This window comes from Sapajus apella, unplaced genomic scaffold (assembly GCF_009761245.1).
Source record: "Sapajus apella isolate SASKATOON/1434 unplaced genomic scaffold, GSC_monkey_1.0 scaffold14, whole genome shotgun sequence".
NCBI lineage: Eukaryota > Metazoa > Chordata > Mammalia > Primates > Cebidae > Sapajus > Sapajus apella.
This window is the reverse complement of record NW_022436954.1, coordinates 5,404,743-5,474,318: the sequence shown is the minus strand read 5'-3', so window position 1 is coordinate 5,474,318 and position 69,576 is coordinate 5,404,743. Positions and strand designations below refer to the sequence as shown.

Below are 69,576 nucleotides of genomic sequence, written 5' to 3'. Positions count from 1 at the left end.
CTCATGGGACACAGCCCAGCTGCCCTGCTGCTGCCACCTCAGCTGTGTACCTGTATCTGGCAGGTACTGGAATTCCATGGGCTCGCTGAGCTCCCGGTCGGAAGGCCGCCGCAGCTGCATGGACACACGCACGGGAGCCTGCAGGCTGGGGTCTGCGTAGGGAGGGGTCCGGAACACAATGGCCACTTGGCGGTGCACGTCAGCTTGCGAAAAGGAGCCTCGGGCCTCCCAGCCTGGCCCCGTGAAATACACCTCAATGTCCTCTGCAGGAGATGGGGTGGCAGTGTGGTCAGTATGTCACGCCCTCTACAGTCCCCCCCTCAACTTCTGATGCTTGTCTCTTGAGATATATTGCCCCGAGGCCCACCTGAGGCCCCAGGCACAGGAGGAAGTATCCAAAGCCAGTTTCCTGACACTCCCCATCTCTACTCAGCTTCACTCCTTGCTCCCAAGAGCCCACCCTGCCTCCTGATGTGTACCTTTCTGCACCTTGTCACACAGCAGGAAGATCTCATCCCCACCGAGGCAGCTGCCAGAGTTTCGGTTCACTCGGCAGATCTTGAGCTCGGCAGTGTTAGGAGCACCTGAGGCGGAGGGAACAAGGAAGGCGGACCTGAGCCACCAGAGGTCCCTGGGGTGGCCTGCAGGAGATGCAACTTCTCTGCCCAGCCCAGAGTCAAGGTTGCCCAGAGCTTGCCTCCTACGTTTTTGCAGCCAAAGTCAGACCTTCTTACTGGCTCCACACCCCAACCAATTCAGCCAGTATTTGCCTACTGTGTGCTCAACACTGATCTAAGCAAGGAGAATCCAACCATGTACAAAACCTAACCTCTCTGCTCTCCCGGAGCTTATAATCCAGTGGGCGCCAATCTGGTCACACTCTTTCTCCCCCTGACCCAAGTAATCTTTAAGGCCAGTCCATACCCACCTTGGCAATGAGCCCCTCCCTCCTGACCCCCAGTTATCCTAGTTTCCCATCCTTGGGGCTCCAGAACTGTATTATTTCCATTCATCCTGCTGGTTACTTAATTAAAGACTGCAGCTGATCAGTCAGCCCAGTTCATCTGTGGGTTTCCATCACTGAATCATCATTCTCGAACACTATCTTGTTCCTGGGAGTTCATTTCCTACAGTCATTATCGCAGTTGTGGGCACACCACCTTTTCATCACATGATACTGAAAATATCCATTTCCCATCAGACTCACTCCAGGCTGGAGCTATACCTGAAAGACAGCTCTGGGTCGTCTTTGCCCTCTCTCCCCAGCCAACAAAGAGCTGGGCACAGAAAAGAGGACGGATATGCAAGATGATTGAATGAAGCCAGAGTACCTCTTGCAGGCCACACTCAACCCAACCCCATTCCTCCTTATCCAGACCCACCCCTCTCCCCTTCCTGTGGCTCCCGGGCCACTCACGGTTGTCAAAGATGGGATGAGAGAGGACAGGCGGCAGGCGGAGGGGCCTGCCTGATGGATCCCGCACTGTCACCTGGAAGCAGAGCCGCACAGCGTTCAGGTCATAGTCCCCACGCTGCTCTTCTATGGGAACTGCCAGGAAAACAGGTGATCAGGAGAGCAAGGGAAAGGGGGTTATAGGTGCTATCAGTGGCGACAGGGAGCTGTGCGCTGGAAGGGATGTTGGTGCGTGTGTGCAACACAAGTCCTAGAGAAGGCAGAAGCCAGCACTGCCTCCACTGTGACCCTGAATGTCATGTCCTCTCCTGGGCCTCAGTTTCCCAATGGTAAAGTGGGAGAGTACTGAAAGGGCAGCAAGATTCCATCTTTATTGTGTCTTGGCCAATGAGGGAGAGATGTGGGAAAGGCGGGCTGGGGACGGTGACAGAGGGTAGGGGTGCGGCAGGCAGGTTCACCCTTACCTTGGAAGGGGTTGTTGTTGGTCTGGATGCGCTGATTGATAGCCTGCTCCAGATCTCGCTTCTTCACACACTGGATTCCCAGGTTCTGGAAACTGAACGCCCCCACTCATCTGTCTCTTGCAGAGCTGGGACCTTCCTGCCTTGCCCAGCCTGCTCCTTCCTCCCCTGCCCACCCCCAGATCATCGCTCCATACCTAACCCCCTCCAGTGGCTTCTGACTATGCTGCAATGAACCCTGTCCCTCCCCTCCGTTGACAAGCACCTCTGCGCCCCCGCCCCCGCCTCTGCCAGCCTCCCTACAGGCTGCCTGCTTACAACCACAGGGGCTTCCTTTCCCTTCTCTAACACAGGACACTCATTCCCACTTCAAGGTCCTTGCACTTGGAATGTTCTTTTTCCTACTTCTCTCCTCCTTCTCACCATTCAAGTCGTAGCTGAGGGAGGCCTTCCCTGACCTCCCAATCTAAACTCATCACACTAGCTCCCCTCACTCCCCAACCCCAGGTTATCCTTTCATCCTATGACCTTGTTTTATTTTCAGCACTGAAATTATTACTCTGACAGTACCTTGTTTACTTATCTGTGTATTTATTTATATTTTATTTATTTATGTATTTTTAGACAGAGTCTCACTCTGTTGCCCAGGATGGAGTGCAATGGCTCCATTTTGGCTCACTGCAACCTCCGCCTCCCAGGTTCAAGCCAGTCTCCTGCCTCGGCTTCCCAAGTAGCTAGCATTAGAGGTGTGCACCACCACACCTGGCTAAGCTTTTGTATTTAGCAGAGCCAGGGTTTCACCATGTTGGTCAGGCTGGTCTCGAACTCCTGATCTCAGATGATCCACCGGCCTCAACCTCCCAAAGTGTTGGGATTACAGGCATGAGCCACCGTGCCCAGCTATTTACTTGGGTGTCGCTCTGTCACTCAGACTTCAGTGCTGTGGCGTGATCACAGCTTGCTGCAGCAATGACCTCCTTGGCTCAGGTGATCCTCCGACCTCAGCCTCCCAAGTAGCTGGGACTATAGGAACATGACACTATACCTAGCTAATTTAGCTTTTGTAGAGATAAGGTCTCATTATGTTGCCTTAGCTAGTCTCGAACTCCTAAGCTCAAGGGATCTTCCTACCTTGGTCTCCCAAAGTGCTAGGATTATAGGCATGAGCCACTATGCCTGGCCTGTATATTTTTTTTATAGCCTGTCTCTGTCAACTGTAACGTCAACTCCAGGGGAGAGTATTGGTTCAGTGGTTTTCTTTCTCAAACAAGAGACGTGACTCTGAGGGACTTGTCCTTCCAGCTACAGGGGTCAGGGATTCAGAAGTGATTAGGGACCTATCCCTATTCCCTAGAGCTCCTATCTGCTAGAGTAGAGTACAAATGATAATTTCTAAACAAAGGGAGTTTACTTGCAGAACTGAGTCAGAGCAAGCAGTGAGGAATTCTGTCCTGTGTCCAGAAAGGAGTAACACTGTAGCGTCTACTTCACAGCCCGCCTCCTGTCCCCTCAGGCTGGGCCTCCTAGACTGCAGGGAGCTCACCTGTGGATGCAGCGGTCCGGGCAGAGCTCAGCCTCATAGAAGCCATCCCGGCAGTCTTTTCCTACAAGCTCATGGGGGTGAGGCCGGTGAGGAGGGTCCTTGGTGACCAGGGAGATGCGTACTGTCCCTGGCCCTGTGTAGCCATTGATCTGTCCAAAGTACAAAGAAGCCCAGACATCCAAACCTGACTCCCAAACACAGAGGGCTGGGGTTCAGAGTCCCTACCCCGCACTCCCCGGTGCAGTGCTGACCTTGATGGTGGGGTGCGTCTTGGTGGTATCTGTGCTCCTCTCGCCTGGGATGCTGCCCGCGGAGCGCCCCTCGCACTTGTAGCGGAAGCGCATGCCCCGCTGCTTGGGCTGCTCGATGATCTCCACATAGGGGCCAGAGGCCTGGGCTGGCTCTGCCAGGGGACACCGAAGATCCATTAGGTGGCTGCCGCCGATGCCCTACCCCAGGGAGCACTTCCCCGACCACCCACCGCGGAGGCCACTTACCTGCCGGGAAGATGAGGGGGAACAGCTCTGAAAGGTGAGGGAGATCAGGGTCAGCAAACACCCACTGCCCAACCTCACCAGGGGGAATCTGCTCCCCACGGAGAAGAGAAGCCAGGCTCCCTCCCAGGGGAACAGAGTCAGGACCCGTTCCCTAGAACCGGCGGTGAAACTAAAGGGTTGGGGGAAGGAACCAGAAACACCTGCTTCTTGAAAGAAAACGGGGTAAGGAATCCTTCCGCTCCCGAGGACAACTGAATCAGGGCCTGTTGTACTTTCATAAGGAAAACTGGGGGAGGGCACGCCCCACCTCCGTCCAGAGAGGAAACTGAATCAGATGCGTTCTTCCCTAACAGGGAAACGAAGCCAGAGCTGCCCCCATGGACAGTGAGGGGGGAAACTGAGTCAAGGCTCCCTCCGCTCCCCCACCCAGGGAGGATACTGAGTTAAGGCCCTCCCCTCCACCCAGAGGGGAAACTGAGTCAGACCCCTCCCCGCTTGCCCCGCCTCGAGCCACCATCCAGCAGGCAGGCCGCTCCCTGCGCAGCGCCCATCGGCGCAGGAAGGGGTGGAAAGCGGCGCGGGGGCTCCCGCCACAGCCCCGGCGGCCCCGGCGCAGCCACCCCGCGGGGTCAGAGGGCGACCTCACCGTCCATGGCCGGGGTCCCGGGGGCGGGGCCGGGGTCGCAGCTGGGCCCGCGGCGGGCGCTACAGCCTAGCCATTCGCCAGAGGCGGAAATGCGCCGCGCGCGCCCGCGGTCGCGTCACTGCCAGGAATCCGGCTGCGCCTGCGCGCTGTACGGCCGCGGCCCAGCGCAGGGGCCGAGAGCAAGTGCGCGCCGCGCGGAGGACGAAGAGGCGGCGCGTACAGCCGCCGCCGGGGGCCGGGGCCAAGTGCGCGCCTCGCCAGGGACGAAGAGACTGGGGCGGCCGGCTGCTCTGCTAGTTCCCGAGTCCCGGCCCCACCTGGAGGGCGTGCCCGTCGATTACTCACTTTATTTTTAGGGGATTTCGGGGCCCCCTCCCGCCAATCGGCGGAGTTTGGTGATGTCACTCTGGGCCGGGTCTACAGCTAAGCCAGGGCTGCTGGGCTGCGGCTACCCGCCCCGCGCAGGGAAAGGCCAGGCTTGGCCTTCTGCGCCCGCAAAGGCCGGGTGGTTGAACTTTACGCGGGTTTCCTGATCGCTAAAGGCGCCTTTTGGTGGTGACTGTCTCAGAAGCACGTTAAAATGTCCTAGCCACCCCAATCTACATGCGGCGTTGGGGAAGGGGAGCGGCCGGGCCTCCTCGCCTGACAGTGTATCGACTAGCTCTGCAGAGCCTGCAGCCCGGATGGGACGACCGAGGCCCTCCCGCCGGCGAGCCGGCCGAGGGCTCGTCCTTCTCACTCTAAAGCGTCAGCTTAAGATGCAGCCGAACTGCCGGCCCTCAGCGACTGTGGGAGCAGGAGGAGCCCGGGGATAAACCCCGGAGCTTCGTCTCCGCAGTCTGGCGCTTGTCTCAGAAGGTCCGGGACCCCCAGGGGACACTTGAATCAGCAGAGTCAAGACGCCCCCGCCCACGTCTGCGTTTGCCCTGGACCTCCAGCTAGGGCTGACTACTAATTCTGTCATGTGACCCCCACAGTGCGGGTATCACCCCCAAGACCAAGCCGCGTCCGTGTGGGGGCTGGGGCTGGCGAACCCCCACCCCACGCCTCCTCCCCGAAGGAGGATGCTCCACTGCAGGGGGCGGAGTCTTCTCCAGATGGAGAAAGACTTTATTTTTTCTCTGAATTCGTCTTAAATTAGGAAATCATGTGGGAATTGGAAAAGATTGGAAATTCTGACTTGTTTCCCAGGCTCTGAAGAAACAGGAAGAGAAAAGTGAAAATAGAGTTAGCACCCCGCCCACTCATTTCAGTTTCTCCAGTGGCTGGCCCTGATTAGCAAAGTGTTTACTTTTGTTAGGGGACGGGGAGGCAGACTTCAGGTGGCAGAATGGATTAATCAAAATCTTTGGTTAATGACATAAAATTATCATTGAATCTTGCATGGATCCTTTTCTTAAAATTCATGTATATTTATAACCTTTAAATTAATGCTATAAACACCCGTGTACCCACTGCAAAACTGAAGGGGCCACCACCATCCAGAATTCTGTATTGTATTGTATGGTATTGTATTTATTTTTTTTTGAGACAAGGTCTAGCTCTGTCACCCAGGCTGGAGTGCAGTGGCACGATCTCGGCTTACTGCAGCCTCGACCTCCTAGGCTCAAGCAATCCTCCCACTTCATCCTCCTGCATAGCTGGGACTACAGGAGCACACTACCACCACACCTGGCTACGTTTTCGAATTTTTTGTAGAGACGTGGTTTCACCTTGTCCAGGCTGGTCTTGAGCTCCTGAGCTCAACTATTCTCCCACCTTGGCCTCCCAAAGGGCTGAGCCATCGTCTGGGTCAGAATTCTGTATTTTACTTATTTATTTATTTATTTATTATAACCAGAGATAGGTCTTGCTGTGTTGCCCAGGCTGGTCTCAAACTCCTGGGCTCAAGCGATCCTCCCACCTCAGTCTCCCAAAGTGCTGGGATTACAGGCATAAGCCACCACGCCTGGCCCAGAATTCTGTTTTGTTTTGTTTTGTTTTGTATTTTGAGTCGGAGTTTCGCTCTTGTTACCCAGGCTGGAGTGCAATGGCGCGATCTCGGCTCACTGCAACCTCTGCCTCCCAGGTTCAGGCAATTCTCCTGCCTCAGCCTCCTGAGTATCTGGGATTACAGGCACGCGCCACCATGCCCAGCTAATTTTTTGTATTTTTAGTAGAGACGGGGTTTCACCATGTTGACCAGGATGGTCTCGATCTCTTGACCTCGTGATCCACCCCCCTCGGCCTCCCAAAGTGCTGGGATTACAGGTGTGAGCCACCGTGCCCAGCCCCCAGAATTCTGTATTTTAAAGAAAAAACGTTACTCATCTCTGCATGCCTACACAATATATCTTTTAGTTTTCCTTAGTTTTGAAGTTTTATGAGGAGAGCATCATATTATTTGTTATCCTTTGTTACTTGCTTTTTTCACTCATCATTTTACTATGATTCATCCATTTCATAGTTAATTCACTTTTTTTTTTTTTTTGAGGCGGGGTCTCACTCTGTCCCCATGCTGGAGTGCTGTGGCATGGCTCATTGCTCGCTGCAGCCTCAAACTCCCAAGCTCAAGCAATTCTCCCACCTTAGCCTTTCAAGTAGCTAGGACTAACAGCATGCACCATCACACTCAGCTAATTATTATTATTTAAAAAAATTTTAGTAGACACAGGTTCTTGCTATGTTGCCCAGGCTGAACCTCTGAGCTCAGGCAATCTTCCTATGTCAGCCCCCGAAGTGTCAGGACTAGAGGCAATAACCATCAAACCCAGGTAAGTTTTTAACAATCTTAATGAATGCATGGATTTAAATATATTTGCTGTGTTTTAATCAATTATAGTTATTCTTTTTTGCAAAGGAGTCGGAGTCTCACTCTGTCGCCAGGCTGGAGTGCAGTGGCATGATCCCAGCTCACTGCAACCTCTGCCTCCTGGATTCAAGCAATTCTCTTGCCTCAGCCTCCTGAGTAGCTGGGACCTACAGGCGCACGCCACCATGCCCAGCTAATTTTTGTATTTTTGGTAGAAACAGGTTTTCACCACATTGGCCAGGATGGTCTCGATCTCTCTCTCCCTCTCTCTTCTTTTTTTTTTTCAAAGACGGGGTCCTGCTATGTTGCCCAGGCTGGAGTGCAGTGGCTATTCACAGGCGTGATCCCACTACTGGTCAGCACCGGAGTTTTGACCTACTCCGTTTCCGACCTGGGCAGGTTCACCCCTCCTTAGGCAACCTGGTGGCCCACGCTCCCAGGAGATAACCATATTGATGCTGAACTTAGTGTGGACACCCTATCAGCATAGTGCACTACAGCCCAGAACTCCTGGGCTCAAGCGATCCTCCCACCTCAGCCTCCCGAGTAGCTGGGACTACAGGTACGCACCACTGCGCCCAGAGGTCTCAATCTCTTGACCTCGCGATCTGCCCGCCGCAGCTTCCCAAAGTGCTGGGATTACAGGCTTGAGCCACTGCACCTGGCCAATTATAGTTATTCTTATTGAAATTCAAATTATTCATCTTTGGTCAGAGAGCAAGTTCGTTGTTCTTTAGTCCTTTTGACACAATTCCAATCTATGACTCTCGGTGGCTCATGCCTGTAATCTCAGCACTTTGGAAGGTTGAATGAGGAAGACTGAGGCCAGGAGTTGGAGACCAGCCTGGTCAACATGGTGAGATCCCTATGTTTATTTAAAAAAAAAAAAAAAAGACGGGGGGCGTGGCTCAAGCCTGTAATCCCAGCACTTTGGGAGGCCGAGGCGGGTGGATCACGAGGTTAAGAGATCGAGACCATCCTGGTCAACATGGTGAAACCCTGTCTCTACTAAAAATACAAAAAATTAGCTGGGCATGGTGGCACGTGCCTGTAATCCCAGATACTTAGGAGGCTGACGCAGGAGAATCACTTGAACCTGGGAGGCGGAGGTTGCAGTGAACCAAAATCACTCTTGTTGCCCAGGCTGGAGTGCAATGGTGTGATTTTGGTTCACTGCAACCTCCGCCTCCCAGGTTCAAGTGATTCTCCTGCGTCAGCCTCCTAAGTATCTGGGATTACAGGGGTGTGCCACCACACCCAGCTAATTTTTGTATTTTCAGTAGAGATGGGGTTTCACCATGTTGGCCAGGTTGGTCTCAAACTCCTGACCTCAGGTGATCCACCTGCCTTGGCCTCCCACCGTGCTGGGATTACGCATGTGAGCCGCTGCACCCAGCCTGAAAAGATGTTTCTAGACTCATCTAGTAAATTTTCTGCCCCAGATCTGGAATCAGACAGCTTTGCAAGGAGTCCTGATTTCTCTTAATAGGAAATGATATTTAGAGACTACAGCTTGAGTACTTTGGATACTTATTGCTACTGAGTCAGTCACTGTAGACGTTTTCAGTGAATAGTTAGTAATTTTTTAAAAAATGGGAATCTTGCTCTGTTGCCCAGGCTGGATTGCAGTGGTGTAATCATAGCCCATTGCAGGAGTGAACTCCTAGGCTCAAGTGATTCTCCCTCCTCAGGTCCCCCAGTAGCTGGGACTACAGGCACACACCACCATGCTCAGCTAATTATTTATTTATCTACCTACTTATTTTTTAGATGTAGTCCCGTTCTGTTGCCCAGGCTGGAGTGCAGTGGTGTGATCTTGGCTCACTACAATCTCTGCCTCTCAGGCTCAAGTGATTCCCCTGCTTCAGCCTCCTGAGTAGCTGAGATTACAGGCATGCACCATCATGCCTGGCTAATTTTTTGTAGTTTTAGTAGAGACGGGATTTTGCCATGTTGGCCAGGCTGGTCTCACACTCCTGACCTTGTGATCCCCCACCTTGGCCTCCCAAAGTGCTGGGATTACAGGTATGAGCCACCACGCCTGGTCGGTAATTTTTTATTTTTTAGTAGAAATGAGGCTGGTCTTGGACTCCTGGGCTCTAGCACTCCTCCTGCCTCAGCCTCCCAAAGTGTTGGAATCACAGGTATGAGCCATTATGCCTAGCCTAGTTCATAATTTTTTTTAAATATGAAATGCATCAGGAGTTCATATTGATGTCTCCTATTGAAATTTAGAATTACAGATTTTAAAAATTATTTATTTATTTATTTATTTATTTTTGAGACAGAGTCTCACTTTGTCGCCAGGCGCCAGGCTGGAGTGCAGTGGCACAATCTCAGCTCACTGCAACCTCCACCTCCCAGGTTCAAGCAATTCTCCTGCCTCAGCCTCCTGAGTAGCTGAGACTACAGGTACGCGCCACCACACCCAGCTAAATTTTGTATTTTTTAGTAGAGATGGGGTTTCACCATGTTGGCCAGGATGGTCTCTATCTCTTGACCTCGTGATCCACCCATCTTGGCCTCCCAAAGTGCTGGGATTACAGGTGTGAGCCACGGCACCCAGCCTATTATTATTATTTTTGAGATGGAGCCTTGCTCTGTTTCCCAGGCTGGAGTGCAGTGGCTTGATCTTGGCTCACTGCAACCTCTGCCTCCTGGGTTCAAGCAGTTATCTGCCTCAGCCTCCTGAGTAGGTGGGATTACAGGCGCACACCACTGCGCCTGGCTAATTTTTGTATTTTTAGTAGAGACAGGGCTTCACCATATTGGCCAGGCTGGTCTTGAACTCCTGACCTCGTGATTCACCTGCCTCAGCCTCCAAAAGTGTTGAGATTACAGGCGTGAGCCACTGTATCTGGGTAGATGTACAACGCTTTAAATTAACCTCAGTCACTTTACATATTTTTCCCATGTCAAAAATCTTGATTCTCTTTTGAGGAAATAGAAAACTCCACTCTTAAATTAAGTTCATATGGAGTCTCAAGGGAATCAAATGGCCAAAACAATCTTTTTTTTTTTTTTTCATTAATGAGTCTTTATATTGTCTTTTTTTTTTAATCGAAGGTCCCTTAGTGGTCCTGCTTCCATGAGTAGCAGTGACCAGGGGAAAAGGGAGAGGAACCAGCTGGCACAGGGAGGGGTCATCTCCACAACATTCCATTTATACACAGAACTAAACAGACAAGCACAGAGTCACTATTGCGGTTAGAAGTTGGCAGCATGGGAAGGGGGAGGAACAAGTGGGGATTGGGGATGTTGTTAAAAAAAATACAGGCTCCCCCCACAACTGGGAGGCCTCAGGGAAACTTGGTCTGCTTCAACCCAAGAGGAATCAGAAGATCAAAAGCAGTTTGGGAAGGCCAGAACCGTCAGGGATGGAGGGAGGAGGAAAATCCAGGGGGTGGGGGGCCTGTTTGGCAACTGGGGTGAAGGGATTGCCCTCCGCCTGCTGGGATCCCCCCAGCCCCTCCGGTCTGGCAGGAAGGGGGCAGACTGCAACCCCCGAGGGCAGGTATGGGGCTGCCAGATGCTCCAGGCAGGGGGCCAGAAGGGGCTCACAAAGGCTTGCCCTCCAGGGAGATGACGGCACTGCCCCCCAGCTTCTCTGCCAGGGTGCAGCGGTCCTTGACCTCCTCGTAGCAGTTTGCTTGCAATTCATGCTTGATCCCTGTCAGCTTCTTCTTGATGGCGTCCTTGGAGCTTGCATAGATCATTTTGCTCTTAAGGGGCGCAGACTCAGGAGCCCAGAAGATAAACACCAGGTCCTCCTTCTTGCTCTCCTTGGTCTCGTAGGTTGCATCATAAAGGGCATAGCGGCAGTCCTTATCTGGCAGCATCTTGACAAAGGTGGCATAGGGGTCATCGACAGTTTGGTCCACATCGCCCACCAGGATCTCCTTGCCCTCCTCCAGGATGATGTTCTTCTTGTCCTCACTCAGGCAGAAGAGCACAGCCTTCTTGCGCTTCTTCACCTCCTCTGGCGTTGAAGACTTATGCACCTTCATGTCATTGAACACCTGGATGACTCCATCAGAGACAGCCACACCAGAGGCCATGTTTCTGGAAGCGAAAAGGAGAGGGCACCGAAAGCCGCAGAAGAAGAGAGCGCTGCAGCCGCTGCCGGGACCCAACTGAACCCAAAACAATCTTAAAAAAGAGGAACAAAGGTGGAGGAGTGACACTTCCTGATTTCAAACTTGCTACAAAGCTATAGTAATCAAAACAGTGTGATACTTGCATAAAGACAGACATATAACCCACAGTACAGAATAGAGAGCCCATAAAAATAAAAATTTTCCATATAAGGCTGAATGATTTTCAACAGTGCCAAAACCATTCAATCGAGGAAAGGACAATTTTTTCAACAAATGGTTTTGGGAAAACTGGGTATCCACATGCAAAAGAATGATGTTGACCCGTACCTAACACCATGTACAAAAGTTAACTCAAAATGGATCAAATGGCTGAACCTAGTGACTCACATCAGTAATCCCCACACTTTGGGAAGCCAAGGCGGGAAGATCACTTGAGCCCAGGAGCTTGAAACCAGCCTGGTCAGCATAGCGAGATCCTATCTCTACAAAAGCAAAAAATAAAAATAGGAAAAAGAAAAGAATTAGCTGGGCATGGTGGTGCGTGCCTGTAGTCCCAGCTACTCAGGAGGCCAAGGCAGAGGAGTACATGAGCCCAGGAGTTCAAATTCATGGCAGGGATCCATGGTCATGCCACTGTATTCCAGCCGGAGCATCATTGTGACCCTGTCCCACCCCTCTCCCCAAAAAAAGAACTAAAAAGGGACCAAATACCTAAATGTAGGACCTAAAACTATGAAACTCAGAAGAAAACATAGGGTATAATATTCATGACATTGAATTTGGCAGTTATTTCTTGGATACAACATAAAAGCACAGGCCACAAAAGAAAGAAATAGATAAATTAGACATAAAATGTAAAAGCTTTTGTACACCAAATACAATATAATGAAGTAAAAAAATCAACCCATGGAATGGTAGTAAATATTTGCAAATTATGTATTTCGTAAGGATTCATACCCAGAACATATAAAGAACATATAAATAATAACAAAAAAAAGAACAATTTAAAAATGGGCAAAAGAATTGAAGATATTTCTCCAGAGATGATATACAAATGGCCAATAGCACATGAGAAGGTGCTCAGCATCATTAGCTTTCAGGAAAATGCAAATAGAAACCACAAAGAGATACCACTTCACACCCATTAGGATGGCTGTTATCAGAAAAACAAGGTAACAGATGCTGGCAAAGATGTGGAGAAACTGGCACTCTTGTGCATTGCTGGCAGGAATGTAAAAATGGTGCAGTTGGTATGGAAAACAGTATGGTGGTTCCTCAAAAGAATTAAACAAGAATTAACATAGGATCCAGAAACTTCATAGTACTCAAAACTATTGAGAGCAGGAACTTAAATTGATATCTGTACATCAGAGTTCATAGCAGCATTATTTGCAATAGCCAAAAGGTGGAAACAACCCAAATGTGCATTGATGTGTGACCAGTGTGATAGTTAACTTCATGTGTCAACTTGACCAGCCTAAGGAATGCCTTAGATTATTATTTCTGGGTGTGTCTGTGAGAGTGTTTCTGGAAGAGATTAGTATTTAAATCAGACTGAGTAAAAAGATCCACCCTATCCAATGTAGGTGGTCATCATTGAATCCACTGAGGGTGCAAATAGAACAAAAACATGGAGAAAAGGTGAATTATCTCCTTTCTGAAGCTGTGACATCCATCTTCTCAGACATCAGAGCTCCTGGAGGCCTTCACACTCCGAGACATTACACCATTGACTTGCCTGGTCCTCAGGTCTTTGGACTTGGACTGAATTACACCACTAGGTCATCCAGCTTGCAGATGGCAAACTGTGGGACTTCTCAGCCTCCATAACCTTGTCAACCAATTCCCATAATAAATAGCCTCTTTCATATCTATATCTATTTGGTTTTGTTCCGGAGACCCTGCACTAATGCAAATAGACTAACAAAATATGGGCCAGGCACTGTGGCTCACACCTGTAATCCCAGCACTTTGGGAGGCTGAGGCGGGCGGGTCACTTGAGGCCAGGAGTTCGAGACCAGCCTGGCCAACATGGTGAAACCCCTCGAAACCCTGTCTTTACTAGAAAAAAAAAATACAAAATTAGCTGGCTGTGGTGGTGCGCACCTGTAATCCCAGCTACTTGGGAGGCTGAGGCAGGAGAATCACTTGAACCTGGGAGACAGGTTGCAGTGAGCTGAGATCGTGCCACTGCACTCTAGCCTGGGTGACAGAGTGAGACTCTGTCTCAAAAACAACAACAACAACAAAAAAAAAAACCCCAAAATGTGGTATATACATGTAACGGAATATTCTTCACCCTTCACAAGGAAGGAAATTCTGATACATGCTACAATGAGGCGCCTTGAAGACAACAGGCTAAGTGAAATACTCCAGACACAAAAGGGCAAATGTTGTATGATTCTACTTATGTGAGATACCTATAATAGTCAAATTCACAGAGACAGGAAGTAGGAAACTGGTTACCAGAGGCTGGAGAGAAGGGGAAATAGGGTGTTATTGCTTAACAGATGCACAGAGTTTATGTTGGGAATGATTAAAAGATTCTGGAGCTGGATAGACATGACTGATGGCTGCACACAGTGTGAAGGCACTAAATGCCTTTCAGCAGCACACTTATAAACAGGTAACATGGTAGATTTTGTGTTATATATATTTTACCACAATTTAAAAAATCTCAATTCTCTCTCTCTCTCTTTTTTATTTTTTTTTTTCAGAAATGGTTTCTTGCTATGTTGCCCAGGCTGGTCTTGAGCTCCTGGGCTCTGGGCTCAAGCAATCCTCCCACCTCAGCCTCCCAAAGTGCCGGGATTATAGGTATGAGCCACTGCACCCAGCCTCAGTTCTCAATGACACCCACCCATTACTCATTGCTTTATCTCACACTGTATACAAAACAGTTTGAGAATAATCATACCAACTCTATGTACATAATAGAATTGTTTTTCTTTTTCTTTTTTTATTTCTCATAAAATGTATGACTCAACGTAATATGATTTCTGAAAATATGTTTTTGTAGTTCTTGTTCTTAGGTTATAGCCCGGTAGGGATGATAGTCAGGTAACTGTTTTAAATCTTTTTGAATAGTTAATCTTCATAAAGTTATGCCAGCAAGTTGCTACATAGTTTTATTTTCCATTTTTAGAAACTGCTTTTTAAAGTTTTATTTTTCTTCATAAAATTTTTCCTCATATGATGTGAAATATTATTACATAGTTCCAAAGTCAAGTCTATATAAGATTAAAAGAAGTCTGTTTCCATCCTTGTCCTCTCCAACCTGCGATCTCCCTCCCCTTATAGGTAACCAATTTTTTTGTTTCTTTTTGAGCCGAAGTCTCACTCTGTTGCCCAGGCTGGAGCGCAGTGACACAATCTCAGCTCACTGCAACCTTCACCTCCCGTGTTCAAGTGATTCTCCTGCCTCAGCCTCCTGAGTAGCTGGGATTGCAGGTGTGTGCCAACCATGCCCGCTAATTTTTGTATTTTTTAGTTGAGACAGGGTTTCACCATGTTGAAGACCTCCTTCAGGCTGGTCTTGAATTCCTGACCTTGTGATCCACCTGTCTCGGCCTCTCAAAGTGCTGGGATTACAGGCGTGAGCCACCGTTCCTGACCTTTTTTTTCTTTTTTTTGAGAAGGATCTTGCTCTGTTGCCCAGACTGGGGCAACAGTGCAATCATAGTTCACTGTAGCCCTGAACTTCTGGGCTCAAGGGACCATCACACCTCAGTCTTTGGAGTAGACTGAGGAGACTGAGGCCTGAGACTACAGGGACGCACTACAACATCCCACTAATGAAAAAAAAATAGTAGAGATGAGGTCTTGCTATGTTGCCAAGGCTGGTTTCAGACTTCTGGGCTCAAGCAATCCTTCCACTTTGGCTTCCCAAAGAGCTGAGATTACAGGTGTGAGCCACCACACTTGGACAGATAACCACTGTTTTCTATTTCTTCTTCTTCTTCTCTCCTTCTTCCTCTTCGTAAGGGTTATTGCTGAGTTTAGAATGAGGAAACTGAGACCAGCATAAGAAAATAAATGCCAATTTATTCAACTCCCGGGCGAGGTTTCATGGTCCTGGGGAAAGGGGCCAGGGAAGTTGCCCACGGCTTCCCAAGGTGTGGGGTTTTATAGCGAGTGAGTGTGTCTTGATTGGTTATGAGGGAACAGGACGTGGTCGGGGCAAGCTGCTATTGGTGGGTAGGTGGGATTTCCGGTGAGCTGGCTGCCCTGGGAGAGTGGGACCTGGACGGGGCAAAATGCTATTAGACAGGTTTTGGTGGGGCTTCTTTTAAATTTTGGCGGGGTTTTTTCAACGGCGGGCTTGGTGCCGAGCGCGGAGTGGTGACATAGTTTTCAGGTGCGGAGAGGGATGGGCATGTCAGAGCTCCTGGCTAAGCAACCGGCCTTACACTCTTCCCCTTCTTCTCCTTCTTTTTCTCCTTCTTTCTTCTTCTTCCTTCTTTCTTCTTCTTGTTTTAGATGGAGTCTCACTCTGTGGCCCAGGCTTCTCCTTCTCCTCCTTCTTTTTGCCCTTCTCCTTCTTTGTCTACTTCTCCTCCTTCTTCATCTCCTTCTCCTTCTTTTCATTCCCCTCCTTCTCCTCCTCCTCTTCCTCCTCCTCTGTCTTCATCTTCATCTTGATGGAGTCTCACTCTGTGGCCCAGGCTGGAGTGCAGATCTCAGCTCATTGCAACCTCCACCTCTGGGCTCAAGTGATCCTCCTGCCTCAGCCTCCTGAGTAACTGGGATTACAGGCATGTGCCACCATGTCTGGCTAATTATTTTTTGTATTTTTAATAGAGACAGGGTTTCACCATTTGGCCAGGCTGTTCTTGAACTCATGACCTCAGGTGATCCACCTGCCTCGGCCTCCCAAAGTGCTGGGATTACAGGCCTGAGCCACTGCACCCGACTTCTTTTTTCTTTTTTAAAAATATATTTTATATCCAGGGTTTCTTAGATAAATTGTAGTATGAGGATATCTTCTGATGAACAGAAATTTTGAATTTTAATATAGTAAAATTAATAAATGTTAAATGAATTTTTGTGTGTCTTCTATAAGGATTCCCTAATCAAGATCAGAAAGACTGATCTTTTACAGAGAAGATTAGCATGGCCCCTGTGCAAGGATGACATGCAAATTCGTGAAGTGTTCCATATATAATTTTTTTTTTAATTTTTCATTAAAGTATATAAAAATAAAATAAAGAAAGACTGATCTTGATTGATCTCCTAGACTTAAGCGATCCTCCTGCCTTGGCCTCCCAAAGTGCTATGGTTATAGGTGTGAGCCACCACACCCAGCCAATTTCTTTAATATACATGAATATTTATAGGATTATTTCATTTTTCTTGATGCAATGGAATATTTCTATTCCAGCTGCTGTAACAAAATACCTTAGATTAGGTAATTAATAAACAACAAATTTATTGCTTGCTTTCCAGAGGCTGGGAAGTCCAAGTCAAGGTGCCAGCAGGTTCAGTGTCTGGTGAGATCTTGTTCTCTGCTTCAAATATGGTGCCTTCTTTTTTTTTTTTTTCATAATGGAGTCTTGCTGTGTTGCCCAGGCTGAAGTGTAGTGGCATGATCTCCACTCACTGCAACTTCTGCTTACTGGGTTCAAGCAACTGTCTCTGCCTCAGCCTCCCGAGTAGCTGGGATTACAGGCACCCGCCACCACGCTCAGCTGATTTTTGTATTTTTTAGTAGAGATAGGGTTTTGCCATGTTGGCCAGGCTGGTCTTGAACTCCTGACCTCAGCTGATTCCCCCCCCCCACCACCACCACCACCTCGGCCTCCCAAAGTGCTGGGATTACGGGCATGAGCCACCGTGGCTGGCCAATATGGTGACTTCTTACTGTGTCTTCACAAGGCAGAAGGGGCAAAAGTCTCTTCTATTAATATAAGGGCACTAATCGCACTCTCATGACCTAATAGCCTTCCACTTCTGATTACCATCACTTTGGAATTTAGGTTTCAGCATAGCACTAGTTTTTCAAATTTATTGGTGTTCAGGACGGTTCTCATATGTTTTTAGTATCTTCGGCTGGGCATGGTGGCTCACACCTGTAATTGCAGCCCTTTGAGAGGCCACGGTGGGAGGATCACTCGAGGCCAGGAGTTGGAGACGAGCCTGGGCAACATAGTGGATCCAGCTCTATAAAAACAATTGAGAATAATTAGCTGGGTGTGATGGTGCACACCTGTGGCCCCAGCTACTCAGGAGGCTGAAATGGGAAAATCACTTGGGCCCAGGAGGTCAAGGCTGCAGTGAGCTATGATTGTGTGACTCCGAGCCTAGGTGACAGAGTAAGATCTTGTTTCAAAAAAATTAAAAAAAATCTGGACCGGGTGCAGTGGCTTACACCTGTAATCCCAGCACTTTGGGAGGCCAAGGCAGGGGATTATGAGGTCAGGAGTTCAAGACCAGCCTGGCCCACATGGTGAAACCCCATCTCTTAAAAAAATTAGCTAGGTGTAGGGTGCATGCCTGTAGTTCCAGCTACTTGGGAGGCTGAAGCAGGAGTATCGCTTGAAGCCAGGAAGAGGAAGTTGCAGTGAGCAGATTGCACACTGCACTCCAGCCTGGGTGACAGAGTTAGACTCAGTCTCAAAAAAAAAAAAAATCTGGCTGGACCGGGTGTTTCACCCCGGTATCCCCGCAATTTGGAGAGGTCAAGGAGGGCAGATCACCTGAGGTCAGGAGTTCAAGACCAACCTGGCCAACATGGTGAAAGCTCATATCTACCAAAAATACAAAAGTTAGCCAGGTGAGGTGGCAGGCACCTGTAATCCCAGATACTTGGGAGGCTGAGGAACGAGAATCACTTGAACCTGGGAGGTGGAGGTTGCAGTGAGCCGAGATCGCGCCACTGCACTCCAGCCTGGGCGACAGCGAGATTTCATCACACACACACACACACACAGACACACACCCCAAAAACAACAAAAAATCTGCTATATCTATGGTTACATTTCCCTTTTCATTCGTTAGAGTATTGTACTTTCTCTTTTTATTGTCAGAGATTTACAGTAGCTCACGCCTATAATCCCAGCACATCGGGAGGCCGAGGCAAAAGGGCCTTTAAAAAACAGTTTGGCTTTGAGAAAAGAAATGTTATCTGAAACATGTGAGTGCTTTCAAATGCTCAGGCCCATGGCAGGGCATGGTGCCTCATACCTGCAATGCCAGTGCTTTGGGAGGCTTAGGTGAGAGGATCACATGAAACCAGGAGTTCAAGACCAGCCTGGGCAACATAGTGACTTCCATCTCTAGAAAAAAAATTTCAGGACAAAGTCTCACTCTGTCACCCAGGCTAGAGTACAGTGGCTCTATCTCAACTCACTGCAACCTCTGCCTCCTGGGTTCAAGCAATTCTTATGCTTTGGCCTCCAGAGTAGCTGGGATTACAGGCACCTGCCATTATGCCTGGCAAATTTTTGTATTTTTAGTAGAGACGGGGTTTCGCCACGTTGGCCAGACTGGTCTCAAACTCCTGACCTCAAGTGATCCACCTGCCTCGGCCTTCCAAAATGTTGAGATTATAGGTGTGAGCCACCGTGCCCAGCCTCCGGTTGACAGTTTTTATTTACCACTCATGATCTACATAGACTTGTAGCTAAATTTTGCAGTTTCACTTTTGTTTTAATTAATAAATTAGACATTGGCTAGGTGCAGTGGCTCACATCATTTTTTTTTTTTTTTTTTGAGGTGGAGTTTTACTCTTGTTGCCCAGGCTGGAGTGCAATGGTGCAATCTCTGCTCACTGCAACCTCTGCCTCCCACGTTTAACCGATTCTCCTGCCTCAGCTTCCCGAGTAGCTGGGATTACAGGTGCCCGCCATCAAGCCCAGCTAATTTTTTGTACTTTTAGTAGAGATGGGTTTTCAGCATGTTGGCCAGGCTGGTCTCAAACTCCTGACCTCAGATGGTCCACCCGCCTTGGCCTTCCAAAGTGCTGGGATTACCCAGACGTGAGCCACTGTGCCCGGCTGTGGCTCACACCTATAATCCCAAAACTTTGGGAGGCTGAGGCAGGAGAATCACTGGAGCTCAGGAGTTCAAGGCCAGCATGGGCAACATAATGAGATCCCTATCTCTACAAAAAAATGTAAAAAATTAAAAATTAGCTGGGCATGGTGGCGCATACCTGTAGTCCTGGCTGCTCAGGAGGCAGAGGTGGGAGGATTGCTTGAGTTTGAGAGGTCGTGGTTGCAGTGAGCCATGATCATGCTACTGCGCTCCAGCCTGGGTGAAACAGAGCAAGAGCCTGTCTCCATTCATGAATAAATATTATTGTTATTGCTTTAAACCAACTTTATTTATTTGGATTTAACTATGTTTGCCACGTTTTTAGTTCATCATTCCTTTTTACAACCTGAACTGTCTTCTAGGATAATTTTCCTTCCTTTTGAAACACTTTCCTTAGAAGGTCCTTGAGCAGCTTTCCTGCTATGAAACAAAGTTTTTTATCCTCTCCAAATAGATTTATTCCACACTCATCTTTTTGTTTGTTTGTTTGTTTTTGAGATGGAGTCTCACTCTTGTCGCCCAGGCTGGAGTGCAATGACATGATCTTGGCTCACTGCAACCTCTGCCTTCTGGGTTCAAGTGATTCTCCTGCCTCAGCCTCCTGATTATCTGGGATTACAGGTGCTTGCCACTATGCCCAGCTGATTTTTTGTATTTTTAATAGAAACGGGGTTTCACCATGTTGGCCAGGCTGGTCTTGAACTCCTGACCTTGTGATTCGCCCGCCTCGGCCTCCCATAGTGCTGGGATTAAGGGCATGACTCATAGTGCCTGGCCCATCCACTCTCATTCTTGAAAGTTAATTTTGATAAGTACACAATTCTAGATGGTTATTTTCTGTCAGTACTTTACAGACATACTTCCCTTGTCTTGTGGCTTCCTTTGCTGTGTTGAGAAATTTGCTGTTATTCTGTTATTTATTGGAAACCTGTCCTTTTTTTCCGGCTGATTTTAAGATATCCTGTTTGTCTTTAGTATTTTAGAGTTCTACTAGAATTTGCCTAGGTATGGATTTCTTTCTATTTAACTTTCGTGGATGAATTATATTCCCTGGATTGATGTTTTTCATCAGCTCTGAAAAATTTACATCCAATATCTCTTAATATAGTTCTCCATGACTTCCATTTTTTTTTCTGGGACTTATTAATATAATGACGAGATAGGCCTTAGGAAAAACATATTTGCAACACACATATCTGAGAAATTACTTGTATCCAGAATATACAAAGAACTTTGGCAAGTAACATTGGTATTAAAAAAAAAAAGGGGGGGGGGCAGGTGTGGTGGCTCACACCTGTAATCCCAGCACTTTGGGAGTTTGAGGCGGGAGGTTGGGAGTTGAGACCAGCCTGACCAACATGGAGAAATTCCATCTCTACTAAAAATACAAAATTAGCCGGGCATGGTGGCATATGCCTGTAATCCCAGCTATTCTGGAGGCTGAGGCAGGAGAATCGCTTGAACCCTGGAGGTGGAGGTTGTGGTGAGCTGGGATCACACCATGGCATTCCAGCCTGGGCAACAAGACCAGAACTCCATCTCAAAAAAAAAAAAAAAAAAAACCTCATAGAAATCAACGATAAGACAAACTCCTCCAAATAGCCAAAAGAATGAACAGAAGCTACACAAAAGAAAATTGTATAGGCCAGGCACGGTGGCTCATGCCTGTAATTCCAGCACTTTGGGAGGCTGAGGCAGGTGGATCACCTGAGGTCAGGAGCTTGAGACCAGCCTGGCCAAAAATGGTGAAATCCTGTCTCTACTAAAAAAAAATTAGCTGGGTGTGGTGGCGCACACCTGTAGTCCCAGCTACTTGGGAGACTGAGGCAGGAGAATCGCTTGAACCCAAGAGGTGGAGGTTTTGCAGTGAGCCAAGATCTCGCCACTGCACTCCAGCTTGGGTGACAGAGCGAGACTCTGCCTCCAAAATAAATAAATAAATAAATAGTCAATAAACATATGAAAAGATATTCATCAATTGTCATCAAGGAACTGCAAATTAAAATATAACAGAATAATAGAAAACACACATAGGCAGACCTGGTGGCTCACGCCTGTAATCCTAACAGTTTGGAAGGCCAAGGCAGGTGGATCACTTGAAGTCAAGAGTTTGAGACCAGCCTGGGTAATATGGTGAAATCCTGTCTCTACTAAACATACCAAAATTAGCTAGGTGTGGTGGTGGGTTCCTGTAATCTCAGTTACTCAGGAGGCTGAGGCAGGAGAATCGCTTGAACCTGGAAGGTGGAGGTTGCGGTGAGCCGAGATCGCACCATTGGGTGACACAGCTAGACTTTGTTTCAAATAAATAAATAAATAAAGTAATACACAAGTAATAGAATAAAAAAGACTAAACACCAAATGATGAAGAGGATGTGGTGTGACTGGAACACTTGCTGTTGAGAGCATAAAATGGCACAAACACTTTGGAGAACGTCAAGCCCGATAGAGTTAAGTCTACATTTGCCCACGGCTCAGCAATTTTACTTTTTTTTTTGCAAACGGAGTCTCGCTGTTGCCCAGACTGGAGTGCATTGGCGCAATCTCGGCTCACTGCAACCTTGGCCTCCCGTGTTTAAGCGATTCTCGTGCCTCAGCCTCCCATGCAGCTGGGACCACAGGTGCTTGCCACCGTGCCCAGCAAATTTTTTTGTATTTTTAATAGAGATGGGGTTTCACCATATTGGCCAGGCTGGTTTTGAACTCCTGACCTTGTGATCCCCCTGCCTTGGCCTCCCAAAGTGCTGGCATTACAGATGTGAGCCACCTCGCCTGGTCCTCTTAATTGCTTTTTAACAAGATTTACAAGGAAACCCAATGGGGGAAAGTTCAACCTTTTTGAGAAATGGTGCTAGAACAATAGGGAAAAGCAATAAAACTTAGTCCTTGCCGCATACATGTGCAGTAAGTTGCTTCTTGTTTCTGCCGATATTCACACTCATGGTAGTTTACCTTCATGTGTTTGATGGTGGTTTGTGAGGTCAAATAACAGCTCTGTGGGTTCGCCTTGGGAAAGTTTCCTTCCACGGGGAGCTTGTTTCTGTTTCCGCTCCATCTTCTGCCGTTAGGACTGGTAGGGTGAGAAGGTATGGGAGCACCAAATCCATTTTGGAACTAATTTGGCCTCTCTTGTGAGTTTAGCTCCAAATGAGAGTCTCAAAGTCAGCATTTCATCATTGTTCTTGTTCTGCGAATTTACGAACATTGGCCTAATATTTGCTAATTTAAAATATATATATATATATATATTTTTTTTTTTTAAAGAGAGTTTCATCGTATTGGTCAGGCTGGTCTCGAACTCCAAACATCAGGTGATCCGCCCGCCTTGGCCTCCCAAAGTGCTGGGATTACAGGTGTGAGCCACTGCACCTGGCCCAACATTTGCTAATTAAAAAAAAAAATTTTAAGATGGAGTCTTGCTCTGTCACCCAGGCTGGAGTGCAGTGGTGTGATCTCGGCTCACTGCAACCTCCACCTCCTGGGTTCAAGTGATTCTCTTGCCTCAGCCTCCTGAGTAGCTGGGATTAGAGGCATGTGCCACCATGCCTGGCTAATTTTTATGTTTTTAGTAGACATGGGGTTTCACCATGTTGGCCAGGCTGGTCTTGAACTCCTGACCTCAGGTGATCCGCCCACCTCAGCTTCCCAAAGTGCTAGGATTAGAGGTGTGGGCCACCATGCCCAGCCCATTTGCTAAATTTTTTTTAATTGGTGAGTCAGGCACAGTGGCTGACACCTGTAATCCTGTGACTGAAACACACTTTCAGTTGCTCATGCTTGCACTCTCCAATTAATGAGCGTGAGGGCTGGTATAAAGAAAGTGACTTTCTTTTTTTTTGAGATGGAGTCTCACTCTGTCACCCAGGCTGGAGTGCAATGGCATGGTCTCGGATCACAGCAACCTCCGCCTCCTGGGTTCAAGCAGTTCTCCCGCTTCAGCCTCCCGAATAGCTGGGACTACAGGTGTGTGTCACCACACCTGGCTAATTTTTGTATTTTTAGTAGAGATGGGGTTTCATTATGTTGACCAGGCTGGTCTTGAATTCCTGACCTCATGATCCACCCGCCTCAGCCTTGCAAAGTGCTGGGATTACAAGCATGAGCCACCGCACCTGGACCAAAAGTGACTTTTTATTCCCAAGCTAGCTAAGGGAAGAAGTACAGGCTTCCTGCCTAAGGGTAACATTTTGCCTTCAGAGCAGAAAGCTGGTGATTTTAAAGGTGGGGGGTGGGGGGATGGCATGCTGGCATGAAAGGCACACAGGGGAGGAAGCAAACAAGTGGGGGTTCATGTACTCACTTCAGTGCTCTATCTACCAGGTGGTCAAGCTGGTGACTGCTCGTGCATTTGTGGGTAGGACTAGGTTGTAAAAGTGGCCAAAAACTCCCCGAGTGGGAAAGATTTTTGTAGCGGGCATACTTCGGGATGTAGATGGACTTGTTGTAATGTAGGTGCTTGAGGCAACCTCCTGGTGGGAAAGAGTTTCATAGCGGGCACACTTTGGTTTGTAAACTGACTGTTACCTGCTGAGGCAGTACCCTGGTGGGAGAGAGTTCTGCCCTGGAGCTTCTAAGCACATAGTTAGATTAACTTGACCTGTAGGGAATGTGTGGTAAAGGGGAGGTGAAAGGTTATAATTGCATTTTTTCTTTCTTTTTTTTGAGACAGAGTTTCACTTTTGTTGCCCAGGCTGGAGTGCAGTGGCACGATCTCGATCTCGGCTCACCTCCGCCTCCCAGGTTCAAGCGATTCTCCTGCCTTGGCCTTCCGAGTAGCTAGGATTACAGGCACATGCCACAATGCCCAGGTAATTGTTTGTATTTTTAGTAGAAACAGGGTTTCACCGTGTTAGCCAGGCTGAACTCCTGACCTCAGGTAATCTGCCCACTTCGGCCTCCCAAAGTGCTAGGTTTAGAGGTATGAGCCATCACTCCTATTTATAATTGCATTAATAAAGGGCTACAAAGGAAGTGGGTATGGGGGAAACAGAGAAAACAGAAAATAATAAAAAATATGATAGTGTCTGGGCAAGGTGGCTCATGCCTATAATCCCAGCACTTGGGGAGGCAGAGGCGGGTGGATCACCTGAGGTGGGGAGTTTGAGACCAGCCTGACCAACATGGAGAAACCCTGTCTCTATTAAAAAATACAAAACTAGCCGGGCACGGTGGTGTGTGCCTGTAATCCCAGCTACTCAGGAGAATCACTTCAACTTGGGGGGCGGAGGCTGTGGTGAGCTGAGATCGCACCATTGCACTCCAGTCTGGGCTAGAAAAGCGAAACTAGTCTCAAAACAAACAAACAAAAAACATAAAATAGAGTTGTGTTCTCTTTTTCTTGGAAAAATGGGGGTACTTGGTTACAATTCCCCACAGTCCAGCTTCGTTCCATTTCTTTGGAATTTGGACACAATATTCATTCTGCCTACTTCCTGCTGAAAGGGGGTGTAGGTCATTGGGTGTGAAAAAGGAACTGATTTATTTGAAGTTAGAAATCTTCACAAGTGCCCAGACTTGCAGATATTTGCTAGAACATTGTGGTGCAAGGTCTGGAAGTTCTCTGGGAAAGCCTGCCATGCATCCTCACACAGAGGCTACAACAGCAGTAAAATCCACACTGGAGAAGTGTGCCTATTTTTGCAACTAGGTCTACGGTAATAAGTAGCTTCCATCACCAGGACTGTCCTGATCCGAGACAGGATGCCATCCACGGATCTAGCGGCAATGTGGGGGCAGACGTAGCTTTGACCTGCTGCTGCATATCTTGCAGGACTATCAGAAACATTTTGCAAATTATCCGGGATGTATACACAGCAGTTAGTCTTAATTATAGAGCAGGTTCCCTACTGTTGATCGTAACCAGATATGATGGCATTTGGCTAAATATGTATTTAACAGGTTACAGGAAGAGCTATGAACACTCATGAAGGTGATCATAAATCGGGTCTGGTTCTTGAGAATGGATCAGTTTGGTTAAATAGTTGCAACCCATCCAGGAGGTGGCATTGCAGATGGGCTAGGCATTTGCATGTGATGAAAGCAAACAGATTTTTAATAGGAGGCATTTCTATGGAAATAGAAGAAAAACAAAGGTTAATGTTGGCCACAAATTTATCCAGATGTTAGACTCAAAGCATCTTTAATTATAGAGGAGGAAGGCGGTGGCAGTCTGACATGTTTTAATCACCTGTATAACAAGGAATAATGTAGTAGTAATTTCACTGAGTTCAAATCAGAACAATGGAAGAATAATTTGAAGGTATTAATTTAAGAATCTGTAGCCTGGAAAGAATTCAAGATTTAATTCAAGTTGTGAAAAATTATAAAATTTCAAAGACAACAGACAAGACTAGAATCTAATAACAGGTTTACTATATATATATATATATATGCACATATATGTATGTATTTTTTCTTTTTGAGACAGAGTCTAGCTCTGTTGCCAGGCTGGAATGCAGTGGCGTGATCTCGGCTCACTGCAACCTCTGCCTCCCAGGTTCAAGTGATTCTCCTGCCTCAGCCTCCCGAGTAGCTGGGATTATAGGCATGCACCGCCATGTCCAGCTAATTTTTGTAGTTTTTGTAGAGACGGGGTTTCACCATGTTGGCCGGGATGGTCTCGATCTCCTGACCTCGTGATCCACCTGCCTCAGCCTCCCAAAGTGCTTGGATTACAGGTGTGAGCCACCGTGCTGGCCAGTTTTTAATTTTTATTTTTATTTTTGTTGGGACAGAGTATTGCTCTGTTGCTCAGGCTGGAGGGCAGTGGCACAATCTCGGCTCACTGCAGCCTTTCCTTCCCAGGTTCAAGTGATTCTCATACCTCAGCCTCCCGAGTAGCTGAGATTACAAGTGTGCACCACCACACCCAGCAAATTTTTTGTATTTTTAGTAGAGATGGGGTTTTGTCATGTTGGCCAGGCTGACCTCAAATTTCTGGCCTCAAGTGATCTGCCTGCCTTAGCCTCCCAAAGTGCTGGGGTTACAGGCGTGAGCCACTGTGCTGGCCTATAGTGTTTTTTCTGAAACATATTTTTTATCTCTCTAATCCCAATTTTACTAAAGACAAATCATAGTAGGACAAATTTATTTGCAAAATAAGTTTTAATCTTATTATTCTTTACTAAGTATTTTAACTTCAGACCTTTTATTTGATGGAGAGACACATAGAATGTTCACCCATATTATCAACTTAGGCCAGGTCTAAAAGTCCTTCGAAGTGTAGAAATAAAATATTGGGGCCAGGCGCGGTGGCTCAAGCCTGTAATCCCAGCACTTTGGGAGGCCGAGGCGGGTGGATGAGGAGGTCAAGAGATCGAGACCATCCTGGTCAACATGGTGAAACCCCGTCTCTACTAAAAATACAAAAAATTAGCTGGGCATGGTGGTGCGTGCCTGTAATCCCAGCTACTCAGGAGGCTGAGGCAGGAGAATTACCTGAACCCAGGAGGCGGAGGTTGCGGTGAGCCGAGATCGCGCCCTTGCACTCCAGCCTGGGTAATAAGAGCGAAACTCCATCTAAAAAAATAAATAAATAAAAAATAAAATAAAATATTGCCTCCTTCCACAAGAGAATTACCCCTACCCCTTCAACCAGGAGGCCTAGTCTTACTAAAAACATGGAAAGAAGGAACCCTGGAGGAACAATTACAACCAAAATGGAAGGGCCCCTATCAGCTGTTGCTGAGTATCCCCACTGCTGCTAAACTTCAAGAAATAACTCGGGCCGGGCGCGGTGGCTCAGGCTTGTAATCCCAGCACTTTGGGAGGCTGAGGTGGGCAGATCACAAGATCAAAAGATCAAGACCATCTTGGCCAACATGTTGAAACCCCATCTCTATTAAAAATACAAAACTTAGCTGGGCGTGGTGGTGCCTGCCTGTAAACTCAGCTACTCAGGAGGCTGAGGCAGGAAAATTGCATGAACCTGGGAGGTGAAGGCTGCAGTGAGCTGAGATCATGCCAGTACACTCCAGCCTGGGTGACAGAGTGAGACTTTGTTTCAAAGAAAAAAAAAAAAAAATAAAGAATCAACACTCAGCCAGAAATGGTAACGTAATGCTGTGGGTGGGAATAGGAGCGTTGATTTTCTCTTCTTCCTGACGGTAGTACTTCTTTTCTATTGCTTTTGCCAACTGCCTCCTCCTAGGAAACACCTATTTTGTCTTCATTGAGTATAGATGGACGCCACTCTAAGGCACAACCAGACACCGTGCCAGCACTGTTAATCCTATTTGCTCTCCCCATTACCCTGAATGACTTTGGCTGGGAACAACATTCTATAGTAAATATTTCAAAAATTATAGCATCAATGAATCATCTTCACCGTTGATGGATCTGTCATCAATATCCCCAGGATAGAGTGTTGTACCTTCTGTCCCATCCAGAAAATCTCACAATCATCTTCCCAGGCCTCCTAAGCATAGCAATCCCCAGGTACACAGACCCCCACTTGTTACGTGGAACTCTCCCCCACTTAACAGAGCCCACCTGAATCCCCCAACCGCCATTGCCTGGACCTGGGAAGTTGGGCATCTCTGTCTCCTGTGCACTAATGATTCTATCTTTCACACTCACTGTTGTGTTAATGACAAGAAAGCAGAAGTTTCCTTGCAATGCTCTGACCCAACCCTAGCTGCCAAGTTCCCAAGGCCTCAGAGAGATAAATGGGATTCCACTTGGAAGTGAGGAAACCATATATGGTGCCTTCTCCCAGATGAGAACACACAGAGGAAAAGCAACTGCCCAGTCTAGAGGGGAGTACTTCCTCTTCTGGAAAACAGAGATTGTCTGGCCACTCTTATTGCATCAGGGGAAAAATATCTCTACAGATCCACTGGGCAGCAAAGGATTCACATCACACCCCATAGGGCCTCTGCTTGTGACCCAAATGGAATCATTTTCGTGTGTCAATGACTGGGAAGAAGTCAACCCTGTAACTACTCCTGATTCCCCAGGGAGCCACCTGTTCTTTTTGGAGTAACTTTCTCTTGTATATCAAAAACTTGGAAGAGAGATGACTGTATGTTGGCTACCCCTGCCCCTCCAGGGGTCACAGTCTATAACCCCATAGACCCAGGAACACCAGAAGTAAATAAGCAATAGGATTAATTCTGGTGGGAATTGCGGTGGCAATGAGATGAGTGGCACCCTAAGGCAGCTTTGCCTACCACGAGTCAACCCTAAAGAACTTGACTCAAACCCTAGAATCCTTAGTCGCCAATACAGGTCAGGCATTAAAGGGAATTCGAGAGTCCCTAGACTCTTTGGCAAATGTAGTTCTTGATAATAGACTAGCATTGGATTATTTACTAGCTTAACGAGGTGGAGTCTGTACAGTTATTACCAATAGTCTGTACAGTTATTACCATTGCACACATATTACCAACTCTGGACAGGTTGAGATTAACATTCAAAACATCTATGAACTGGCCGGGTGTGATGGCTCATGCCTGTAATCCCAGCATTTTGGGAGGCTGAGGCAGGTCAATCATGAGGTCAGTAGTTCAAGACCAGCCTGGTCAACATGGTAAAACCCCCACTCTACTAAAGATGTAAAAAATCAGCCAGGCGTGGTGGTGGCGTGTGCCTGCAATCCCAGCTACTCAGGAGGCTGAGGCAGGAGAATCGCTTGAACCCAGGAGATGGAGGTTGCAGTGAGCTGAGATCAAACCATTGCACTCCAGCCTGGGCAAAAAGAGCAAAACTTTGTCTCAAAAAAAAAAATTGTATCATACTAGAAAAGTGCACTTTGGGTATCTAAAGGAAGCACTGCCATGCACCTTTCTGTCTGCCAACCAGTTGGTTTTCTTTACATGTGGTCTGTCTGATTCACTGGGCTCTGGGAACCAACCTCTTCTGGCCCATCTCCTGCCCTGTAACAGTAGCCAATGTTTACTGAGTCTGGGCTGCGAGCCAGATGTGGAGCTAAATATGTAATAGGCTATTGTTTAGGGCTGGGTGCAGTGGGCATGCCTGTAATCCCGGCACTTTGAAAGTTGCAGCAGTAGGATTGCTTCAGGTCAGGAGTCTGAGACCAGCGACCAGCAGGACAACAAACCGAGACCCTGTTTATTCAAAAGCAAACAAAACCAGAAATTAGCAGGATGTGGTGGTACACGTCTGTGGTCCCAGCTACTTGGGAGGCTGAGGTGGGAGGATTGCTTGAGCCCAGGAGTTTGAGGTTGTAGCGAGCCACTGCACTCCAGCTTGGGTTACAGAGAAAGACCCAGACTCAAGAAAAAAAGGTTATGATTTAATCTAATGCTTACAGCCAGCCTTTGAGGTCCTACCATTGGCATCTTCACATTGTAGATGAGGAAACGTGCCCAAATCACAAAGATTAACGGAGGACCCAGGATTTAAACCTAGATCTGTCTGACTGCCATCTCTCTCTCTCTTTTTTACATTAAAAAAAAATGGAGACGGGGGGATGGCTGTATTGCCCAGGCTGGTCCTGAACTCCTGGTCCAGAGCCTCTCTGGATCATTCCCGCTTTCTAGATCAAAGCCATTGGAAATGTGGTTCCAGATAAGATAGCCACTTGAAGAACAGGGCCATGGGGCTGGCTGGGATGACCCCACATAAAAAGCCTTGGCTGGTCCCAGGGTTTCGGAGAGGCCGTATGTCCAGGGCAGTCCTACAGCTTAATATGGCCAAATTCCAGTAAAAACGAAAAAAAAAATCCTGCTTGCCCATCACCAAACACTAAATAAGCAGATAGCAAGAGAGGCTCAATCCACTGTCCTGCCCCACAACCCCTCCCAAACTCCAGAGCGCCCTCCCGCCAAACTGTCTGCTGCCTCCTCCAGCCAGTGCCCATGGATGGGCATTTCTGACCAAACTCACATTCTGCCTTCTCCAGCCTGAAATCTGGCTTACCTATTCTCATGACATCTTCCTCCCCGCTCTCAGACCCTCCCCTTATCTTGGGCCTCTATTACCTCCAAAGTCTCTCTCCAGTCCTGCCAGGGTCCAAAATCGAGCATCTGCACCGTTCTCCCAGACTTCCACCCTCACTGACTCCCCTCAACCTGATTCTAACAGACACTTGGACAGGAGAACACATCGTGAGATCGTATCACAGGTCTCTCACTCACACACACACATAGGACACACACACACACACACACACACACACACACACACACGCTTCCTGTTGTCCTGTGACCCTCCCACTCCAGTCCCTGACTCAGGACACAGAAGAACAAAATAACTCACGGTGCTGGTTTCAGTGTCATAAACAATAGACGTGGGCCGGGTGAGGTGGCTCATGCCTGTAATCCCAGCATTTTGGGAGGCCAAGGCAGGTGGATAATGAGGTCAGGAGTTCAAGACTAGCCTGGCCAACATGCTGAAACCCCGTCTTTACTAAAAATACAAAAAATTAGCTGGCTGTGGTGGTGAGCACCTGGAGTCCCAGCTACTCAGGAGGCTGAGGCAGGAGAATCGCTTGAAACCAGGAGGTAGAGGTTGCAGTAAGCCGAGGTCGCACCACTGCACTCCAGCCTGGGTGACAGAGCGAGACTCTGTCTCAAAAAAAAAAAAAAAAAAAAAAAAAACAACCAGGACCAAACAAAAACTCTCCCGAGCCCAAAAGATGTGGAAGAATAAATGCTCAGTTACTGAGCCGGTCACCTTACCACTGCCCATCAAGGTGATTATGAAGGGATGAGAAGAGGGGAAGAGAGGAACAGCAGAGATTGTAGAAAGGAGAAGAGGCATTGGGGTGTCCCCAGGAAGAGCCCTTGTCCCAGCCCCCACGCCCTGACCCTGGCTGAGGAGTGAAAATGAAAAGAGATCCCCAGAGAGACTGGATTGCTGGGAGTCCAGTGTGTAGCACTGTGCTTCTGCGCTGGAGCCCAGGACGAGGGTGTCCTGAGGGATGAGGGCCAGTGGGTGCCTCGGAGTTTATCTGAGGGGCTTCCACAGAGCCACTGGGCACTGGGCGGGATTTACTGCAGAGGAGGGCTCCCCAGGCAACAAGAATGATGAGATCACGTAGACCTGAGTGGTTCTGACCTCAGAGTGGGAAAGGCCAGGACACAATAGAGGACAGCAATCAGACATTCCCAGGTGCAAGCAGGGACTGGATGCCCTCCCCAAGAATAAAAATACGGTGTCACCCAGCCTTGGTCACCTGCTCACAACATGACCCTTTGTGTGAATGAATCCTATTTAAATTTCAAAACAGCCTTGTAAGAGACTCTTGCTATTCCCGCTTTACAGACGAGTGAACTGAGGCGCGGAGAAGTGAAGAAACCCACTTAAGATCACACAACTCTGAAGTGACAAGGCAGATATTTTCATCTGTTTTTGGAAAACCACTTTTATTATATTTGATGCAATAAATGCATCTGTGTATAGTACAGTGAACACTTTTTCTCCATAAGTTTAGCCAAGTGGTATTTGTATTTTTATTTCAATGAGTTTTGACAAATGTATATATCCATGTCTGCATCACCACAATCAAGATATACAGGTATTGATCGATTTACGACCTATGCAACTTACGACCATTCGACTTTATGACCACAATGGCTAGCCACGACTGCTCCGCGTCTGGCAGTGCAAACGTTGCCCAGCTGGGCGTACGGCAGTGCAGACCAGCTTCCAGCAGCACTACCATCTCCGCGTGCACCATTTCAACTGTTATCCCAGACTCAGTACAGCAATTTGTGTTTTGTGTCTTGGATATTTTTCATCAAACCCCTCCCAATAAACTTCTTATACATTTCGAAGCAATGGACCCAAACATCGAACAATTTGCAAGGATTGAACGGATGGCGCACGTTGTGTTTCATCCGTATTGTGAAATTTATGAAGAAAAAAAGAAACATACAATTCAGACAAAGCTCACCATGTTTATGAAAAAACCAACTCCGGTAACCCCAACCGCTGCCTCAGATGACATCAACGATCCGCAGCCAAGCACCAGCGGCCAATAAAATGTTTCGTACATGTTTATATATTTTGATATGTTTTGCAATTGGGAAAATGTTTCCTATGGTATTTTTTACACCTGTATTTTGTATTTTTGTATGCACCTGTATTTTGTAATTTTGTATGTTTTGCAAATATTCAACCAGTTGTACTGGTAATGCAGTGTTTTACTTAAACCTGACGAATGTAAAAATAAGAAACAAAATGGGGTAGAGATGATACAAATGGCATAAAATGAACAAAGAAAATCATGATATATAACAATAATGAAAGGAAATTATGATAAAATATGACTTAAAGATTTTTATAACATCATTTCACAGTACTGTACATATAGCCTACTCAACTTATGACCAAATCGTGTTGCGACCGGTCTGTCGGACCCAATCGTGGTCGTAAGTCGAGCACTAGCTGTAGAACCTTTTCAGCTGGGCACCGTGGCTCATGCCTGTAATCCCAACACTTCGGGAGGTGAGACAGGAGAATCGCTTGAACTCAGGAGTTTGAGACTAGCCTGGACAATACAGTGAGACCTTGTCTCTGCTAAAAATATAAAAGTTAGTCAGGCATGGTGGTGCGTGCCTGTGGTCTCAGCTACTCAGGAGGCTGAGATGGGAGGATCACCTGAGCCCGGGAGGTCGAGGCGGCTGCAGTGAGCTGTGATAGTGCCATTGCACTTCAGCCTGGGCGTTGAAGTGAGACCCTGTCTCAAAAATAAAAATAAATAAATAAATAAGACAAAGAAAAGAAAAAGAAAGATATAGAACATTTAAATCTCACCCAAAACTGTCCTTTGTGGTCCTTTCCAATCAAGCCCCACGTGCACCCCATAACCCAGGCGACCACTGATTGATTTCCTTCTTCTTTCCTTCCTTCCTTCCTTCCTTCCATCCTTCCTTCCTTCCTTCTTCCCTCCCTTCTCCTTGCCCTTCCTTTCTTCCTTTCACTCTCTTTCCTTCCTTCTTTCTTTTTTGTTCTTCACCAGCCTCTGCATTGACCTATGATCTGCTTTCTGACACTATGAATTTGTTTTTCCTAGAATTTCAGAAAAATTGGGTTGCACGATATGTATTATTTTGTGCCTGACTTTGTACATCATCTATTGCGAAGTTTGTATTCACATTTTTTTTTTCGGTTTGTTTTGTGATTGAGTTTTTAGAGCTCTTTTTTCTTTTCTGAGATGAAGTCTCCCTCTGTCACCTAGGCTGGAGTGCAATGGCGCGATCTCGGCTCACTGCAACCTCCGCTTTCTGGGTTCAAGCAATTCTCCTGCCTCAGCCTCCCAAGTAGCTGGGATTACCGGTGTGCATCACCACACCTGACTAATTTTTGTATTCTTAGTAGAGACAGGGTTTCACCATGTTGGCCAGGACGGTCTTGATCTCTTGACCTCATGATACGCCTGCCTCAGCCTCCCAAAGTGCTGGGATTACAGGCATGAGCCACATCACTGAGCTCTTTATATAATACATTCTAGATATGTCTTTTGACTTTGACTTTTCAGTATGTATATTGCAAATAGTTTCTTCCAGTCTATGGCTTGTTTTTTCATTATACTAATGATGTATTTCTGTAAAGCAGATTTTTATTTATTTCATAAATATTTTTCTTTTTCTTTCTTTTCTTTTCTTTTCTTTTTTTTTTTTTTTTTGAGAAGGAGTCTCATGCTGTCACCCAGGCTGGAGTGCAGTGGTGCGATCTTGGCTCACTGCAACCTCCGCCTACTTGGTTCAAGTAATCCTCCCACCTAAGCCTCCCAAGTAGTGGGATTATAGGTGCACACCACCATCATGGGTGATTTTTAGTAGGGTCTTAACCAAAGTACCCTGAAACAGAGTGGGATATGTATTTTTTTTTTTTTTAGTTATTTTAAAAATCTTGTTATAATTCACTGGCTTAACTGTATAATTTTTTTCTGCCTTTTTCTTGATAGCACAGTAAATGGATAACAATATTTGCAAGTCACGCCAAGTTAAAGAATATGGTCAACTTAATACATTTTTCTAGAAACTTTCTTGGATCCTTCAAAAACTGGCAAACGCTTTTCTTGCATAAAGCCAAATCTGACTTAGAAAATATAGCTCTTGCTATAGTTCACTTTTAGATTTTTACCTCTGGTAGAGATGGCATAAGTATAGTTAGCGAGGCATTGTGAAAGTGGACTGTAAGTGTTTGCCAGTGAATGGAATATGACTACAGAGGTATTGTTATTAAACGAAGTGTAGAAGGAAAAGTGTAAATAAAGTGACAATAGCAAAAGAAAATGTTGTTACAAGCATGGTGAGGTGGCTCATGCCTGTAATCCCAGAACTTTGGGAGGTCGAGGTGGGCGGATCACTTGAAGTCAAGAGTTCGAGACCAGCCTGGCCACATGGTGAAACCCCTTCTCTACTAAAAGTACAAAAATTAGCCAGGTGTGATGGTGTGTGCCTGTAGTTCCAGCTACTCAGAAGGCCAAGGTAGGAGAATCGCTTGAACTGGGCAGGTTGAGGTTGCAGTGAGCTGAGATTGCACCATTGCACTCCAGCCCAGGCAACGGAGTGAGATGCCATCTCAAAACAAAAAAAAGTTGTGTGAGCCACCGCGCCTGGCCAAGACAGTGGCCCTTAAAATGAACCTTTGGGCTAATGTTACACCTCTGCGTATTAGAAGCTCTGCAGCTTTGATTGCTGTAGCGCTGATCACCTGCTGTCTCTTGCTGATCACCGTCTTGACATCTCTTGCTGCCTCTCCCATTGCTACCTCTTGCCATCTCTCTGCTGTCTCACTGTCTTGCCAGTTGCTCTCACCACTTCTCTCCAATTGCTGTCTATTGCTGTCTTGCTGTCCTGTCCCACCATCCTGCTAATTGCTGACCACCAAATGCCAATTGCCTCCTCTCTACTGTCTTGCCACCCGTCTACCAATTGCCAGTCGCTGCCATCTCTGCTGTCTTTGTCATCTTCATGGTCACCAGATGATGCAGAACAGGTGAGCCCCAAAATTGGGGCTCAGCCTGGGAAGGTTCTTGGCTTCACACAGGAAGGAATTCAAGGGCAAGCCAGTGGTATTAGAGAGGAGTTTTTTAATTGAACAGATTGCTCTTTGTGGAGCAGAGATAACTATAGGCAGCGCACCTATAGTAGGCAAGCTATGGGCTCTTGGCAACTGTATTTATATTTGCTTATGCCCATTTTAAATTATATGCAAATGAAAGGGTGGGTTAATGCAAATTGATGGATGGGTTATTTAGAACTTTTCGGGAAAGGGGTGGTGACTTCTTGGTCATTGGTGTGGAAAGGTGTAACTTCTGGGTCATTGCCATGGCATTTGTAAACTGTCATGAGGCTGGTGGGAGTGTCTTATGCTAGGGAAGCAATGAGGGCAGCTAGGGATTGCTTTTGTCACCATCCGCTGGTTCTTTCCAAAAGTCCTCCAGGTCTCCTGTCTCAATTTTAACACGATTAATTATCTGATCTCATGTGTATGGGATGTCTTTCCATTTGTTTGTGTCCTCTTCAACTTCCTTGTAGTTTTCATTGTAGAGACAGTTCACCTTCTGGGTTAGATTTATTCCTATTGGGCTTCTTCATTTCTTTCTGAGCTAGCTCATTATTGGTATGTAGAAATGCTATTGATTTTTGTATGTTGATTTTGTATCCTGCAACTTTACTGAATTTATTATTAATTCTAGGAGTTTTTTGGTGGAGTGTTTAGGTTTTCCTAAATATATGATCATATCATCAGCAAGGAGGGATAGTTTGACTTTTTCTTTTTCAATGTGGATGCCTCTCATTTCTTTTTCTTTCCTGATTGCTCTGGCTAGGATTTCTGTCCCTGCATTGAATAAGGGTGATGAAAGTGGGCATCCTTGTCTTCTTCTAGATCTTAGAGAAAAAGCTTTCAGCTGTTCCCCATTCAGTATGTTAGCTGTGGGTTTGTCATGTCAATAAATTGTTTTGAAGTAAGTTTCTTCTATTCCTAGTTTGTTTAGAGGGTTTATCATGTGGATAATTTTATAGATTCAAACAATAAATTGATGTCGAATTTTATTAAATGCAATTTAATAATTGTTTCAATTGAGATAATCATATGGTTTTTGTCTGCGTCTTCTGGGTACAAGTGATCCTCTTGCCTCAGCCTCTCGATTAGCTAGAACTACAGGCACACGGCACCACACACAGCTAATATTTTATTTTATTTTTGTAGAGATGGGGTCTTGCTACATTGCCCAGGCCATTCTCAAATTCCTGGCCTCAAATTATACTCCTGTCTCAGCCTCCCAAAGTGCTGGGATTACGGGTATGAGCCATTGAATTTCTGTATAGAATCAGCTTGTCAATTTCTACCAATCCAGCCTGCTGAGATTTTGATTGGTATTCTTGTTTGAATTTATAAAATTGAAGCTCATTCTCACAATGAGAAAGCCTTCTTGGAAGCAGTGCATATTTTAATCAAATGTCTAGAATATGTCATTATTAACTGTTGCCATTGAGCAATGTGATATAATCTGAAAAGTTGTTAAACCCTTAATTCCAAAAAATGAAAGATAAACTTTGGTGAGAATATGAAGAAATTAGGGCCCTAGTGCCTTTCTGGTGGGCATGTAAAAAGGTACAGCCACAGTAGAAAACAGTCTCAAAATTCTTCAAAAATTTAAACACAGATCTACCCTATGATCAAGCAATTCCAACTCTAGATATACACCCAAAAGAACTGAAGGTCAGGACTTGAACAGATATTTGTACACCAATGTTGGTAGCAACATTATTTACAATAGCCAAAATGTGGAAACAGTTTAAATGTCTATCCACAGATGAAGGAAGAAACAAAATCCAGTTGGCTGGGTGCGGTGGCTCAAGCCTGTAATCCCAGCACTTTGGGAGGCCGAGGCGGGTGGATCACCTGAAGTTGGGAGTTTGAGATCTGCCTGACCAAGATGGAGAAACCCCATCTATACTAAAAATACAATATTAGCCGGATGTGGTGATGCAAGCCTGTAATTCAGCTACTCGGGAGGCTGAGGCAGGAGAATTGCTTGAACCTAGGAGGCGGAAGTTGCGGTGAGCCCGAGATTGCACCCTTGCACTCCAGCCTGGGCAACAAGAGTGAAACTTCGTCTCAAAAAAGAAAAGGAAAGAAAAACAAAATCCAGTCTATTCTATACATAGAATATTGTGTGGTAATCTGAAGGAATGAAATTTTGGCATACGCTATGGCATGGATCCATCTATGTCACATTATGCCGAGTGACATAAGCCAGACACAGGACACACATTGTGTGATTTTACTTGTATGAGGTACCTAGAATAGGCAAATTCATAGAAACAAAAAGTAGAATAGAGATTACTGGGGGCTGAGGTGAGGGGAATGGGAAGTTTGGCTTAATGGATACAGAATTTATGTTGGGGACAATGAAAAAATTCCAGAGATGGATAATGTCGATAGTTACATGACATTGTAGATGTCCTTAATGGCAGTGAATTGCACACTTAAAAATGGTTTAAAATCAGCCAGACAGGCTGGGTGCGGTGGCTCAAGCCTGTCTGAAAGAAATTTCTCCTTTCAGTTCTGTCAGTTTTTGCTTCATGCATTTTGAATTATTGAATGCGTGTTGTTATGACTTTGATGTTTTCTTTTTTTTCTATTTTTTTTTTTTTTTTAAAGATGAGATTTCACCATATTGGTCAGGCTGGTCTTGAACTCCTGACCTCAGGTGATCCGCCCACCTCAGCCTCCCAAAGTGTTGGGATTACAGGCATGAGCCACCACACCCAGCGATGTTTTCTTAATGAAATAACTCCTTTATAATGATAAAATGTCTCCTTTTTTTTTTTGAGACAGAGTTTTGCTCTTGTTGCCGAGGCTGGAGCACAATGATGCGATCTCAGCTCACCACAACCTCCACCTCCCGGGTTCAAGCGATTACTCCTGCCTCAGCCTCCGGAGTAGCTGGGATTGCAGGCATGTGCCACCACAACTAGCTAAATTTTTTTTTGTATTTTTTAGTAGAGACGGGGTTTTTCCTTGTTGGCCAGGCTGGTCTTGAACTCCTACCTCAGGTGATCCACCCACCTCGGCCTCCCAAAGTGCTGAGATTACAGGCGTGAGCCACTGCGTCCAGCCTAAAATGTCTCTTTTAATTCTCAGTAGTATTTCTAGTTTCTAATATGGCACTCACCAATCAAGTCAAATGACTGATGTGTCTCCAGATCATCCCATCCTTACCCTCCATCTGCACCTTGGATGGGAGTCTACATCTCAAAATTTCCTGAGATTATGTTTCCTATGCCCCTAGGCATGGTGGATCTCAAATCAGAGATTAAGTTGAGTTATGGAGAAAATAAAGAAATAAAAAAGAAAATAAAGGTTCTCTGCTTTGTTGTGTTGTGACTACTGGCTGGAGAGTGGGTGCTCTTTAATGTCACAGACAGATGCCACTCTGTTCCTCCCATGCTCCCCGCATGCCAGCCTGTTCCACAGTGTCTTATTCTTTCTTGACTTCCTTTTTTCTGAGACGGAATCTTGCTCTGTTGCCCAGGCTGGAGTGCAGTGGCGCGATCTTGGCTCACTGCAACCTCTGCCTCCCCGGTTCAAGCGATTCTCCTGCCTCAGCCTCCTAAGTAGCTGGGACTACAGGTGTGTGCCATCATGCCCGACTAATTTTTTGTAATTTTAGTAGATGTGGGGTTTCACCATGTTAGCCAGGATGATCTCGATCTCCTGACCTCGTGATCCGCCTTGGCATCCCAAAGGGCTGAGATTACATGCGTGAGCCACCACAACAGGCACCCCCTTTTTTTTTTTTTTTTGAGACAGTTCTCACTCTATCACCCAGGCTGGAGTGCAGTGGCACAATCTCAGCTCACTGCCTCCCAGGTTCAAGTGATTCTCTTGCCTTCACCTCCCAAGTAGCTGGGACTACAGGCATGCACCATCACGCCTAGCTATTTTTGTATTTTTAGTAGATACGGGGTTTCACCATGTTGGCCAGGCTGATCTTGAATTCCTGACCTCAAGTAATCCACCTGCCTCAGCCTCCCACACTACTGGGATTACAGGTGTAAGCCACCACGCCCGGCCACATGTGGCATTTGAATTCAGCAGGAAAGGGTGAAATGACGTAACGAGAGGTGCTGCAGTCAGCTCACTCCCCGTCTGGATGAAAATGTACCTGGGCCTGTCTCTTACACTAGTCTGCAAAACAAATTCCAGAAGAGATTTATTAAATGTTTAAAAAAAGCCCCATAATATGAATCTTGTAAGAAAATGTAAAATATGAGAAGACCTTCTCAACCAAGACTGGAAACCCAGAAGTTATGAAATGTGACTATTTAAATGTGTGCACACCAAAAGATGCTGGAGAGAAAGTACAGGGACAAAGGAGAAACTCAGAAAAAATGTTTGCACAGCTGAAGACGATAGCAGCTCAATAGCACCCCGTAAAAGGGATTTTTGCAAATCAAGAAGTGGACAACACAATAGAAAAGTGGGCTAAACGTACAGAGGAGGAATTCATATAACAAAAGTTCCAGTGGCCAACAAGCAAAAGAAAAGGTACTGCTTAATCTGGCTAAAAGGCTGGGAAATGCAAAGTAAATTATGCTACTATACCCATCAGCTTGGCAAGAATTAAAAAGGCTCTGGGGGCCGGGCGTGGTAGCTCATGCCTGTAATCTCAGCACTTTGGGAGGCCAAAGCAGGAGCATTGCTCAAGCCAGTAGTTGGGGTACATGTTCTCAGGACCTCTTGAGAGAAAGAAAGACATATATGAAGTTGGCCCGTGCAATAATGAAGGCTGAGGCTGGGAAGTCCCACAGTCTGTTGTCTGTAAGCAAGTTCCAGTCTGAGGTTAGGAGACTGGTGTCCTAGCTCCAGCAGTTAGAGAGAGAAATGCTGTCTTCCTTCACCTTTTTGTGCTATTCAGCCTCTGACTATGATACTCACCGGCACTGGGGGAGGTCCTCTGCTTTCCTCAATCTATCCATTCAAATGCTAATATCATCTGAAAACGCCCCATAGACACACCCAGGAATAACGTTTCCTCAATTATCTGGCACCCCATAACCCAGTTGACACTTAAAATTAAACATCACAGACCATATATGCACTTACGGAAACATATATATGAGAGGTATCTAAAAACATTTTAAATGTAAAAGTCTGCCCTCCCTCAGAGGAGTCTCACCCCACGGACAAGGGAGTTTACCCTCCAACTCCCATCAGACATTGGCTGGGAATTGCTTCAGGAGGTGTTAACCCCTCACACTCCTGGCCTTTTGGATGCATAGGCTGGACACACTCCTGTGGTCAGAGGAAGCCCCAAACAGAGTTGCAGGTATATATGTGAGAAATCTTGATCATATGCAGATGAAAGTAGAAGGGATGAAAGGGTTGTGGGACAGAGCACAGATAGCTCTATCAACATGTTGCATTTTTGCAACAATGGGCATAAGAAGGATAGTTGAAAAATGTTAAGCACAGTATTTATGGTTAAGAAGACCTATTGACTTTTGGATGCCCATCATGTGCCGAGCACCATGCCCAATCTGCACGTTCGTCATTTCTAGGCATTACCATGATTGTCCCCATGATAAAGCAACCAGTGTGTCTCCATTAATTCTGCACATAAACTCTTCTGAAAGTGGTAAAATAGAGTTTGGGTCCTCTGTGCTGTTGACATTTAGAATGGAAGACAAGTGCCATCTTGAAGGAGGTGACTCAGTCTGAGGAGGGGCTAGTTTTCTCAAGCAACCACTTTTGGAACACACTTCCAGCCAAAACTCTGAGCTAACGTAGAAGAGTGGGTCCTGGCTTTTTCTTTGCTAGTCACTTTGCAAGTGGCTGGCAGGGATGGTGACATTGCTGGGAGTGTATGAGGCTTTATAGTGGCTGTATATAACCAGATAAAAGAAATATTTTTAAACCATAAATTTTGGGTGAGATTAAAATTCTGAAAAGCCTACATGAGCCCTCTAGCTTCAGGATGGTTTTAGAGAGAGCACAAGTCAGATTTTCCTTATGCCTCAGAAGACTTGACATGTGAAAGTGTGCTCATTAGGACAGACAGAGCAAGAACCAACAATGCTCAATCAGACATGTTGCATTTTTGCAACAATGGGCATAAGAAGGATATTTGAAAATACTTAAGCACACTATTTGTGGTTAAGAAGACCTGATCACAGCAACAAAAGTCTGCTCTTGTAAACTAGAATGAGAAACCCCACATTCATTTTTAGGATGAAACACAGCACTTACATGGCCTGGCGCAGTGGCCCACGTCTGTAATCCCAGCACTTTGGAAGGCCGAGGTTGGCGGATCACTTGAGGCCAGGAGTTCAAGACAAGCCTGGCCAACATGGTGAAACCCCATCTGTACTAAAAGTGCAAAAAAATTAGCCAGGCATGGTGGCACAGGTCTGTAGTCCCAGCTACTTAGGAGGCTGAGGCTTAAGGATTGCTTGAACCTGGGAGGCGGAGGTTGCAGTGAGCTGAAATTGTGCCACTGCACTCCAGCTTGGGCAATAGAGCGAAACTTTGTCTCCAAAACAAAAACAAAACAAAACAAAAAACCCTGTGGCACTTACAGGCTGTCTCCTGCCTGCCAGTCACTGTTGCGGCCACTCAGACAGCTCCCCCAGCTTTTTTGCTGGGGTGAAGTTTGTCCTTCTGGGTCTCTGCTGGCTCTGGTCACTCGGAGCAGATTGAACACTGGCTTGGAAGGAAGGTAGGGTCTGTGTTGGAATGGTGTCTCAGCCCCATTGCTTAGCTCACCTGTCAAATGGGCAGAGCACCTAATGCCATTCGCAGGGTGGCATGAGGATGGAACCACTCAGTTCCATTCGTCCAGCACATGTTCACTAAGAGTCTCCTTTGTGCTGGCACTGGATGGTGCTGCTGCAATTGGATGACAACGCAGCCCCACAAGTGGGGGGGACAGACTTGTCCAGTCACAATCAGCTGGGGCTGTGAGGTCTGGAGGCTTCCTGGAGGAAGAGGCATTTAAGCCAAGAAGGTGTTGGCCAGGGAAGAGTGCCCAGGCAGGAAGGGCAGTGAGAGGCCAGAGAGCGGCATGAGGGGTAAGGGAATGAGTCCTGCACAAGGGAATGGGTGGCATCTGCCTGTGCCAGTCTCCAGCCTCCATGGGACTCTGTTTCTCTCTCTCTCTCTCGCCTCTGTCCTCCTCCATCCGCATGATGATCCTGCCTCAGGTCACTTGTCATCTTTTGCAGTGGACACCCAACCGCCTCCCAGCAGTTGTTCCACCCTCCCCCAGCTGTCACACCCGTACTGTTTGGATGGGACTGACCCACCCCAGCTGCAGGGGTGGGTCCTGGTTTGCCTAAAGCAGTGACCTTTCATCTTCCTGGCCAGAGGGACTGGCTGAGGCAGAGGCAGAGGCACATTCCCTAAAATGATTCAATCTGGCTGGGTGCCATGGCTTCATGCCTGTAATCCCACCACTTTGGGAGGCCAAGGTGGGAGGATCACCCGAGGTCAGAAGTTCAAGGCCAACCTGGCCAATGTGGTGAAACCCTGTTTCTACTAAAAATACAAAAACTAGCTGGGCATGGTGATAGGCACCTGTAATCCCAGCTAGTTAGGAGGCTGAGGCAGGAGAATCACTTGAACGGGAAGCAGAGGTTGTCATGATCTGAGATGGCACCATTGCATTCCAACTTGGGCGACAACAGCGAAACTCCATCTTGAAAAAAAAAAGAAAAAGGGGTTCAATCCAAGGGTCCAAGGGCAGCCCAGTACCTTCCTTCCACAGCTGGGAAGAGAGTTTCCTCCGTGGAAGGAGGACACATGCAGGCCTTGCAGCTATGGGCCGCCATCTGTCAAGCATAAGAGCAGTCAACCCCCAGGAGATGGCAATGGAGACAGAAACTGTGCTGGCGGTGACATTGCTGAGTCCCCAGGCGAAGCCATTTCTGAAGCCTTGCATGCCTGGGTCAAGGCCTCCCCAACGAAGCCAGCTTGAATGGGTGCTGTGTGACTTGCAGTGATGGTCCCAGAGTGGGGCCACACTGGGCAGGATCACACTGTCCCATGATTCGGCCCCCGCCACGATCCAAAGAGATCCTTTTTTGCTTTACTGTGTTTAATTGCTCATGGCCTCCCCTAAAGCAGGGTCTCATCTGTTTTTGTGCACATTGCCCCTTCAAGGTATTGCACATAGTTGGTGCTCAATTAATGTTAATGGCAGATGCCCTGTTAACCCGGCTGTTTCTTTTTTCTCCTTCTGCTTTTATCCCTTTGGCCCCACTGCATGGAATGTCCCCAGCCCCTTACGTCACCTCATCCTCTAGGCTCTGAGACCTCTTCCTGGGCCGCAGCCTGGGCTTCCTTCCCATCACATTAGACTCTCTGCAGTAACTGTCAGCGTGCATCTCTGGCCCCCTGATGAGACCATGTGCCTCATCTGTTTGAAGGTCTCTCACTGAATGCCTGCTATAGGCTAGGCACTATGCCAGCAGCTGGGAAAATAGCAATAGCCACAATAATGTAAATGCTGCATTAGCGGATCTTACGTTCTAGTGAGCGAAGGACAGTAAATAAGTGAGTAAGGAAGATCTGTAATTTGAGGGTTGGGGATAAATGCTATGTAGAAAAATGAAGTGCAGGCCGGGCGCAGTGGCTCACCCCTGTGATCCTAGCACTTTGGGAGGCCAAGGCGGGTGGATCATGAGGTCGGGAGTTCAAGATCAGCCTGGCCAAGATGGTGAAACCCCGTCTCTACTAAAAATACAAAAAAAAAAAAAAAATTAACCAGGCATGGTGGTGGGCACCTGTAATCTCAGCTACTTGGGAGGCTGAGGCAGAGAACTGCTTGAACCCAGGAGGCAGACATTGCAGTGAGCTGAGATGGCACCACTGCACTTTGGCCTGGGAGACAGGGTGAGAATCCATCTCAAAAACAAAAAGAAAAAGAAAATGAAAAAGAAAAACTGAAGTGGAGAAGAAGGAGGGAGATGAGGAGGGCAGGAGATGGGTGGGTAGGAGTGGGCAGATTTAACTGGGAAGTCAGAAAAGACCTCCCACGGAAGGTGACACTTGAGCAAAGACTTGAATGAAGTGAGGGATAAAGCCCAGTGGATAAATGGAGAGAAAATGTTGCAGGCAGGAAACAGCAAAGAGCTGTTTTTTGCTTTTTGCTAAAACAACAGGGAGGCCAATGTGGTTGGAATGCAGAGAGCTGGGCTGGGGCAGAGTGGGCGGGAAGGGATGAGGCAGAACAGTAATAATCGGGTGGTGGGAGGAGGGTAGGCTGGATTTGTGTGAGTTTGTGTGTGCGCGGGTGGGTGTGTAGTTTTTTTTTTTTTTGTAGAGACAGGGGTTTTGCTATGTTGCCCAGGCTGATCTCATACTCCTGGCCTCAAATAATCCTCCTGCCTTGACCTCCCAAAGCGCTGGGATTACAAGAAGGAGTGACCATGCCTGGCCTTGATTTATATTTTTAAAGGATCTCTCCTCTTCCTACATATGAGGCTACTGCAAGAGTTCTGTGAAAAGATGGTGGTAGCTTGCACCAGAGTGGCAATGGCAAAGGCAGATAGAAGTGGCAGAGCTGGCGGGGAACGGTGGTTCATACCTGTAATCCCAGCACTTGGAGAGGCCAAGATGGGTGGATCACCTGAGGTCGGGAGTTCGAGACCAGCCTGGCCAACATACGGAAAGCCTGCCTCTACTAAAAATACAAAAATTAGCTTGGCATGGTGGCGCACGCCTGTAGTCCCAGCTGGGTGAGCCAAGATCATGCCACTGCCCTCCAGCCTGCGTGACAGAGTGAGGCTCCATCTCAAAAAAATAATAATAAAAAAATGAAAAAGTGGCAGAGCCAAGAGCATTTGTCAACAGATTGAATGTAACAAAAGCACAGAAGTCAGGGATGACTTTAAGATTTTTGGTTTGTGATTGTGTGTGGTGGCTCATGCCTGTAATCCCAGCCCTTTCAGAGGCCGAGGGAGGAGGATCTCTTGAGGCCAGGAGTCTGAGATCAGTTTGGCAACATAGTGAGGCCCTCTCCCTATTCATTAAAAAAAAAAAAAAAAAAAAAAAAAAGCTTTGGTTTGAGAAATTGAAAGGATGAAATGATCATTGACAGGAACAAGAAAGATGGTGGGAGAAGCGGCTGGGAAGGCAGATCGGGAGCCTGATTTTGGACGTGCCCTTTAGACATCCAAATGGAGGTGATGAGTGGGCAGTGAGAGTTTTGTTGGGGGAAGAAATCTGGGTCGAAGACACAAATTGGAGAAACCTCAGCATATGAATGGCATTTAAAGCCAAGATCTTCAAGGGGACCATTAAGGGAGTGAGCGTAAATACAAAGATGAAGTCCAGGACTGAACCTGGGTCTTGTGAATGTTTAGAGGTCAGAAAGAGGGAGAGGAACGTGCAAAGGAGATAGGAGCAGCCAGGGAAGTGGGAAGGAAACCAGGAGGGTCTGGTGTCCTCGGAAGCAGGGAAAAGAGTGTTTCAAGGAAGAAGGTGTGGCCAACCATGCCAAATGCCACCAATTTACCACTAAAGCCTGGGAAGTGGGCAATGGATTTGCAATGTAGGATGCCACTGTGACAAGGACACAGGAACCAAAACTGTGCTTATTGCAATATTTAGTAGGTCCTGGATAAACATTTATTAACTGTTATCAGTGAATGGCTGATTTTGACATCTGCTGATTCGTCTCTCCTATTGTGGTCCAACCTCCTCCAACCCAAGGATGCTGCCATCAGGGTGATCTTTCTAAAATGCAAATGTACTCTACCCACTGTGATGGTTAATACTGAGTGTCAACTTGATTGGATTGAAGGGTACAAACTATTGATCCTGGGTGTGTCTGTGAAGCTGTTGGCAAAAGAATTAACATTTGAGTCAGTGGGTTGGGGAAGGCAGATCTACCCTTAATCAGGTGGGCACAATCTAATCCGCTGCCAGTGAATATAACGCAGGCAGAAAAATGTGAAAAGGACAGTTGGGCCTAGCCTCCTAGCCCGCATCTTCTGTGCTGGATGCTTCCTGCCCTTGAACATCGGACTCCAAGTTCTTCAGTTCTGGGACTTGGACTGACTCTCCTTTCTCCTCGGCTTGCAGACAGCCTATTGAGGGATCTTGTGATCATGTAAGTTAATACTTAATAATATAATCTCCTATTCTGTCCCTCTAGAGAACCCTGACTAATACAGCTAATACAGATTTTGGTACCAGGAGTGGTTCTAGAGGAAAAGAATATTAAGGATGAAGTTCTTTTGTTGGTTTTGGGGTTTCTGGAGTTGGCTGTTTAATATAATTAGACCCGAAAATGCTGGCGTCTTTACTTCTAATAGCATGGAGCACACTGATAGTCCTTGGCATGAACTGTTTAGAGAGTTATGCAAAATACATGCATTTGCCACTCCTGATTTACTGCTCCTGAGAGGCAAGGAGTTTAGTGATTCTATACATAATACCTTTGCCCATATGTGGAGAACCAAGGATGATAATGACACTGGTTGGTTGCTCCTAAGTTCAGTGGACAAAGTGATGAAAGAAAATGATGAACTCAGGGATTCTGTCTCCCAGCTTCAGAAGCAGATACTGAGCCTCAAATCTGCTAAGATTGTCCTGAGTGATAGTCTTTTCTCCTTAGAGAAAGAGCTGAAATTGTGGAAATACAGACAAAAGCTCTTATCATGGAAGTGGCTGACCAGCAATGAAAGGTGTCTACTGTTCATGCGAGGGCACTGGCTGGAAAAGAATGGGACCCTGCAACGTGGAGTGCAAATGTGTGGGAGGACCCTGAGGAAGCTGGGGACACTGAGCTTGTAAACTCTGATGAACCTTTTTTTGCCAGAAGCAACAGCTTGCCCATCAACATCCCCTCTCCGACCCATGCTGCCATCAGCCTCTCCGCTTTTGTCTGAGGAGATAAACCCTGCTTTGCCTGAGGCAACAGTGATGGCTCCCCTGACGCAGTTGCCAGGCAAGATAATGTTGATTCTCCTCAGGAGCCACCCTGAACACCTCTGTTTGCTTCTAGACCTATAACTAGACTACAGTCCTAGCAGCCCCTAGAGGTGAGGTTGAGAGTGTGACCCATGAGGAAGTATGCTACACTCAAAAAGAACTGTTTGAGTTCTCTAATTTATATAAACAGAAACCTGGAGAACAGGCATGGGAATGGCTATTACAAGTATGTGATAATGGTGGAAGGAACATAGAGTTGGATCAGGCTGAATTTGTTGATTTGGGCCCATTAAGTAGGGACCCTGCATTTAATGTTGCAGCTCAGAGAGTTAAAAAAGTTTCTTTCTTTCTTTTTTTTTTTCCTTTTGAGATGGATTCTCACTCTGTCGCCCAGGCTGGAGTGCAATGCCACGATCACAGCTCACTGCAATCTCTGCCTCCAGGGTTCAAGTGATTCTCCTGCCTCAGCCTCCCGAGTAGCTGGGATTACTGGCATGTGTCCCCACACCTGGCTAATTTTGTATTTTTAGTACAGACCAGGTTTCTCCATGTTGGTCAGGCCAGTCTCATTTCCCAACCTCAAGTTATCATCTGCCTGACTCAGCCAAAAGTTTCTAATAGTTTATTTTCTTGGTTAGCTAAAATATGGATTAAAAGATGGCCCACTGTGAGCGAGCTGAAAATGCCTGATCTCCCTTGGTTTAATGTAGAGGAAGGGATCCAAAGGCTTAGGGAGATTGAGATGGTGGAGTGGATTAGTCATTTTAGACCTACTCATCCCAGCTGGGAGGGTACAGAAGACATACACTTACCCTACACCTTGCCAAGTAGATTTGTGAGGACAGGTCCGGCATCTTTGAAGAGCCCAATAATTGCTCTTCTCCGTATGTCAGATCTAACAGTGGGAATCACAGTCACTCAACTAAAACATTTAAATAAAATGGGAATAATTGGATCTTGAAGTGGCAGGGGCCAAGTGGTGGGACTCAACTGTCAAAGGCAAGGTGGGTGTAGTTACTGCAATGGATAGCTGAGGCAAAGCGGCAATCAGAATAGTCTGACTCGTGTAGAGCTCTGGCATTGGCTACATAATCATGGTGTTCCTAGAAGTTAAATTGATAGGAAGCCTCCTGCATTCCTGCTTAATTTATACAAGCAGAAAACTTCTAGGTTGAGTAGACAAAAGACTAATTTGAATTATAAAATAGAGAATCAGAGCCCTTCAGTTTCCAGACTTGAGCCAATTTACAGACCCAAAACCCCTTGAATGAAGGGAAGGCCGGGTCCCCGTGAGGAGGGATTCCACTACATTACTGACAATTTAGGCAGTGACTCTTTCTCCCACCCTTCCCCAAGGAGACCTCTGGCCTTTTACCGGGGCAACTGTGCAGCTCAGAGCACACTGGCTCTGAGCTGACGTTGATTCCAGGGGACCCAAAATGTCATGTGATTCCACAGTTAAAGTAGGGGCTTATGGAGGTCAGGTAATCAATGGAATTTTAGCTCAGGTCTGACTTACAGCGGGTCCAGTGGGTCCCCAGACTCATCCTGTGGTCATTTCCTCAGTGTTAGAATGCATAATTGGCATAGACATACTTAGCACCTTACAGAACCCCCACATTGGCTCCCTGACTGGTAGAGTGAGGGCTATTATTCTGGGAAAGGCCAAATGAAAGCCATTAGAGCGGCCTCTACCTAGAAAAATAGTAAATCAAAAACAATATCACATCCCTGGAGGGATTGCAGAGATTAGTGCCATCATCAAGGACTTGAAAGACGCAGGAGTAGTGATTCCCACCACATCCCCGTTCAACTCTCCCATTTGATCTGTGCAGAAGACAGATGGTTCTGCACGACATGCAGGCACCACCCAAAAGTGGACAGCTGCAGCATTACAGCCCCTTTCTAGGACATCCCTGAAGGACAGTGGTGAAGGGAAGTCTTCCCAGTGGGCAGAACTTTGAGCAGTGCACCTGGTTGTGAACTTTCAATGGAAGGAGAAATGGCCAGATGTGGGATTATACACTAATTCATGGGCTGGAGCCAATGGTTTGGCTGGATGGTCACGAACTTGAAAGAAGCACGATTGGAAAACTGGTGACAAAAAAACTTGGGGAAGAGGTATGTAGATGGATTTCTCCGAGTGGTCAAAAACTGAAACCATTTGTATCCCATGTGAGTGCTCACCAACAAGTGACCTCAGCAGAGGAGGAATTTAATAATCAAGTGGACAGGATGACCCAGTCTATGGACACCACTCAGCCTCTTTCCCCAGCACCCTTGTCATCGCCCAATCAGCCCATGAAAAAAGTGGCCATGGTGGCAGGGATGGAGGTTATGTATGGGCTTAGCAACATGGACTCCCACTCACCAAGGCTGACCTGGCTACAGCTACTGCTGAGTGCCCAATTTGCCAGCAGCAGAGACCAACACTGAGCCCTCGTTAGGGCACCATTCCTCAGGGTGATCAGCCAGCTACCTGGTGGCAGGTTGATTTTATTTGACTTCTTCCATCATGGAAAGGGCGGAGGTTTGTCCTCACTGGAATAGACACTTATTCCAGGTACAGGTTTGCCTATCATGCATGGAATGCTTCTGCCAAGACTACCATCCGTGGACTCACAGAATGCCTTATCCACCGTCATGGTATTCCACATAGCATTGCCTCCAACCAAGGCACTCAGTGTACCACTAAAGAAGCGGGACAGTGGGCTCATGCTCATGGAACTCACTGGTCGTGCCATGTTCCACCGTGTCCTGAAGCAGCTGAATTGATAGAACGGTGGAATGGCCTTTTGAAGTTGCAGTTACAATGCCAACTAGGTGACAATACTTTGCAGGCCTGGGCAAAGTTCTCCAGAAGGCCGTGTATGCTCTGAATCAGCGTCCAATATATGGTACTGTTTCTCCCATAGCCAGGATTCATGGGTCCAGGAATCAAGGAATGGAAGTGGAAGTGGCATCACTCACCATCACCTCCGGTGATCCACTAGCAAAATATTGGCTTCCTCTTCCCGAAACATTAAGTCTTGCTGGCCTAGAGGTCTTAGTTCCAGAGGGAGGAATGCTGCCACCAGGATTCCATTAAACTGGAAGTTAAGATTGCCACCTGGGCACTTTGGGATCCTCCTACCTTTAAGTAAGTCAACAGGCTAAGAATTGAGTTTCAGTGTTGGCTGGGGTGACTGATCCAGACTATCAAGATGAAATCAGTCTAATACTCCACAACAGAGGTAAGGAAGAATATGCATGGAATACAGGAGATCCATTAGAGCATCTCTTAGTATTGCCATGCCCTGTGACTGAGGTCAGTGGGAAATACAACAGCCCAATCTGGGCAGGAGTACAAATGGCCCAGACTCCTCAGGAATGAAGATCTGGGTCACTCCACCGGGAAAAAAAAACTGCTGAGGTGCTTGCTGAAGGCAAAGAGAATACAGAATGCATAGCAGAAGAAGGTAGTCATCAATACCAGCTACGGCTGGGCAGGGTGGCTCATGCCTGTAATCCCTGCACTTTGGGAGGTCAAGATGGGTGGATTGCCTGAGATCAGGAGTTCAAGACCAGCCTGGCCAACATGGCCCCACCTCTACTAAAAATACAAAAATTAGCCGGGCACAGTGGTGCGCACCTGTAATCCCAGCTATTTGGGAGGCTGAGCCATGAGAATCACTTAAACCTGGGAGTGAGAGGTTATAGTGAGCCAAGATGTGCCACTGCACTCCAGCCTGGGCAATAGAGTGAGACTCCGTCTCAAAAAAAAAAAAAAGAAAATATCTTTATTTCCTTTACCTCTGTCTTGTGACATAAGATTATTGACTTCATACCAGCATTTAAGCACTGTTCACTTTATTTAATTGTATTTGTGTTGGGGATTGGTGTGTTTCCAGTTGTACGAAGGATAGTTGCATTACGTTAGGCTTAATTATGACCTTATTACTGTCTTTATTTGAAGATTATGTATGACCTCAGGAGATGTGTATGGGTTGAAAAGGGGTGCACTTGTGATAGTTAATACTAACAACTTGATTGGATTGAAGGCTACAAACTATTGATCCTGGGTGTGTCTGTGAGGGTGTGGCCAAAGAAGATTAACATTTGAGTCACTGTCCTGGGGAAGGCAGATCCACCCTTAATCTGGTGGGCACAATCTCATCAGCTGCCAGCGAATATAAAGCAGGCAGAAAAACGTGAAAAGAACAGATGGGCCTAGCCTCCCAGCCCGCATCTTCTGTGCTGGATGCTTCCTGCCCTCGAACACTGGACTCCAAGTTCTTCAGCTCTGGGACTTGGCCTGGCTCTCTTTGCTCCTCAGCTTGCAGACAGCCTATTGTGGGATCTTGTGATCCCTTAAGTTAATACTTTAATAAACTCCCCTTTATCTATCTATCTATCTATCTATCTACTTACCTACCTACCTACCTACCTATCCATTCATCCTATTAATTCTGTTCCTCTAGAGAACCCTAATACACCCACTTATATCTTCAATGCAAATCATGCTGAGTTGACTACGTGGAAAATTGTATGTATAAGTATGCTCTTTGTGGCACTGTTTGTAACAGGAATACTGGAAATAATTTGAATATTCAACAAATAACAGGATGGGTTATGGCAGCTAAGGTGTATCTAAATGACAAAACACTACTTAATCATTAAAATAGTGCTAGAGAATGTTTAGTGACAAGTCAGTGTGCATACTGAGAACCAAATTACCAATTTTTGTGTTAAACAGATAGCACACAAGTTTAAAGCAAGAGTTGGCAAACACTTTAGACAACAAAGATTTTAGGCTTTGTGGGCTGTGCGTCTCAGGCACAAGTACTGAGTTTTAACGTGAAAGGAATCATAGATCTATGTAAATGAACAAATGTGGCTATGTTCCAATAAAATGTTACTCATGAACACTGAAATTTAAATTTCATACATAATTTTCATGTCACGAAATATTCTTCTTTTGAACTCCTTACCTCAAGTAATCTGCCTGCCTTGGCCTCTCAAAGTGCTAGTGTCAGAGGTATGTGAACCAGAGCAACTCTATCTTGAATACGAGCTAGGTAAAATGAGGCCAAGACCTACTGGGCTGCATTCCCAGAGGTTAAGGCATTCTAACCCACAGGATAAGACAGAAGGTCAGTACCAGGTACAGGTCATAAAGACCTTGCTGACAAGATAGGCTGCAGTAAGGAAGCCGACTAAAACCTACCAAAACCAAGATGGCCACCAGAGTGATCTCTGGTTGTCCTCACTGCTGCACTCCCACCAGTGTGCCATGACAGTTACCAGGGACATGGCAACGTTAGGAAGTTACCATATATGGTCTGAGAAGGGGAAACATGAATTATCCATCCCTTGCTTAGCATGTCATCAAGAAATAACCATAAAAATGGGCAACCAGCAGCCCTCAGGGCTGCTCTATGGAGTAGCCATTCATTATTCCTTTACTTCCTTTTTTTTTTTTTTAGATGGAGACTTGCTTTGTCACCCACGCTATAATGCAGTGGCTTGATCTCGGCTCACTGCAACCTCTACATCCCGGGTTCAAGCGATTCTCCTCAGCCTCCCAAGTAGCTGGAACTACAGGCGGCTGCCACCACGCCCGGCTAATTTTTGCATTTTTAGTAGAGACAGGGTTTCACCATATTGGCCAGGCTGGTCTCAAACTCTTGACCTTGTGATCTACCCACCTCCAAAGTGCTGAGATTACAGGTGTGAGCCACCCCGCCCGGCCTCCTTTACTTTTTTTTTTTTTTTGAGACGGAGTTTCGCTCTTGTTACCCAGGTTGGAGTGCAATGGCGCGATCTCGGCTCACCGCAACCTCCGCCTCCTGGGTACAGGCAATTCTCCTGCCTCAGCCTCCTGAGTAGTTGGGATTACAGGCATGCACCACCATGCCCAGCTAATGTTTTGTATTTTTAGTAGAGACGGGGTTTCACCATGTTGACCAGGATGGTCTCGATCTCTTGACCTCGTGATCCACCCGCCTCGGCCTCCCAAAGTGCTGGGATTACAGGCTTGAGCCACCGTGCCCGGCTCCTTTACTTTCTTAACAAACTTGCTTTTACTTTACTTTATGGACTAGCCCTGAATTCTTTATTGCACAAGATCCAAAAACCCTTTCTTGGGGTCTGGATTGGATCCCTTTCCAGTAACGCTGGGATTATAGGTGTGAGCCACCATGTCCAGCCACCTTTGAGGCAGGAAAATAGGATCCGGAGGCAGGGAACATATATACGGCCGATTCACACGGCCGATTCACACTTCAGCAATGACAGGAAATATCCTCTCCATAGGGTGTACTCCCTAAATGACTTTGTAACTTCACTTCATCCTCTTCATTTACATACGGCGGATCCGAAGTAACCAATGGAATCCTCCAGAGAGTAATTAAACTTCAAAAAAATTCTGTAACTGGGCCCTTGAGCCCCTATGCTAGGCTGGCTCCCACACTGGAGTGTACTTTCATTTCCAATGAATCCGTTCATTCTTTCCTTGCTTTGTGCATTTTGTCCAAGAACCTGGACGTTGTCTACCGGTGACACCTTGACCGTTTGGAGGATTATTCATTGACCTTTTGTAGAATGTTTCTCAATTGGGATATGTGTGATGTTTTTCTCATGGTTAGACTGGAGGTAGCTGAGATTACAGGTGTGAGCCACCACGAACAGCCTGGCCTCGAAACCCTGTTTACACAAAAATTAGCCAGACTTGGTGGTGCGCATCTATAGTGCCAGCTACTCCGGAGCCTGAGGAATCTGAGGCGAGAAGATTGCTTGATCTCTACTAAAAATACAAAATTTAGTTCGGCGTGGCAGCCCGCGCCTTTTGTCCCAACTACAGCGGAGGCTGAGGCAGGAAAATCGCTTGAACCCAGGAGGCAGAGGTTGTAGTGAGGCGAGATCGCGCCACTGCTGCAGAGCGAGACTCCATCTCAGAAAAAAAAAAGCGTAGTATATAAAATAAACCTAGGAATCTTCCCTGAATCCTCCTACCTACGGAATGAAGTCCACTGACTTGGAAGAGCGTTGAAGCCCCTCTAAAGCCACTCCCTTCCTCCAGCCTCTCGGCCTCTAGCTCGGCACTAGCAGTTCACTCCTGGCGACACCTCCCGCCGCCACGAGGAGACGCCCCAGCACTGCCCTCTGTCAAACCCCAAACAGTATTGACACGTGACCCGCTCCGCATCCACGTGACCAGCGTCGCACTCGGTGGGCGTCAGGTGACGGGCTCAGTAGTTCTCCAATCGCTGTGCACGTTGGGGGGGGGTTTCCACTTAGGGCTCGGTCTGAGGCTTGTAACACCACATTCTCCCCCCAAGCCACAGGGGCAGTCTTGCCGCTGGCAGCTGGGTGGCGGTGTCTCTCAAAGGTCTTCTATAGGGGCTTCGTGAGGCCCTAGGCTGCAGCGCGCTCGGTTCCGGAAGTGACGTCTCCCAGAGGGGCCGGAAGTGGCAGTGGAGGGAGGGAAGATGGCGGAGGTGGTGAGTCCGGTGCCCGGGGCGGGGCGGAGGGAGCCAGGGGAGGTGGGTAGAGCCCGAGGCCCCCCAGTAGCCGACCCTGGCGCCGCGCTGTCTCCCCAGGGGGAGATAATCGAGGGCTGCCGCCTACCCGTGCTGCGGCGGAACCAGGACAACGAAGATGAGTGGCGTGAGTGACGTCGGGGGGCGGGGCTAAGGAACCTGAGGGCGAGGGGCGGGAGGGAGTCAACTGAACCCCCGGGATGGGGAGGGGCCTCTGGAATTATGGGGCGGGCGAGGCTCAGACACTCCGACGAAGGGGCGTGGCTCTTAGCTGCTCTGAGAGGTACAGGGAGGGGTCCGGAAATGGGTGGCACTTGTGACTGAAGGAGGCTTGGATGAGACCTTCCAAGTGCTGCACCTTAGGGATCCGGCCTGGGGGTGGAGGTAGTGGAAGGGTGGAGTCTCATGGCCTGGCCCGTCTAAGTCCCCTGCCTATGCTATTCTCATAGCACTGGCCGAGATCCTGAGCGTGAAGGACATCAGTGGCCGGAAGCTTTTCTACGTCCATTACATTGATTGTGAGTTCTGGGCCTAAGGTGGGGGCAGCAGGGTAGGGTTGGGGGGCAGTCTTTGGCATTCGTTCCTGAGCCATCCCCACTGCTACAGTCAACAAACGTCTGGATGAATGGGTGACGCACGAGCGGCTGGACCTAAAGAAGATCCAGTTCCCCAAGAAAGAGGCCAAGACCCCCACCAAGAACGGACTTCCTGGGTCCCGTCCCGGCTCTCCAGAGAGAGAGGTGGTGAGTAGGTCCCCCACTTCACCTTTTCTCTCCTGCCTCCTATTTCTCTTATCTGTTGGCATTTAGGGGCTCCTGGATGGGCAGGAGGCGGCATCCTCTTATCCTGACTTCAGCTTGCAAAAGATGGGGGCCAAATTGCATATGTAGCTCCCAGAGTCCAGTAGTTAGTCCTGTGTCCTTCAGAAGACAGAGGGTGGGGTTTGATAATTTTGAGCTGAGGGGCCCCTCTTCCCCTTCCCCATCCCACTGCCATCCCCGCCCCAGAGGAAGACCCTGGACCTATCTCTACAGCCGGCCTCGGCCCAGGCCAGCGGGAAGACCTTGCCAATCCCGGTCCAGATCACACTCCGCTTCAACCTGCCCAAGGAGCGGGAGGCCATTCCCGGTGGCGAGCCTGACCAGCCGCTCTCCTCCAGCTCCTGCCTGCAGCCCAACCACCGCTCAACGGTACCCTCAGCAATTCCAGGGACCTTGCTTTCTTCTCAGGTCCCACCTTCTCTACCTTCTGACCCACCTTTGTTGGTTTCTCTCTGCAGAAACGGAAGGTGGAGGTGGTTTCACCAGCAACTCCAGTGCCCAGTGAGACAGCCCCAGCTTCGGTTTTTCCCCAGGTGAGTTCCCCAAACCATTCCTTGTTCCTTTCCTCTCTTTTACCCTCTGGTGGCCCTTTTCAGGCTCATCTCACAGTCATCCCTTCTTTTCCTGCTCTCTCATCTGCAGAATGGAGCAGCACGTAGGGCAATGGCAGCCCAGCCAGGACGGAAGCGAAAATCAAATTGTCTGGGCACTGATGAGGTGGGTCTGGGGAGCAGCAGAAGGGAGCTGGGTGAAAAGGAAGGGATGCAGGCAGGGTGGAGAGTGAGTTAGTGATCGGATTAAAAATGAAGGGGTGGTGGGCATGGGCAGGGCTAGTGTTGGTAGGATTAGGAGCCAGGCAGAACGTGGTTTAAATGAATCATTGGGGCCGGGCGCCATGGTGCACACCTGTAATCCCAGCACTTTGGGAGGCCAAGGCGGGTGGATCACCTGAGGTCAGGAGTTTGAGACTAGCCTGGCCAACATGGCAAAACCTCATCTCTACTAAAAATAAAAAAATTGGTAGGGCACAGTGGCTCACACCTGTGATCCTAACTCTTTGAGAGGGCAAGGTGGGTGGATTATGAGGTCAAGAGATTGAGACCATCCTGGCCAACGTGGTGGTGAAACATGGTGAAACCCCATCTCTACTAAAAATAAAAAATTAGCTGGGCCTGGTGACACACACCAGTAATCCCAGCTACTTGGGAGGCTGAGGCAGGAGAAATGCTTGAACCTAGGAGGTGGAGGTTGCAATGAGCTGAGATCACACCACTGGCACTCCAGCCTGGGAAAAAAAAAAGTGAGACTTTGTCTCAAAAAAAAAAAAAAATATTAGCCAGATATAGTGGCAGGCACCTATAATCCCAGCTACCCCGGAGACTGAGGCAGGAGAATCGCTTGAACCCCGGAGGTGAAGGTTGCAGCGAGCCAAGATTGCGCCACTGCACCCCATCCTGGGCGACAGAGTGAGACTCCGTCTCCAAAATGGTCATTGGGTGATCTTTTCCACATCATCAGTCCCTTAGGGTTTCAAATGTTACGTCTGGAAATTGGGGATCATGGTACTTCCCCTATAGGGTTGCTGTTAGGCTTGAAGGAAACCTGTTGAAGCGTTGTGAGCTGTGGTGTCCTGCTGAGCTGTTTCTTCTAACCTGGTGTCTTCCACTCGCCCCGGGCAGGACTCCCAGGACAGCTCAGATGGAATACCGTCGGCACCACGCATGACTGGCAGCCTGGTGTCTGACCGGAGCCACGACGACATTGTCACCCGGATGAAGAACATTGAGTGTATTGAGCTGGGCCGGCACCGCCTCAAGCCATGGTACTTCTCCCCGTACCCACAGGAGCTCACCACATTGCCTGTCCTCTACCTGTGCGAGTTCTGCCTCAAGTACGGCCGTAGCCTCAAGTGTCTTCAGCGTCACTTGGTATGAGGGGTCCAGGGAGGCTGCCTTCCCAGCACCCTCCACCTTGCCCTCGTCCCTGATCCTCCTCTCTCCCTCAGACTAAGTGTGACCTACGACATCCTCCAGGCAATGAGATTTACCGCAAAGGCACCATCTCCTTCTTTGAGATTGATGGACGTAAGAACAAGGTTAGTGCCTGAGAGGCAGTGGGGCTGTGGGGTAAAGTCAAATGACAGTTTCTTCTTGCTTAGGAAAACTGACCAGTCGAACCAACAGATGGGTGCAGCCCATTTTTATTGAGTTCCTGCTGTCTGGCAGGTGCTGGTAGCCAGGAATGAGAGTGTCTGTTCTCTGACAGCTTACAGTCCATGGGGAGACAGACATACCAACAACCGCTTAGATTCCAGTGTCGTGTCATGAAACCGAGAGTAGGTTAGCAGGACCCAAAGGAGGTGGTCAGCAGAGCTTCAGAGAGGTTAACTTTGAGCCTTGACGTGGATGACAAAGTGGCTGAGGGAATTTCTCGCAGTGGCATTCTGAGGAGTAGGCATGGATGCAGAGATGGTCTTTGTGAAAGGCAAAGATCATTCTGGCTGAGAGGCAGAGAAGGGAGAATGAGGGAAGGCTCTTACAAGGGACAGAGCTCAGGTGATGAAGATGCTGCATTAACCACCATTCTGTAATTATTAATGTGGACCTGGGCATCCAAGTGGCAGTACCCAGCAGCAGGTGGTTAAAAAGCAATTTCTGGCTGGGCAAAGTGACTCACACCTGTAACCCCAGCACTTTGGGAGGCTGAGGGGGCCAATCACTTGAGCCCAGAATTTCAAGACCAGCCTGGGCAACATGGAGAAACCCCATCTCTGCTAAAAATAAAAAAAAAATTGGCTGGGTGCAGTGGCTCACTCTGGAATCCCAGCACTTTGGGAGGACAAGGTGGGTGGATCACAAGGTCAGGAGATTGAGACCATCCTGGCCAACATGGTGAAACCCTGTCTCTACTAAAAATACAAAATTAGCTTGGTGGCATGTGCCTGTAATCCCAGCTACTCGGGAGGCTGAAGCAGGAGAATCGCTTGAACCAGGGAGTCAGAGGTCGCAGTGAGCCAAGAATGCACCACTGCACTCCAGTCTGGTGACAGAGCAAGACTCTGTCTCAAAAATAAATAATAAAAGAACCTAGTGTGATGGTGCACATCTGTAGTTCCAGGCACTCAGGAGGCTGAGTTGGGAGAATCACCTGAGCCTGGGAAGTCAAGGCTGCAGTGGGCCATGATTGCACCACTGCACTCCAGCCTGGGTGACAGGAGTGAGACCCTGTCTCAAAAACAAAAACCAAAAAACCCAGTGTCTGAAATGCAGAAGTTGTGTGCAGAAATAAAGCAGCATGATTCATAATTTTGCTGGGGTAACCCCTAAGGCAGTTATTTTGTTAAATTCCAGAATTCTTTAACTGTCATGGAATTGGAGATCAGTTCCCAGAAGGTGTGACTATGGATGTAGAATGTTAGGTTTTTTTAGCAGCTAGACTCCCAAGATTGTCAGAAAGGGAGAGCTCTCAGAAGCTGTGGTTGGATTCTGACTTTGGACACATTAGTTTGTTGACTGCTGTCCAGCACTTTGGGAGGCCAAGGCGAGCAGTTCATGAGGTCAAGAGATTGACATCATCTTGACCAACGTGGTGAAACCACATCTCTACTAAAAATGGAAAAATTAGCCCGGCATGATGGCACATGCCTGTAGTCCCAGCTACACTGGAGGCCGAGGCAGGAGAATCGCTTGAATCTGGGAGGTGGAGGTTGCAGTGAGCTGAGATCACGCCACTGCCCTCCAGCCTGGGCAAGAGAGTGAGACTCTGTCTCAAACAAAAAAACAAAAATGTTAAGGGGCAGTTGGAGTCTCTGGGTCAGGCCTAGATGGAGGTGTGCGGAGCAAGGCAGGGAAAATTGTCCAACTCAGCAGGGAGGCACTCAGACACCATCACACCTCTGGTGCACAGGCTTTTCAACATTGAGGAGCAGCCCTGCCTCAGCTGTGGGCTGGTGGAATGGGTCAGGCCCTGCCAGGGAGGAACACTTACCACCTGTCCGCCTGGGGCAGAGCACAAACGGTGAAGCTTCTGGTCGACCCTGAACCACTGACCAGGCTCAAGGCGGGGTACCCAGAGTGGTGACAAGCCTTTTCTCTTGCAGAGTTATTCCCAGAACCTGTGTCTTTTGGCCAAATGTTTCCTTGACCATAAGACATTGTACTATGACACAGACCCTTTCCTCTTCTACGTCATGACGGAGTATGACTGCAAGGGCTTCCACATTGTGGGCTACTTCTCCAAGGTCAGTGCCCACCGAGGCTGTCCCTGTGCCCTGTTCTGAGCCAGGTCCCTTCCCTCACACTCACCTGTCTCCATTTTCCAGGAGAAGGAGTCAACAGAAGACTACAATGTGGCCTGCATCCTAACGCTGCCTCCCTACCAGCGCCGGGGCTACGGCAAGCTGCTGATCGAGTTCAGTGAGTATGTGTGCTGCGGCCAGGGGGTAGTGTGCCCGTCATCGGTGCCTCACAGGCAGATGTGCCGGGCTACTGTGATTCCCATCCCTGGCTGTGCAGCCCAGTCTCTAGGGGAGCCAGCCAGGAATAACGGTGGCACTCTACTGGGGTTCTTTCCATTCAGGCTGACTGCCCTGCTCATCTGGGGTAGGTTCTCAGCCCCACAGTTTGCTCCTTGGCCAGGGTTCTAAGTGCCACTCAACTGACTTACATGCTCCTGTCAGGGGCCATGGGCAGAAGGTTAGTGAGCCGCTGGTGCTCATGTACCTGGTAACGTGTGCCATGATACAGGTCCTTGGGCAAGGACCAGTGGTTAATGTCCGCAGTTTTCCCTGCGGACAGGGAGGCAGGTGTACAAAATGCTGTTAACAAACAGATGTAAGCATGGATTGCTCTTTGTATTCAGTGAGGTCAATCTCTTAAAGCCAGAGGGACTCTGACCTTCATCACACATGGGCTCTTCATCGCCCTCCCCAACCCTGAGCCCCCTTCTCCTTTCCAGCCTCTTACTCTCCATCACCCCCCATTCTGTCTACATCACCACTCACCAAACCCTTGGAATAACCAAGCTCTGACCTTGGTGACAGAAGTCCTAGCTGTTTGCCTGGTGAAGACACAGTGGCTTTACTTGATCAAGGTTATGGTCCATTGGAGGAATTTTATTGGTTAAATGATGCCCAGATGGGGTCACATCCTCAGGAACTTCTCAGCCTGGTAGCACAAGTGGATGCTTGAAGAAACTCAGTCTAAGTCCGTCTTGGAGCTCAGACCACAATGGAGATGGGATGTGGGTGGGATCACACGGGGCTAAGGTCCATTATGAGGCTGGTTATAGCTGAGGGTGAGGAAGGGCTTCTAGTAGTAAAAAACATTCCAGGTCCCTGACTGGGGAGAATGAAGACCCTGCCAAAGAGGTGTGAAGCCACCCAGGCCTGTGCAGGGTCTGAGGATCTCACTGGGCACTGCTTCCCACTGCTCAGCTGTCTGCATGGGTTGGAGGGTGCAAGCCGCTGTCGGGTCAGTTACACTGGCTCTCAGGAATGGTCTCCCCGTCTTAGGAAGCACCTTGGTGCACCTTCTCTCCTTGCATCCTCACAAACACCCAGTCAGGCCACTCAGGTCTTAGAGCAGCTCACACTTCCAAGATCCCAGGTAGGAAGACTGATTTGACTGAGAATTCAAGCCTCCTCAGGCCTGGATCAGAGATGGGAATCAGTCCCTACTTCCTTCGTCACATGCCCAGACACCAAGCCTGGGATGGCAAAGGAAAATTGGAGGCACTTTCTTCCCATGAGCCATTTTCTCTGCATCCCCTGCCCATAAGCCTTCACCGGCTTTTGGTCTCCCTTGTTGACTACAGCTGTTCCTCTCAGTGCCATTACACCCTCCACTGTGCTCAGCACACTGGGGAAGAGTGAATACATGATCATTAGTTCTTCCTGAGGGCACAGAAGTGCCACGTGGCAGGGCCACTGTGGGAACTAGGCAGCCTGCCTTGGTGTTCTGTTTTCAAATGTTGCTTATGTTCATCTGTGACCTCTTACCCTCTCCTGCTCCATTGCTCTAGGCTATGAACTCTCCAAAGTGGAAGGGAAAACAGGGACCCCCGAGAAGCCCCTCTCAGACCTTGGCCTCCTATCCTATCGAAGTTACTGGTCCCAAACCATCCTGGAGATCCTGATGGGGCTGAAGTCGGAGAGTGGGGAGAGGCCACAGATCACCATCAAGTGAGCCTGGCCCCGCCTACCTGGGGGTGCATGGCTGGCCTATCTGTTCCTGGGCTTTCTCACTCTCTCCTGGGGTTCCTGGGGACAGATGAAGGTTCTCAGGGGACCTGACCTTTGCCCTCCCACAGTGAGATCAGTGAAATCACCAGCATCAAGAAGGAGGATGTCATCTCCACTCTGCAGTACCTCAATCTCATCAACTACTACAAGGTAGGGAGGAAGGCAAGGGGAGACAGGTGTGTGGAATGCAGAGTGGAGGCACCTGTGGGCTGACCACTTGCTGGTCCGTCTCCTCTGCCCAGGGCCAGTACATCCTCACACTATCAGAGGACATCGTGGACGGGCATGAGCGGGCCATGCTCAAGCGGCTCCTGCGCATCGACTCCAAGTGTCTGCACTTCACTCCCAAGGACTGGAGCAAGAGGGGGAAGTGGTGACCAGGCACTGCCCACTGCAGTGGCAAGACAGCAGCAGGACTGGGGCTGATAGCCCGCCCTGCCCCGCCCCCACTGCAACTCCCACAAAGCACTCTAAGGGAGATGGAGCTGAGGACAGCTCCAAAAGGAGGGGACAGGCCTAGCAGGGGCCCACTGGTGCCCAGCACCAAGGCGAGCTCAGGGCTCAGGCCAACTCCAAGGTCAGCTGGCTACAGGCCCAGGCCTGCTCTGAACCAGGGACCAGAGGGAGCCAGGCAGCTGTGTACAGTGAGATGGGGGGTGGGGGAGCTCTGTACAGAGGGCTGGTATTGTAAAAATTCCTTTTGTAAAGTAGAAGTTGGGGGTGGGGTGGGTGCTGGCTGCAAAAGATTCTGGCCTTTCTTACCCCCATTGCCCCTGGCAATAAATTGTTTCTTTATGCCAGAGCCCTGCAAGGTTCTTGTGGGAAAGGGGCTCATGCTGGCTTAGGGGCTCTGAGGCGCGCAGACTCAGGTGCTATGAAGAGCTTCTTTATTGGGGTGATGAAATCAGTGGCTCCAAAGTGAAGAACTGGTTTACTGCTGTGAAGGACGGGATCGCGGCTTTTAATTTCAAGCTCTGGTTCTCAGTCCTCGGGCACCTGTGCGTGAATCTGCAAGAGGAATCGCCTCTGCTGTTTGGCTTGTAAGACAGGGCGGCAGGCTGACCCCCACACCCGGGGAACCACCCAGCTGTTCAGAATAACCCCTTCAGGACATGCGGGGAGCCGCGGTTACCACGCACTACCTAGTAGAATCCTCCAGGCTCCGTCTGCCCTACTGTGCTCCTCAGCCCGTGTTCCAAAACTCCACCCAGGGCAAGATCCAGAAAGGGGGCTCCTTGTGTACTCACCGCTGCTGCGAGGCTGGGCCAAGTTAAGGCCCCACGCACTTTGGCATCCGGGCCAGGGATGGTCTCCAGGCCCCACAGGGTGAAGCGGCTGAAGCTGGCAGTGGCTCCGATGAAGCGGTCCTGGGGAAGGGGCCGGCTCAGCATCGGGAATGCAGCTCCCGCCCGCACCCTCTTCCTACCCTATCCCTTTGCTCACGAAGTCCCGCTCCAGCGGTTCCTCTTCTTGGTCGTAAGTCCCGGAATCCCGCGAGGGATCCGGCTTCCCCATCAACCCCTCCTCTTCCGTAACCATCACGTATCCCACGACGCCGGGCGGCACCGCCACCTCCTCGCCCCGCAGACTGCGGCCCCGAAACGAGACTTCGAGTCCTGGAGCAGGAGGCGCAGGGCCTCAGGCAGGGACCCATGCTGGGCCCTGCGGGGCGAGCCCAGGGCTGCCCTCCCGCCGCCTCCGGGTGGACCTTGACCCCCAAAAGCCCAGACGATGAAGAGCGCGCGGGCCGGCGCGGGGGCTGCCGGGAGCTGTAGTCCGGCCGCAGGGCTCACCCTCAGGGCCCTGGCAGATGGCCGGCGTGAAGAAGCGCCCCACCGGGGCGGGCCCGTCCATCGCGACCTCGCAGGGCAGCAGGTGCAGTGTGGCGGGGGCGGCGTCGCGCAGCGTGGCGGGGCGCAAGTGGACGCGGTGCCTTTCGATTGCTACCTCGTCGCCGCTCTCCATCCTCGCTCCAAGGCGACGCTGGTGCTCGCCGGCTGAGGCTGAAGCTGGCGCGGAAAGCGCGCAGGGGCTCTTGGGAAGCCGCCGCGGAGCCTCACGGGAAGTGTAGTTCCCCCTACCCCCAACGCTTTCCCTGCAAGCCTTGCCTCCCTGGGTCCAAGTCCCAGGGTTTTCTCTCTCCTTTTTTCTTTTCTTTTCTTTTTTCCTTTCCTTTCCTTTCCTCTTCTCTCTCTTCTCTTTTCCCCCTCCCTTCTCCTCCCCTCCCCTCTCTTCCCCTCCTCTCCCCTTCCTCTCCCCTCTTTTTTTTTTTTTTTTTTTTTTTTTTTTTTTTGACACAGTCTCGATCTGTCTCCCAGGCTGGAGTGCAGTGGTGCGATCTTGGCTCACTGCAATCTCTGCCTCCTGGGTTCAGGGGATGCTCTTGCCTCAGCCTCCCAAGTAGCTGGGATTATAGGCACGCACCACACCAGGCCTTGCTAAGTTTTGTATTTTTAGTAGAGATGGGGTTTCATCATGTTGGCCAGGCTGGTCTCGAACTCCTGATCTCAGGTGATCCGCCAGCCTCAGCCTCCCAAAGTGCTGGGATTACAGGCGTGAGCCACCGCGCCCAGCTGAGTATTTTTCTTTTTTTGTTTTTAATGACCCATCGTTGTAAAAATCTGAAACGATTCTGAAATGTACTCTTTTTATATTGGTTGGTAGGTATTTATTTTTAGTTTACTAAGAACATCAACCCTTTTCTCAAATGCATTGAAAATGTTTTATCATGCCGGGCGCGGTGGCTCAAGCCTGTAATCCCAGCACTTTGGGAGGCCGAGGCGGGTGGATCACGAGGTCAAGAGATCGAGACCATCCTGGTCAACATGGTGAAACCCCATCTCTACTAAAAATAAAAAAAAAAAAACATTAGCTGGGCATGGTGGTGCATGCCTGTAATCCCAGCTACTCAGGAGGCTGAGGCAGGAGAATTGCCTGAACCCAGGAGGCGGAGGTTGCAGTGAGCCGAGATCGCGCCATTGCACTCCAGCCTGGGTAACATGAGTGAAACTCCGTCTCAAAAAAAAAAAAAAAAAAAAAAAAAAAAAAAAAAAAAAAAGAAAATGTTTTATCTGTGGTCTGTCTGTGTAAAGGTGATTTTTGCTGGACAAAGACTTATTTTTGTTGTTGTTTGTCTGGTTTTTTAGACAAGGTCTCACTCTGTCACCCAGGCTGGAGTGCAGTGATTTGATTGGCTCACTGCAGCCTCAACCTCCTAGGCTTAATTCAGCCTCCCACCTCAGCCTCCTGTGTAGCTGGAACCACAGGCCTGTGCCACCATGCAGCTAATTTTTATGTTTTTGGTAGAAGTGGAGTTTTGCCATGTTGCCCAGGCTGGTCTTGAACTCCTGGGCTCAAGCAATTTGCTTGCCTTGGTCTCCCAAATCATGCTGGAATTACAGGTGTGAGCCACCTTGCCCAGCACAAAGACTTACTTTTTTGTAGTCAAATTTATCAACATTTTTCATGTCTTTTAGATTTCACAATTCCTCTCTCTTTGGTTTCTCAGCTCTTCTCTAATGTTTATTTGTTCAGATACCCAACTTAGATGTATTTTTCAAGTTCTCACATAAACTTACACAAAACTGGAAATTTAGATTTAAATTGCATTTAATTTATACATCCCTGGACATCTGGGAGCTGGCCTTGGTATTCTGTTGAACATAAACAATTTCAGAGAACATCAGCATTGCACAAGGTCACTCTGTGACCACGAGGGAGCAAGACAGAAACAGAACCACTCTATCATCACATCTGAACGCTGGCAAAGGTGAGCACTGTCCAAACCACAAAAGGCACAAAACATCCCTGTTTCTCTCATAAGAAAGTGACTGTTGTTTCCTTACCAAGTACAGCCTTAGCCTCCATCTAATCTCTCCTTCTGGGTAAGATTCGTTGATAGTCCGTCATAGCCATACCCCCGTTTCTGACAACATCCAAGCCAGAGAGAAGCCTGGCTTCCCTAAACCCTGACTGAAATCACTGAACATGGCCAGTGATTTATCCTCCTCTTAAGTCCTTTTAAGTCCTTAAATCCTCTTAATCCTTAAGTCCTCTTAAATCCTCCTCTTAAGTCCTTTCTAGCACCCTCTTACTGAAATGCCCCAGAGTGCAGGAGTAATAAACCCAGTTCGTTCAGCTGAAGATGTATTCCTGGTGGTCTATGGCCGGAGTGGCAGATTAGTTTAGAAAAAGGCTCACTTTAGTTTTCTATCAATAATAAAATACATAATTCCATTTTTTCACATCTCCTTGTATATCTGTATGGTTTGTTCATATAGAAGAGATATTAATAGATATTGTAAAGTTTATTTCTTCCTAGGTTATATTAATATTTGTTTCTATTAAAAACTGAGGGGCTGGGCATGATGGTTCACATCTGCAATTCCAGTGCAGAGGGAGGAGGATTGTTTGACACCAGGAGTTTGAGACCACCCCAGGAAACATAGCAAGACCAGCCTGGCCAACATGGTGAAACCTTGTCTCTACTAAAAAATACAAAAATTAGCTGGGTGTGGTGGCGCATGCCTGTAATCACAGCTGCTTGGAAGGCTGAGGTAAGAGAATCTCTTGAACCCAGGAGGTAGAGGTTGCAGTGAGCCGAGATTGCACTGTTACACTCTAGCCAGGGGCCACAAGAGCGAAACTCTGTCAAAAACAAACAAGCAAAAACCATTTTTTTAATTTTTAATTTTTTTTTTTTTTTTTTTGACACAGGGTCTCGCTCTGTCACCCAGGCTGGAGTGCAGTGGTGTGATCTGGGGTCACTGCAGCCTTGACTCCCAAGCTCAAGCAATCCTCCCACCTCAGCCTCCCAAGTAGCTGGGACTACAGGTGCATGCCGCTATGCTTGGCTCATTAATTTCTGCATCTTTTGTAAAGACGGGTTTTTGATCTATTGCCCAGGCTGATCTCAAACTCCTGGGCTCAAGCAATCTGACTGCCTCAGCCTCCCAAAGTGTTGGGATTACAAGCATGAACCACTGCACCGAGCAGTTTTTTTTTCTTTTTTTTTTTGAGACAGGGCTTGCTCTGTCACCAGGCTGGGGTACAGTGGCATGATCATGGCTCACTGCAGCTTCAGCCTCCCAGGCCCAAGTGACCCTCCTACCACAGCCCAGCTAATTTATAAATTTTTTGTAGAGATGGAGTCTCACTGTGTTGCCCAGGTTGGTGTTGAGCTCCTGGGCTCAAGCAATCCTCTCACCTCAGTTCAAAAAAAATTTTTTTTTTTTTTTGAGATGGAGTTTTTGTGTGTGTGTGTGTGTGTATTTTTAGTAGAGACAGGGTTTCTCCATCTTGGTCAGGCTGGTCTTGAACTCCTGACCTCAGGTGATCCACCTGCCTTGGCCTCCCACAGTGCTCAGATTACAGGCATGAGCCACCATGCCCGGCCCAGATCATATTTTAAAATTAAAAAATGTACCTTGTTTTTAAGACATAATGAATGCTATTGCCCACTTAATATAGTACAGTGTAAATATAACTTTTGTATGCACTGGGAAACCAAAGAATTTGTGTGATTAGTATCACAATATTAGTTTTATTGTGGTTGTCTGGAACCAAATCCCTGCTGTCTCCAAGGCCTGCCTGTATACTACGCGGTACTGTAGGTCTCTTGTAACAGAGTATTCCCAGTTCCTGCTGTTTATGATGCCCCTGATATTCACTTCACTTGTTCATATGCTATCATCCAATTCATTGTTGCTATTTAAAATTTTTTTTCTCTTTTCTTTTTAGTTGACAACACTTGTACATATTTGTGGAATTAGAGTGAAATTTCAGTGTGTATGCAATGTGTAATGATCAAATCAGGGTGATTAGCATATTCATCACCTTGGACATATATCCTTTCTTTGTGTTGTCAACATTCAGAATCCTCTCTTCTAGTTTTTGAAAATAGATGCTAAATTATTGTTCTTGTTTTTTTATTTTTTATTTTTTTTTCTTTATTATGGGCAGTGTCTCACCTCGAGGTGGACCACCCACTGCTCCCAAGATCCAACTACCAGCTTTTTACACTAAATTATTGTGAATTGTATCCACCCTACAGTGATAAATAGCACTAGACTTTGCTCCTTCCACCTAAGTGTAACTTTGTATTTACTGGCTTCCTCTCCCTGTCTTCCCCTCCCCTACCTTTCCCAGCCTCTAATTATCCCAATTCTACTCTCTACTTTAATGAGCTCAGATTTTTTTAGCTCTCAGATATAAGTGAGAAGATGGGATATTTATATTTCTGTACCTGACTTATTTCAGTGAACATAATGTCCTCCCGGCTCCACCATGTTGTGGCAAATGACAGGATTGCCTTCTTTTCATGGCTAAATGCTATTCCACAGTCTATATGTACCACATTTTCTTTTTTTTTTTTTTTTGAGACGGAGTTTCGCTCTTGTTACCCAGGCTGGAGTGCAATGGCGTGTCCTCGGCTCACCACAAGCCCCGCCTCCTAGGTTTTAGGCAATTCTCCTGCCTCAGCCTCCCAAGTAGCTGGGATTACAGGCACGCGCCACCATGCCCAGCTAATTTTTTGTAGTTTTAGTAGAGACGGGGTTTCACCATGTTGGCCAGGATGGTCTCGATCTCTTGACCTCGTGATCCACCCGCCTCGGCCTCCCAAAGTGCTGGGATTACAGGCTTGAGCCACCGCGCCCGGCCATGTACCACATTTTCTTTACCCATTCATGTGCTGATGGACATTTGGGTTGATTCCATCTCTTGGTCATTGTAAATAGAGCTTCAACAAACATGGGGGTGCAGGTATGTTTTTTATGTATATAAAATACATATTGTTCATTATATACTACATATATAAAGTATAATTATATAATGTAATATACCTATTATATATTATGTTACTATATATGTTATATATTATAATGTATAATATATTTTGTATAATATGTAAATATATAATAAATGCAGATAATATGTAACAGTATATTATAAATTATGATTTATATGTATAATTTATATGTAAATTATATTGTATACCGTACATTATACATAATTTATATATGATATACAATGTATTATAATTATATAATTTATATATGATATACAATATATTATAATGTATAACACAATATGTAATATAGAATAGATAATAGATAAAACAAATATCTACATATAGTTTTTGAGAAAGGTTCTTGCTCTGTCACCCAGGCTGGATGCAGTGGTGTGATCATGGCTTACTGCAGCCTTGACCTCCTGAGTTCAGGTGATCCTCCTGCCTCAGCTAGGACTACAGGTGCACATCACTGCACCTGTTTAATCTTTAAACTTATCTTCAATATATTGATGTCAGTTTCTTTGGATAATATCCAGTGGTGGGATTGCTGGATCATATCATAGTACAACTTTTTGTTTTGTTTTTGAAGAACTTCTATACAGTTTTTCATAGTGGCTGTACTAATTTACATTTCCAACAGCGTATGAGTTCCCCTTTGTCTACATTATCACCAGCATTTGATAATTTTTGCCTTTTTGTTGATAGCCATTCTGACTGAGGTAAGATGGTATCTCATTGTGGTTTCAATTTGCATTTTCCTGATACTTAGTGATGTTGAATATTTTTTTCATATACTTTTTGGCCATGTGTATATCTTCTTTTAAGAAATGTCTGTTCAGATCATTTTCCAC

The 69,576-nt window shown here is 47.6% G+C and overlaps 3 protein-coding genes, 1 non-coding gene and 1 pseudogene across 13 annotated transcripts in view; 2 read left to right on the top strand and 3 right to left on the bottom strand.

The window, feature by feature from the left end:
* The window catches only part of RELA (RELA proto-oncogene, NF-kB subunit), a 10,395-nt gene extending 5,397 nt beyond the window's left edge, over positions 1-4,998 (bottom strand). Inside the window, exons 1-8 of one of the 3 annotated variants that reach the window (XM_032282836.1) lie at positions 4,907-4,998; positions 3,916-3,942; positions 3,670-3,821; positions 3,419-3,567; positions 1,879-1,970; positions 1,418-1,549; positions 480-584; positions 51-263 (exon numbers count right to left, since the gene is read on the bottom strand). In XM_032282836.1, coding sequence (XP_032138727.1) covers positions 51-263; positions 480-584; positions 1,418-1,549; positions 1,879-1,970; positions 3,419-3,567; positions 3,670-3,762 — 784 coding nt within the window. In that variant the 5' untranslated portion in view covers positions 3,763-3,821; positions 3,916-3,942; positions 4,907-4,998. Of the gene's footprint in view, positions 1-50; positions 264-479; positions 585-1,417; positions 1,550-1,878; positions 1,971-3,418; positions 3,568-3,669; positions 3,822-3,915; positions 3,943-4,429; positions 4,498-4,561; positions 4,827-4,906 lie in introns of those variants that run through there. The other 2 variants (XM_032282835.1, XM_032282834.1) reach the window with 2 other exon arrangements.
* A 5,364-nt stretch (positions 4,999-10,362) lies between these two features.
* LOC116554751 lies at positions 10,363-11,492 on the bottom strand (annotated as a pseudogene). The gene has a single exon (XR_004270293.1). The product of XR_004270293.1 is annotated as a cofilin-1 pseudogene (transcript).
* A 5,017-nt stretch (positions 11,493-16,509) lies between these two features.
* LOC116555256 lies at positions 16,510-16,613 on the top strand. Its single transcript, XR_004270453.1, has one exon. It is a non-coding gene; the product is annotated as a U6 spliceosomal RNA (small nuclear RNA).
* Positions 16,614-42,249: 25,636 nt separating this feature from the next.
* On the bottom strand, positions 42,250-64,063 carry RNASEH2C (ribonuclease H2 subunit C). 3 transcript variants are annotated; one of them, XM_032282826.1, is made up of 6 exons: positions 63,726-63,987; positions 63,376-63,548; positions 63,180-63,299; positions 61,501-61,549; positions 53,876-53,880; positions 42,250-42,282 (listed from the first exon to the last, which is right to left on the bottom strand). In XM_032282826.1, exons 1-6 carry the CDS (start codon positions 63,895-63,897, stop codon positions 42,265-42,267), a joined length of 537 nt encoding a protein of 178 aa, XP_032138717.1. In that variant the 5' UTR covers positions 63,898-63,987; the 3' UTR covers positions 42,250-42,264. The 3 variants fall into 3 exon arrangements, with proteins under 3 accessions (XP_032138717.1, XP_032138716.1, XP_032138718.1); XM_032282825.1 differs by lacking the exons at positions 42,250-42,282; positions 53,876-53,880 and having other exon boundaries at positions 60,754-61,549; XM_032282827.1 differs by lacking the exons at positions 42,250-42,282; positions 53,876-53,880 and having other exon boundaries at positions 60,778-62,940; positions 63,726-64,063.
* Positions 54,552-62,734, top strand: KAT5 (lysine acetyltransferase 5). Of its 5 annotated transcripts, none has more exons than XM_032282822.1 (14): positions 54,552-54,831; positions 54,931-54,997; positions 55,320-55,388; positions 55,477-55,613; positions 55,905-56,060; positions 56,150-56,224; positions 56,334-56,408; positions 57,371-57,619; positions 57,697-57,786; positions 59,791-59,931; positions 60,013-60,106; positions 61,713-61,872; positions 62,001-62,082; positions 62,175-62,734. In XM_032282822.1, exons 1-14 carry the CDS (start codon positions 54,820-54,822, stop codon positions 62,307-62,309), a joined length of 1,542 nt encoding a protein of 513 aa, XP_032138713.1. In that variant the 5' UTR covers positions 54,552-54,819; the 3' UTR covers positions 62,310-62,734. The 5 variants fall into 5 exon arrangements, with proteins under 5 accessions (XP_032138713.1, XP_032138712.1, XP_032138715.1 ...); XM_032282821.1 differs by having other exon boundaries at positions 55,878-56,060; XM_032282824.1 differs by lacking the exon at positions 55,905-56,060.
* Positions 64,064-69,576: the final 5,513 nt, after the last annotated feature.

Coding starts and splice junctions, on each gene's coding strand:
- RNASEH2C (XM_032282825.1), bottom strand. CDS start 63,897: ATGGAGAGCGGCGACGAGGTAGCAATCGAAAGGCACCGCGTCCACTTG. Junction 63,300..63,375: donor AACCGCTGGAGCGGGACTTC/GTGAGCAAAGGG, acceptor CCCCTTCCCCAG/GACCGCTTCATCGGAGCCAC. Junction 61,550..63,179: donor GGCCCAGCCTCGCAGCAGCG/GTGAGTACACAA, acceptor ACTCTTCCCCAG/TGTGCTGAGCACAGTGGAGG.
- KAT5 (XM_032282820.1), top strand. CDS start 54,820: ATGGCGGAGGTGGTGAGTCCGGTGCCCGGGGCGGGGCGGAGGGAGCCA. Junction 55,614..55,904: donor GCTCTCCAGAGAGAGAGGTG/GTGAGTAGGTCC, acceptor CTATCTCTACAG/CCGGCCTCGGCCCAGGCCAG. Junction 60,107..61,712: donor CAAGCTGCTGATCGAGTTCA/GTGAGTATGTGT, acceptor CCATTGCTCTAG/GCTATGAACTCTCCAAAGTG.